The 72,089-nt window shown below is 45.4% G+C and overlaps 1 pseudogene; it reads right to left on the bottom strand.

Moving 5' to 3' along the window:
• Positions 1 to 27,015: 27,015 nt before the first annotated feature.
• LOC123494458 (uncharacterized) lies at positions 27,016 to 55,838 on the bottom strand (annotated as a pseudogene).
• Between the last annotated feature and the right edge of the window lie 16,251 nt (positions 55,839 to 72,089).

Here is a 72,089-nt window from a genome sequence, read left to right as displayed (position 1 = left end):
ATCACAATAAATCTTGTATGTACTTTTGGTATATTTACCTAAAAACTTTCCATGTTTTATTTTGTTTTTCAAGTTTTATTATATTGAAATGGTAATCCACGGTTGTCTATGCAGCTCATAGTACATGACTAAAAGGTTTTTCTCCAAGATTCAAAAATATATTATTTAACAGACTATCATCGATGAAGCATTTTGTTTCCTTCTGTTGGTTGGCGTATAAAATTTTAGCCATGACCATCGGATATAGCCTCACTTGATATGGTAATGCACACTTTTAAACTTTTGGGGGGAAATGTGTGCTAATTAAATTGATTTTTAAATCTAGATTACGGATTTTTTGGGGAAAAATACTTACAGGTTGTGCAGTCACATTTTTTCCATTTTTAGATCATAGAAAAATATATTCATTTGTAAAATTCTACATACGGGTAACGAACAACTATATGTGCATACGAAATAACTGTGCCGATTTCTAACTACGAATTCGTTCTTTTTAAGTGGGCTCCTTAAAGCTGGCAGGACCCATTTGTGGATTTTAACTGCCCAATATGTGATCCTATCCGAGAGGAACTCGAAGGTCCCACCCTGCTAGTTGAAACGCTTTTGCAAGGTTGATAACATTACATCGTACCATTACATAATAGTTGGGGTTACATACATAGGGCATACAAATGCCACAAGAATACATCAAACATCATACATGAGAACAACATCCGGCTACGGATGAAGCAGAAACAGAAACTCAAACGACATCCACCTTGCTAGCCCAGGCCGCCGACTAGGAACCTATCCCCTGAACAAAGGAGAAGCAGAAGAAGAACTCCAAAGCAAGTAAACATCGCTCTCACGTCACGATCATCGCATTACCTGTACCTGCAACTGTTGTTGTAGTAATCTGTGAGCCACGAGGACTCAGCAATCCCATTACCATGGGTATCAAGACTAGCAAAGCTTAATGAGTATGGAATGGATAAGTGGTGAGGTTGCAGCAAGCGACTAAGCATTGTAGGGTGGCTAACTTAGGAGTACAAGAGTAAGATGAGAAACTACACAAACGGTCGCAAACTAGTAATGATCAATAAGTGATCCTGAACTACTTACGAACATAACCCCACCGTGTTCTCTTCTCGAACTCACTCGAAAAGAGACAGTCACGGCTACGCACACGGTTGGTGTATTTTATTTCAAGTCTGGTGTCAAGTTCTCTACAAACGGATATTAAAGATTCCCATCAGCCACATAACCGCGAGCACGGCTCTCGAAAGTTTAAACCCTGTGGGGGTGTCCCAACTTAGCCCATGACAAGCTTACGATCCGCGGAGACAATCCTCCATCGCAGGACATCCGATCAGACTCGGTATCCCGGTGCCACTACTAGGAAAATGCTTATACACAGGGGCTTAGTAGTAGCGCTTTTTATAAGAAAGCGCTGCTGCTAAAGAACTGTAGCGCTTATCACCGAAGAGCGCTGCTAATATCCATCTAGCAGTAGCGTTTTTTATAAAAAACGCTACTACTATAGTTGCCAACGGTTTGCATGGTAGTGTAGGTATACTAGTAGCGCTCTTAATTAAAAAGTGCTACTGCTATTGCACATAGCAATAGCACTGTCCTCTGTCGAGCGCTACTGCTGAATAGCAGTAGCGGTTGTTTCTAAAGAGCGCTACTACTACGCTCACCTTATACACCCCGCGCGCGTCCCTCACTCTCCCTCACACACTCACTCGCCGCACGTCGCCTGCCGTCGCTGCCGACTCCCCCAAGGTATCTGCCTCCCTCCCTCCTCCTCTCGCCGCCCTCCCCTCCCTCCCTCCTCCTCCTCTCTCCCTCCTCCCATGGCCCTCCTCTCTCCTCCCTCTCCGCCGGCGGCCCCCTCCGATCCTCCTCCTCCCTCTCCTGCTCTCTCCTCCTTCCCCTCCTTCTCCTCCTCCCTCCTCCTCCTCCTCCTTCCTCCTCCTCCTCCTGGCCTCCTCCCACCTCCTCCTCCTCCTCCCTCCTCCTCCTCCTCCTCCTCCTTCCTCCTCCTCCTCCTGGCCTCCTCCCACCACCTCCTCCCCCCTCTGTAAATAAGTTTTAGTTTTTGTTAAATGTAGGTTTTTGTTTTTAGTAAATGTAGGTTTTTAGTATATTTTATTTTTAGAAAATTTGAATAAGTAATTTGAAAAGAATAAGTAAATGTAGGTCTTTTGAATAGAATAGGAAATTTTTAGAAATTTTGAATAAGTAAATTTGAATAGAATAAAATATGAAATTGAAAAAATAAGTAAATGTAGGTCTTTTGAATAGAATAGGATTTTTTTAGAAAATTTGAAGAGAATAAAATATGAAATTGAAGAAAATAAGTAAATGTAGGTCTTTTGAATAGAATAGGAAATTTTTAGGAATTTTGATAAGTAAATTTGAATAGAATAAAATATGAAATTGAAAAAAAAGTAAATGTAGGTCTTTTGCATAGAATAGAATTTTTTTAGAAAATTTGAATAAGTAAATTTGAATAGAATTGGAAATTATAAGTAAAGTTGAATAGAATAATTTAATGTAGCTTATGGAGTTTCACTAAGTCCTAAGATGACGATAATAATTTTTTTGTTTATATTTTGTTTTTGCAGAAATCAAAGAGCCCCTGGATCATCCCCGCCGTCGTCCTTGTCACCGACCTCCTCCGACCTCGATCGAGGTGAGACCAGCCACCCCATGTTGTTAATATAATTGAGGTATTTTAGGTGTTTAATCTTAGAATAATGTAGTATGAAGCCTAGTTATGATCGAATCATGTTCAAAATGTAGGTTTTTACTTAGGTGTAGTTAATAGAATTTAGGTGTTTTATGTGTTACATTTGGTTGTTATTTTTTTAGTTAAAGCTATTATTCCCGCATCAGCGTCGATGATGCCTATCCCGCATCCTCGTCGTCGACTCGGCGGAGGAGGCCTGGGCTTGGTGAGGAGCCATGTCCGGGACTGGACTCCGTCGGGCTGGTACTGGGAGGTGCTACCTTCCGGGGGTGTAGCTTGGTGAGGAGCCAGCACGTCGTTGACCCGAACCTTCTTTGGTGGCGATCGCGTGGGCCAGTAATGGTGCGGAGGCTTGAGGACCTCGCGGAGGTGGTACGTCACCGTGTCAGCGAGGAGGACGAGCACATCCGTCGCTACATGGTTGCGTTGGAGGGCAGGTTCTCCAATACCTGGGAGGTTCTTCACACTACTAGGAAAAGGCCTGCTAGTGGCGCACCTGTTTTGGCTACTAATGGCGCACTACAGGTGCGCCACTAGCATCACGCCATTAGAATTTAATACTAATGTCGCACCCCTGGTGCGCCATTAGTATACCAGATACTAATGGCGCACCAGGGAGTGCGCCATTAGTATATCACACGGTGCGCCATTACTATCTGACTTAGTAATGGTGCACCACATAGAAGTGCGCCATTACTAACAATTTTTTTGCAAAAAAATTTCAGATTTTTTTTTCAGAATTTTGTTTTTCATTTTTTTCTTAATCTCGGGTCACTATGGCTTAATCTCGGGTCAATATGCTTAATCTCAAGTCAAATCGCACTAAGTGTTCAAACTTCCTGGAAGGTCACCCATCCTCACACTACTCCAGCCCAAGCACGGTTAACTTCGCAGTTCAATCCAACCCCAGCACCACCTCACTTAACAGACACTTGTTGATATATCTATCATATCAATCCTATTAAACCTTGATGATGTCTAGGACTTTGTTCATGTTCATGAGTATGATGAAATTTTGAAAAATATTTCAAACTTCCTGGTCATATTACGTATCATTTTTTGAAAAAAAATTCCACAAAAAAAGTTCGAAACCAATTTTTTTTCTGTTACTAGTGGCGCACCTAGCAAATGGCGCGCCACTAGTAAGTTTGAAATTTTTTCCATTTTTTCCCCTCTAGATCTTAAAAGCCCCGTAACTTTTTTTCTTTTAGGTTTTTGAGGATTTTGAAAATTCGGATGTAACTTTTCGAGTAGATGATTTTTCATATAAAAACTTTTTAATCCGAGTTCGTATGCAAAAATTATGTCCATTTTACAAATTCGAGAGAGATTTTGCAAATAAAGTCGAAATTCATATTTGTAAATTTTCCCAACAAGTAGACCACATATCACATGGGAAACTTATTTTCTTTTATTTTTTTGACATTTCCATCATATTTTTAAACTAAAAAGGCGGTCCACGGGGCGGGGGGGGGGGGGGTTGCATCCGGTGGAATTTTTGGGCCAAGCTAGTAATAGCGCATCATGGGACTGGTGCGCCATTACTAGTTCAACTAGTAATGGCGCACCACACACACGGTGCGCCATTAATAGTTTTGAAAAATAAAGAAAAAAAATTGAAAAAAAATTACTAGTGGCGCACCGTGGATGTGGTGCGCCATTACTAGTTTAACTAGTAATGACGCACTATCCACTGGTGCGCCATTACTAGTTTTGAAAAAAAAATAAAAAAAATTGTTACTAGTGGCGCACCGTGGATGTGGTGCGCCATTAGTATTGGACACTAATGGCGCACCAACACATGGTGCGCCATTAGTATATAGTAGTGGCGCACCACATGTGCGGTGCGTCATTAATGTCCATATTATCTATAGCCCTTTTCCTAGTAGTGTCAGGGATCTCACTGGAGCTATGATCCTGTGATGGCTCCTTCTCTTTGGGTGTCCACCGCCCGCGCCAATACCCGTTGTTCGCTAGGGTTTTAGCTGTATTAGTGATGTTATATGTATGATACTATTCGAGATCTATTAGTGATAATATTCGACGATGTACGGACGAAAGAGATGATTTAGTTTTGCTTATTGAATGAATGCTAATTTGAATACTAATTTATTTTACGATTTGGTTTTGCTTATTGAATGCTCAAATTGGAAAACTACTCCATCAAGTTTGAATGCTCATGATGTAGATATAAGCATGTATATCTTGTGTTGCTCAAATAGGATATGTGCTTGCCCAAGTGGCCAGCCATGTTTGTAGGTTACACCTCCTATAGTGGCCTATGTTTTGCCGGAGTGTTGATTAATTTCTGTTCCGGCAAATTTCAGGCGCTCGATATGTCCTTTTTTATCAAAGGTCATGCCGGATTTTTCCGTGAATTCTGGCATGACCTGTGCTAGAATATGTAGGAAATATCGAGTTGCCTGGATTTTCTAGAAAAATAATTAAACGACATTTCAGGTTGACTTTAAGTCTGTCGAGGATCCATCACCGAAGGTCGAAAATTTAGTGAGGGAGTGTATCCACCATATATGAGAGAGGACGAAGAAGCCCGACTGTTGTTGTGGGGGTCGTTTCTCCTTCTTCTCCGGGTGCTAGACCTTTGTTATGCACTAGGGGAAGGAGGAGTAACGACCATCACCGACGGTCGCAAATGTTAGAGAGGAATCAGTGAGTGAGAGTCTCCACCACATATGAGAGGACGAAAAATCCCAACTGTTGTCGTGGGGGTCGCTTCTCCTTCATTCCCGTGTGCTAGACATTTTGGTGCAATGCACTCGGGGACGAAAGGAGGAGCGATCACCACCAACGGTCGAATGTATACACCACGCGAGCAGAGTTTTCAAGAAAAAGACTCGGCAGACCGATAGTCAACCCGTGATGAATAATAATGATCTAGTTTAGTTTTTGTAGTACATATATTGAATTGTACAAGTTTAATCTTTGAATTATGAACCTAGGAAATGTCGTTATTGGACGACGAAAGTCTCCCGGGGGAGTGCGACTGGTGCAACGACAACCGGTGTCAGTGCGACAGGCCTCACCTGGACGAAGGTCGGCGCTTCAGCATTAAGCTCCAGGAGACCTTCGATGTTGAAACGGTACGCAACGACGACAAGTGTTTTTTTCATAATTAAGCATGACTTCAACTATTTTAACGTGTAATTTTCATATTCTACAATTCGAGTAGCTTATCCCATGCCATGTAAGACGCTATGTCTTGGAGAGGATGGATTTTGAAGACCATGAAAATTTTGAAACAAAGAAAATTCACCTAAAGACCCATCATGGTATGGATTTCGAAGTAAATCTCTACAATTCTGAGAGCGTAACCCATTTTGGTTGCACAAATTGGGAAGCACTTTGCAAGATGTATGGTTTTTTATGAGGTATGCTTGTCACCATGGATCTTGGTGATCCTGACATCGACAAGGACAATATGGACATTTGGGTCCTTGTTCATACGCTTCCAATTCTACCGCTATATGAGTTTCTCAAACATATTTATTAACTAATTTATATTGTTTATTTCAAAATAGTTTACAACTTATTTCCATTGACAGCTTATTTTCATTCTTCAAACAATGTGCGGAAGATGGTAGACGGAACCTACTACACCGATGGCTCTGAGTTAACTAATCAGGAGAAAAATCATCTCGTCACATTTTGTACTGATCTTGAGAATTACAATAACTATTATAAAACTCCTCCACATTATGGTCAATACGTGCCACTAGTGCACGTGTTGAACTACGGTAACATCTATGGAGATGCCATGGTAAGATTTTTTACTATTACGACATCCATGCATCTTTTGCATAAATTCTTTTAAAACTTAACTACATTGCAAACTACGAAGTTATTACTATATTTTTCAACAGAAAACCAAGAAGGATTGTGTACCTCATCTGATGTATCAGAATGGCCGCCTTGATGTTTTGAACATACAACAAGGTCATCCTACGAATCACACATGTCCATATCTTATTTCTAAAACTAGTGAAGACATGAAAATCAAAGAATGGAAAAATATATGGACAGTCGTAAGGACGTACTTGGAAGCAACATTGTGCGTAAGGCAAGAATTGGAGACAGGATAATCTCCATTCTCCATAATGAAGAGTCAGGGCCTATCTTGTTTTATGCTATTTTACCTAAGAGAAGGTAGTAGGTCCTAGTTAATAATACTCATGATCATGTGCTAAGAACAACTAAGTATGATTGGTTAGATGACTATGATGATGATGTGGTATCGAGTAGAAGTTGTGTGATTGATGATGATGAGTATGGCTTGTTATTATGATACCAATGATGAGTTATTCATTATTATGTTCGATGATGCATGATGTTAAGTTGTTATATGAGCATGATGAGTTATTATATATATCAATAGGTGAAATGAACATGGATTAGATTCAAGTGGAGGCAACACGTGATGCACATCGAAAGTACTACTAATCCAAACTAGATCAAGTTTGGATTAGAGTAGTACTCTCGACATGCACCACATGTTGCCTCCACTTGAATCTACTCCATGTTCATTTCACCCACTTTTATAGATAATAAGTAATCATGGTCATAAAAACAATTGATGAAAGTACTGTATATAAAACCACAATGAAAATAAGTTGTATTTTTGAAAATACAGGAAAAGTTAGCAGCAGCGCTCTTCAGAAGAAACGCTACTCCTACTTACTACTAGCAGTAGCGCTGACCCAAAGAAAGCACTACTGCTAACTAGGTATAGCAGTAGCGCTCCCTTCCTAGCGCTACTGCTACTAGTTAGGTGTAGCGCCTTAATGGTAGCGCTCGTACAAGCGCTACTGCTAGCTATAAAACAAGCGCTACTACTAGGGTTTTCCCTAGTAGTGTGCACAAGACATTTCGACAATGGTAAAACAAAACCAGCAAGACGTCCCGGCGTGCCGACACCCTGATAGTAGCCGCGCGTATCTCGTCTCAGGCCACGACTGGATGAGCAGAGCATACAACAACTGAGACCCGAGTTGCCCCGGGGGAAGCCGCACACGACTCTGTTTTGGAGCAACACTCATGAGGAGCCTTGGCCCGGGGGTTTGATTAAGAATCCTCGGGTGCTAGCCGGTCCCTATGCAAGTTTTAGTTGTTATTAGGCAAATGGTAAAACCAATGTTGGGCCTTGTTGGAAGAGCTTTATTCAAAGTGAACTGTCAAGAGGGGCCCATAAACCCTCATCGTGTCAGGGACAGAAAATCAAGGAACATAACACCGGTATGACGGAAACTAGGGCGGCAAGAGTGGAACAAAACACCAGGCAAAAGGCCGAGCCTTCCACCCTTTACCAAGTATATAGATGCATTAGTTAAATAAGAGATATTGTGATATCCCAAGATATCCATGTCCCAACATGGAACAACCTGCAACTGCACCTGCAACTAGCAACACTATAAGAGGGGCTGAGCAAAGCGGTAACATAGCCAACAAAGATTTGCTAGGATGGTGGAAAAAAGGTTAGAGGCTATCATGGCAATTTGGGAGGCTTGATAAACAAGTTGTAGGTAGCGCAGCATCGCGATAGCATCGAGACAACTAGCATAGCAATGATAGTAGTGAGATCCAAGATGACGGTCATCTTACCTGAAATCCCGTTAGGAACAAGAAGGAGTCCATGAAGAAGACGAACAGACGTAGTCGAACGAATGCTCACGATCGCAATGAAACAGGAACTATCGAGAAGCAGCACAACCAGAAAGAAGCAAACAACATGGTAAACACATAACACATAAACATGACATGATGCTCATCCAAGTATTATGCATGACAAGGCTACATGATGCTACTCATGGCAACAAATGAGGCATACAAGAACAACACATCAAAGCAAGTTTAAACGAGGCCAGAATCAACATACAATAATTCCGGTAAGTCCCCATATGCAAAATTCGAAATTGGTCCAGATCTGAATAACACATTATATTGAAGTTGTTAAACAGCAAGTTAAATTGCACCATGATGAACTACGCGTCTTTCTTGTCAAGTTACATATAAAGTTCATTTAATTCGAAGCTACGGCCTAGAAGATATGAGCAAAACAAGTTAAACATGGTATTGATGCAAAAGCAAGCAAAACACAATCACAAGCACTCCAAAACATGGATGCAACATGGCATGTTGAAAGTACATGCAAAGGCAAGCAAGTTTCATGTAGAGCATGCTCCAAACGGAGCCACGGTTCAACACATACACTCAATACAAGTTTCCAACAGAATCTGCCCAAGTCAGCAACTAAGCACTTTGCAATCAAAGAAACAATATGCTACAGGAAACATATGAATACAAACTTGATATGCACTCAAAGTACAAATTACATGCTTCAAATATCACCAATGTTATGTCTCATAGGCATCAGGGTTAAACCAATGTGATCAATGCAAAAAGCAACTTTATAACACAGATTAAGACTTAGTGAAAAACAGGGCATACATGTGAGCAGAAATAACATGTTGACATGTTGGAGGGATGAAACAATGATACTACATTGCACGATCATAGCAAACCAATGCATGGAATTAAATTAAAGGTTAAACATGGCAAAACATGATTACTAAATATCTCCATATAACCTCTAGATCAATGACATTCATCAAGACAAGTAAGCAAATCATAACAGATTCTCAGACTTTGAGACAAGATTACTAAGTAGGCTGGAAACAGATTCATGATGCATACTTTGAGACAAAAAAAAGTATATGCTACAGGAATATTTCATGGTATAAAAGGGCAAGGAAAGCATCTACAGGTAGTGCGTTACAAAACATGGTCACTGAGCTACTTCTAGAAACCACTAGAACATGCTCAAAACATCATGGTAAGAATGCAAATGATAACAGATTCACAGACTTACTCCGAAGGTTAAGTCAACATAAAGCATATCATGGCATGTGAATACAAACAATAGCAAGAAGGCATATTTTTGCAGCTACTCCTGGTAAGAACGTGGTCATAGGATGCATAGAACACTAGCCATTCACATGGCAAAACTGAACTTACTGCTAACAGGCTGACAAAAACATTATTAAGCAATTTTAGGGCATGGTAATGATAAGCTACAGCAGGCCATAATTGCAAAAAGGGCATGGATTGATAGCTCATAACAAGATCTACAAGACATCCCTAATGAACATCACCAGATTATGCATGGATTCACTTGTAGCATCAAGTTAACATGGCAACATAATGGAGCAGATTCAGACTTAGCAGAAATCATCAAGTCACTGAAATCAGCAATAGCAAGTACCCTACTTTGCATGCTTGTGCTAGTCACCACAGGATACATAAAAATACATGGATTGCACCACTATAAAGATGGCATGCACATGCTCCTAGAACATGTTGACACTATGCTCAAAAGATAATCACACTAAATGCTATGAAAAAGACAAATAGGCAAGTTACAGCAGTTTACAACTGTTAATATCATTTAGTACTTTTGCAACGAGGATTAAGGCATCAAGATCAACAGTAATATGAATACAAATGGAACCATCATGAAGAGCATCAAGAAGTGAATATTTTGACATGTCATACACTCAAATCGGAGCAACATGCACAAAGTTATGATATGATAAAGATGCACACATGCTAACACAGTCCAGGGACTTGGTGGAATATTACCTTCGCGAAAATGGGACGAGGTCGTGCAGCGGGACGGAGGAGTTTGGGACGGGCGCGACGTCCGGCGAGCTCCAGCGAGGTGAGGAGGAGGACGGCGAGACCGGCGACTGGCGAGGTGCGGTGTCCGGCGAGGAGCGCGGGCTACGGGGGGCGGCGGCGGCTGGCACAGGCAGCGGCGAGGCGGCGCTGGCGAGGAGCGGGCGGTGCAGGGGCGATGCGGCCCGGGGCGGGCCGGCTGCGGGCTCCACGGGCGGCGGCGGCGGGGAGGAGCGGGGAGCCATGTGGCGCGCGGGGATTGGTGCGGGGGCGGTGGTGGACGTGTCCGGCGGCGGGGTCGGACGTGTCCGGCACGGTGGAATAAGAGGGCTAGGGTTTGCCTGCAAATTGTGGAGGGGGGGTGCTTATTTATAGGTAGAGGGAGCTAGGAGAGGCCTATTGAGGTGCGGTTTTCGCCCACACAATCGTGATCCAACTGCGAAGAGCATGGAAGGGGTTTTGGATGGGTTAGTGGGCAGTTGAGGAGGGGTGCTGGGCTGCAAAGAGAGATGGGTCCGGCGGTTAACGCGGTTAAACATTGGGGCATCAAATGACCTCCAAATGGAAAGAAATTTGACAGTCGGTCTACTGGTGATGTACCAAGACCCTCGTCAACTCTCGGCCCATTCTGAGAACGTTTTTTTTCCCGCTCACGAAACAAGATCTGGAAGGTGCGGCGGGTCCATGTGAGATGTCGAATTCCGAAACGGACAACGGGAAAAAAGACCGGATGCATGTTTTGAAAAGCATGCAGAGGAAATGCACATGATGACATGGCAACGATGGCGAATAACTGGAAGACACCTGGCGCATCGAACTCGGGGCGTCACAACTCTCCTTCACTAACACTAGTAGGAAAAGGGGCTTTTACCCCGGTTTGTAAGGGCCTTTTGTCCCGGTTCTCGAACCTGGACTAAAGGGTCGTTACTAAAGCTCTAACCCTTTAGTCCCGGTTCTTACACGAACCGGGACAGAAGGTCCTCCACGTGGCCGCTGCTGCCATCCCAGGCAGGGGGGCCTTTGGTCCCGGTTGGTGACACCGACCGGGACAAATAGGCAGGGCCTTTTGTCCCGGTTGGTATCACCAACCGAGACCAATAGGCATCCACGCGTCAGCAGCTGGCAGGAGCTGAGGTTTTTGTTTTTTTGAAAGGGGGTGGTTTAGGGGTTTTGGGGGGTTAATTTAGGTGTTTCATATATTGTGTTAGCTAACTAATTAATAGAGAGAAGTGTCCTCTCTTATCTCCATGCTTGGTCGACGCTACGTACTATATACGTATGGAGAGGAGTAGACACGCTAGCTAGTAATCAAATGAAGGAAACAGAAGATCGTCATGAACATATGCATACAGAGAGAAGTGATATCGACCACCTCTCCTTCTCCGAGATATTGGTCGAACAACAAGTTCTCGTATATCTATCCGACACTACCGGCTACATATATACAATAATTATCTCTTACAATACAATCTCCTAATTAAATTGTAGGAACACAGGGTCCACATAGTATTCTCCGTTTTCAGCGATCACGTGGTCAAGGAAGAATGCCGCCAATTCCTCTTGAATTCCTCGCATACGATCTGGTGCTAGGAGTTCATCCCGCTTCCGAAACATCTAATTTGAAGAAGGGGGTCAATACATATATATATATATGAATAAATGAAACTCAACACAAATGATGGTAATAAAATAAAATTGTGAATATTATTGCTTACGCACTTCATATTGTTCTTCAGTGTAGCCCCGCTCATAGGTCGTGTAGCAGATGGACTCGCAAACGTAGTATCCACAGTAATTATTCCCGGCTTCCTGCCACAACCACTTTACAAGAAATAGAGGTCAATCAAACTGATAAGCAAGCATGCTAAATGGTATTGATGAAACTAGCGCTTGAATCACTAGAAGATGCGCGGAACATGCTACTATAGTACTTACTTTCGGGTGATTAAATTGCAGCTTCTTCGGCAGTCCCGGAGCTTTTGTGGTGAATTTTCTCCAAACCCTGCCAGACAAAGAAAACAATTACTTGATATCAGGAAATGAACAAAGTTGCTGATATGGTGGATAAGGATCGATTTAACTTACTTCTCGAGCATTTGAGTCATGTTCGCATAGTCCTGGGGATCTTTTCGTCTCGAGTCTAAGACGGTTACTACTCCCTACTCAAGCTTAATCTCTAGGAGAATATAGTGGAAGCTGCGCATGCATGCATAAGTCATCAATTATATTACCATAACCTGGACTAATAAGGGAAACCGAATATGCACAAGACAGTAACACTCACTTGAAGTTGTAAGGAAAGAGTATTATATCTTTGTTTTGATTTAATACCAACGATTGTAGCAAGTTGGCCTCGGCTTCTTTGGGATGTTTTTCAACCGTATATGCATCTATGAGATTTGTGTTAATGAACCCAATATCACCGATTTGTCTTTTCTTCAATTCGGCGATCTTCAATCTGCATAATATAGTGAGGATAATTATAAATACATGCAATGAAAGAGTTGACCTATATAGAGAGACTTAATGACAGAAGTAGTACTACTTACAGACAGTAGCAAGTGATCGTTGTTTTATCGAGGGCCTTTTGATTGTAAAACTGGAAGAAATCCTCAAATGGAACATTCAGCAGATCAATTCCAACGAGGTCATGCTCCGGTTTAACTCTCAGCGTCAAAGTATTCATCCCAACAGACTCTCTGCAGGTTTTCATGTACCAATCATGTAGTCTTCGCATCATCGTTGTTAGAGATCTTTCATCTTTGACGAGAGGCTTCCCGTAATGGTATTTGTGTTCGTCCACCTCCATGATTTCATAATGTACATCGTCGGGTAGGTAATCTCCAAGATTGCTATAACTGGGCACCATACTCGGATCATTAGCGACGATGTCTTTTGACACCTTGAGCGGGGGGCACGATTGGTTCGCTTGTTCGCCGAGCTGGGCAACCAGCTCGTCGTTCTTTTAACCTTTGATCACTGACAGTACTTCCCGACCGCTCCGCTTCGGCATATGTCTTTGCAAGAATGCGCTCATAGTTGCCTCTCGGCGGAGACTTTGGTGGTTTTGTCAGGGCAGCCAGAGTGCGCTTTGCTTTCACCGGATCTACCTTCTCCTCCGGAGGTGGATGTTTCTTTGCTTTCACCCCTTCAAAGAAGTTTGTCACTTAGGCTCGCACGATCTTCCTGGTTTCCTCCTCGGTCCTCTCGTATGGTAACTTCTCTGGAGTCTTCAGAGAAGGACCGAATCTGTATTGCCTCCCGCCTCTGGCAGCTGTACTGCTAGACGCCGGCAGAGCAGACGGAGCGGCTGCGGCTGTCTTCTTTCCTTGCTTACGAGGCGGAGGAGAAGGACTACGACGCGCCGGAGAAGCCGCAGCGGCGGCAGGTCTCTTCCGCCCTTGCTGACGAGGCAGAGAAGGAGGAGGCTGGCTGCTCTGGCGCGCCGGCGCTGGCGGAGAAGGAGGCGGAGTGCCGCCACGCGCCGGAGAAGGAGGCTGAGTGCCCTGATCACTCGCCGGAGGAGGAGGCGGAGTGCCCTTACTCGCCGGAGCAGTCCAGTTCGGAAGCTTGATGAGCTGCTTCCGCCATAGGCATGAAGTCTTCGGAGCAGAACCCAGCCGAGTCTCCCCTTCACCGGTAGGGTGGTTAAGCTGGAGCTCCTCAAATCCCTTCGTTATTTCATCCACCATCACCCTAGCATATCCTTCTGGAATCGGCCGGCAGTGGTAGGTTGCGCCGGGTTCAGGAGGTAAAACAGAGCCAACAGCCGCCTTGACTTTGAAGTTCTGCCAGTCCGCCATAAGGTGGCAATGTTGAGACTCTGTGATAGCATCCACGGGGTAGCTAGCAGGAGCCACATGCTCCAGCTGAAGCAGCTCGGTGGAAGCCACGCTGCTTCTCCGCTGAGATGGCGGTGTATCTTCGGGGGCAGTTTCGGCATGTCGATTGCCGTCTCGTTCCTCTAGCGCTTGAGCCCTTTCGTGCAGCTTCTGAATTTGGATCTGCTCCACTTTTTTCCTCCTATCCTGGCTTTTGTAACCACCCGCGTCCGGAAAACCAGCCTTCCACGGAACGGAGCCTGGCGTGCCTCGTGTCCGTCCAGGGTGCTCAGGATTCCCGAGGGCCATTGTGAGCTCATCGTTCTCTCTGTCTGGAACGAACGTCCCTTCCTGCGCTGCATCGATATATTGCTGAATCTTCTTGGCTGGTATTCTCAAAACCTCGTTCGTCCAAACGCACCTCCCTGATACAGGGTCCAAGGTTCCGCCAGCCCCGAAGAACCAAGTCCGGCAACGGTCTGTCCAGTTCATTGTTTGTGGTTCGATCCCTTTTTCAAGCAGATCATCTCAGCCTTGGCCCACTTAGGTCGGGCTTTGAGGTAGCCACCTGACCCCGTGCGATGGTGAAGCTTCTTCTTCGCAGCATTCTTCTTGTTTGTCGCTGACATCTTCTTACTCTTTTCCGATGTCTTGTGGGCCACAAATGCAGGCCAGTGATCTCTGATCTTCTCATACCGGCCGATGAATTCTGGTGTCTCTTCTTTGTGGACAAACGTTTTCAGCTCATTCTTCCACCTCCTGAATAGGTCTGCCATCTTCTTAAGAGCATGAGACTTGATTAATTGCTCTATAACTGGCTTCTCCGGATCCTCCTCTGGCGGTAGGGTGAAATTTGCCTTCAGCTCAGTCCAAAGATCATCTTTTTGCATATCATTGACATAAGACACCTCAGGGTCTTCCTTCTTAGGCTTATACCATTAGTGGATGCTGATCGGGATCTTGTCCCTAACTAGAACCCCGCACTGAGCAGCAAATGCATCCTTTGTCCGGATGGGTTCAATCGGTTGGCCGTCGCGCGTGATTGCTGTGATCTCAAACCTTTCACCCGAGCGCAACTTTCTCTTCGGGCCTCGTCTCTTTACCGCAGTTGTGCTCGATCCGGAGGGCTAGAAAAATGAAGAAAGACGAGTGTTAATTAATATGTGTACATACCAAAACAATGAATGCATCAATTAGCTAGTCAGCACAGGCTTAACTAATATATTTACCTGGCCGGACTCTGTTCGGTCACCGGAGCCGTCACCACGGGCTCCTTCTTGCACTAGCATTGGGTCATCGGAGCCATCATAATCATGTCTTTCCTCCTCCACTCTTCGATCACCGTAGCCTGCTTCTTCACCCTGTTCTTCCAGACCATCATTGTCGTTAAGATACGACAAGATATCACCTCCGGCTAAGATTATGTCCCCCAACACCTCTTCTGCTTGCTCGTCTCGTCCGTGCTCCATTGTTTCTGCAAATATTACAACAGGGCAATTATTACACAAACATGACAACAGGTGGATATATTAGTGCAAACGTAGACCTAGCTTATTCCGGGTTTGGGGTGGCCTAGGCAACGCTTCAAGGGTAGGGGCGCGGCGGGAGGGGGTAGGAGACCGACATCGTTTTTTTCTAGGGTTTGGGTGTCCTCGAGGGTTTTGGTCGAGCGAGAGGGCCAGGGGGTGCTCCCGTGGTATAAGTTATCATGGTCGAGAGGGGGTATAAATATCGACCGTCCATCATGTCGAAGTTATCTGGGAGGGAGTTATATATATCGACAACGACGACATACATACATGGGAAAATAATGTTATCGGGGAGGGGGTATATCGACCCCCCCCCACGTGTTGAAGTTATCGGGAGGGGGTTATATCGACAACGACGACATACGTACATGGGAAAATAATATTATCGGCGGGGAGGGGGTATATCGACCCCCCCCTCGTGTTGAAGTTATCGGGAGAGGGGTATATCGATGACGACAGACCTGATAAAACATAAGAAAACGAAGAAGAAATAAAAAGAGGAGAAGAAGAAAGGAATAGAGGAGAGAAGAAGAAAAAATAGAATTTTTTCTATTTTTTCTTCTTCTCTTCTATTCCTTTCTTCTTCTCCTCTTCTTTTTCTTCTTTTTTCCTCTTCTTATTTATTTCTCCTCTTCTTCCTCTCCTCTTCTTCTCCTTTCTTCCTCTTCTTATTTTCCTTTTTATATGAACATATCATCATATATATGAACATACATTTTCTTTGCATATGCATATGAACATACATTTTCTTTGCATATGCATATGAACATACATACATACATTTTTCTTTCATATGAACATACATACATACATTTTCTTTGCATATGACCATACATACATTTTTCTTTGCATATGACCATTCATACATTTTCTTTGCATATGCTTTGCATATAAACATACATACATACATATAAACAGAACATACATACACAAAAAATTCTAAAAATCTGCCTAAAAAATTCTAAAAATCTGCCTAAAAAAATTATATGAAAAAAAAGCATACATCATCCATCCATCCATATAATGAACATATACATCATCCATCCATCCATATAATCAACATATGCATATGAAAAAAAAATATATGAAAAAAAATTATATGAAGAGGATCGAGGGGACAGGGAGGAAAGGGGGTCGCCTGAGCCGGACCGAACGGGGACAAGGGGCGGCGTCAAGGCAGGGGCGGCATTGGGGGCGGGCGCTGGCGACGACGACAATGGTGGGGCCGGGCCGGGGCGCAGGGGCGCGGCCGTGCGTGCTCGGGGACGGGGCAGGGGCACGGGGCGGCAGCCGGCGTGGGCTCGGGCGCGGGGCAGGGGCAAGGGGAGACGGGGATGGCGGCCGGCGGCAGCGACGGCGACGAGGAGCGCGCGAGCGATTTGGGCAGCCTGGCGGCGGGGGCAACTGGCTAGGGAGGCGAGGAAGATGTGAAATTTTCACAAGTCCTGGTTATATAGCAAGGGCATTGGTCCCGGTTCGTGGCACCAACCGGGACCAATGCCACCCTTTAGTCCCGGTTGGTGCCACCAACCGGGACCAAAGGTCCCTTTTCAGCAGCCCAAAAGGCGGGACCGTGGGCCTTTGGTCCCGGTTGGTGGCACCAACCGGGACTAAAGGGTGGCATTGGTCCCGGTTGGTGCCACGAACCGGGACCAAAGGGCCTTCCACAGCGGCGTGGTCGTGGGAGTTTAGTCCCACCTCGCTAGCTGAGAGAGAGCCGCACCTGTTTATAAGGTGCGGTGCGCCTGAGCTCTCGAGCTCCTCTCTAAAGCAGGCTTTCGGGCCTAACCTCTCTGTACATGCCTGTGTGCCTACTGGGCCTTCTGCGGGCCTGAATCCTGGCCCATGGATGGGTTTCTAGTCGTATTCAGGCCGTGGTGGCCTAGTAGGTGGCATAATTTTTATTTTTTGCCTTTTTTTTGTTTTCTTTATTTTGTTTTGTTTCTACTTACAACAAAAAACTTATTTATTTTATTTTATTTTGTTTCTAATTACTTATTTATTTTACTTTACGATAATTCTTTTAGCTATTAAAGTTTCTATGAAAAAAAGTTCTTTATGAAAATTCTTTTTGCTGTATTTAGTTTTTTTATTTTCTTTTTTGCTATATTTATTTTGTTTTGTTTCTACTTACAACAAAAAACTTATTTATTTTATTTATTTTGTTTCTAATTAATTATTTATTTTACTTTATGATAATTCTTTTGCTATTAAAGTTTCTATCAAAAAAAGTTCTTTATGAAAATTCTTTTTGCTTTTAATGATTTTTAACAGAAAATACTTCGATAATTTTAGTTGCATCAATTTTATATGATTTTAGTTTCAATAATAATAGAGGTTTCTTATAATGTTTTGAACAGAAAATACTTTGTTAATATTAGTTTCGTAAATTTTATTAAAGTTTATTTTATTTTGTCGGAACACAAGAAGTCCGGAGTTGTAATAAGTTATTAAAAATAAAAAAGAGGCGCAATGCTCGTTGATTTGCTTCAAGCCTTTCGGAATAGTGTAGACTACACTGCACATAGCTTGATGCAGTCTACCTTATTCCTCAAGGCTTAAAGCTAAGCAACGTGAGCATTGCGCCTCTTCTTCATCGTCTCTGCACTCAGGGCTTATAAACCGCTCCTAGTGCCTCTCAGCTAGCGAGGTGGGACTAAATAACTGCTTAGTAAGAAACTCTAGTACCGGTTCGTGCCACGAACAGGTACTAAAGGTGCTCGTGGGGCCACAGCCTCATTAGTACCGGTTCGTGGCACCAACAGGGACCAAAGGGTGGAATTGGTCCCGGTTCGTGCCACCAACCGGGACCAATGGCCTTGCACAGCGGCGTGGTGGTGAGTTTAGTCCCACCTCGCTAGCTAAGAGAGAGCCGGACCTGTTTATAAGGTGCGGTGCGCCTGAGCTGTCGAGCTCCTCTCTAAAGCAGGCTTACGGGCCTAACCTCTCTGTACATGCCTGTGGGCCTACTGGGCCTTCTGTGGGCCTGAATCCTGGCCCATGGATGGGTTTCTAATCGTATTCAGGCCGTGGTGGCCCAGTAGGTGGCATAATTTTTAATTTTTGGCCTGTTATTTTTCATGCATTTACTAATTATTTTGAGCTATAAGACCCTAAAATTGAAAATCATTTCAAATGAACTCTGAAAAGGTTGAAAGTTGGCATGGTATCATCATTTCATCCACATAGCATGTGCAAGAAAGTCGAGAGGGTTACGGCAAAAACTAGATGCACTTCTTGTACAAAACGGACAATGGTATCATACTCGTCTATTACAAAGTTGGCATGGTATCATCATAATAGTTGCGGGAGAAAGTCTTCATTTTTTCTTCGCTTGTGTCATTTGCTTATTGCGCCGTAACCATGGATAATCTTCATCGTTTATCAGGATGCGTGCGTCAGCCTTGACTTTGAAGGGAGGAATTTCATGAAACTTTTCATAATCTTCAGACATGTCTGTCTTGCCCTCCACTCCCACAATGTCCCTTTTTCCTGAAAGAACTATGTGGCGCTTTGGCTCATCGTATGATGTATTCGCTTCCTTATCTTTTCTTTTCCTCGGTCTGGTAGACATGTCCTTCACATAGATAACCTGTGCCACATCATTGGCTAGGACGAACGGTTCGTCAGTGTACCCAAGATTGTTCAGATCCACTGTTGTCATTCCGTACTGTGGGTCTACCTGTACCCCGCCTCCTGACAGATTGACCCATTTGCACTTAAACAAAGGGACCTTAAAATCATGTCCGTAGTCAAGTTCCCATATGTCCATTATGTAACCATAATATGTGTCCTTTCCCCTCTCGGTTGTTGCATCAAAGCGTACACCGCTGTTTTGGTTGGTGCTCTTTTGATCTTGGGCGATCGTGTAAAATGTATTCCCAGTTATCTCGTATCCTTTGTAAGTCAATACAGTCGAAGATGGTCCCCTGGACAACGAGTACAACTCATCACAAACAGTGGTGTCACCTCTGAGACGTGTTTCCAACCAACTGCTGAAAGTCCTGATGTGTTCACATGTAATCCAGTCGTCACACTGCTCCGGGTGTTTGGAGCGCAGACTGTTCTTGTGTTCATCGACATACGGGGTCACCAAGGTAGAGTTCTGTAGAACTGTGTAGTGTGCTTGAGACCAAGAATATCCGTCCTTGCATATTATTGAGTCCCCCCTCCAAGCGTGCCTTTTCCAGTCAGTCTCCCCTCATACCGCGATTTAGGGAGACCTATCTTCTTAAGGCCAGGAATGAAGTCAACACAAAACCCAATGACATCCTCTGTTTCGTGCAAACGTTGCAGGTCCTCCCGTGCCTCAGGTGTATCTTTTGTCTTCCCATACACGCCCAAGAAGCCTAGCAGGTTCACGCAAAGGTTCTTCGTCACGTGCATCACGTTGATTGAAGAGCGGACCTCTAGCTCTTTCCAGTAGGGTAGGTCCCAAAATATAGATTTCTTCTTCCACATGGGTGCGTGTCCCTCAGCGTCATTCGGAACAGCTAGTCCGCCAGGACCCTTTCCAAAGATTATGTGTAAATCATTGACCATAGCAAGTATGTGCTCACCGGTACGCATGGCGGGCTTCTTCCGGTGATCTGCCTCGCCTTTGAAATGCTTGCCTTTCTTTCGACATTGATGGTTGGTTGGAAGAAATCGACGATGGCCTAGGTACACATTCTTCCTGCTTTTGTCCAGGTATATACTTTCAGTGTCATCTAAACAGTGCGTGCATGCGTGGTATCCCTTGTTTGTCTGTCCTGAAAGGTTACTGAGAGCGGGCCAATCGTTGATGGTTCCAAACAGCAACGCGTGCAGGTTAAATTCCTCCTGTTTGTGCTCATCCCACGTACGTACACCGTTTCCATTCCACAGCTGTAAAAGTTCTTCAACTAACGGCCTTAGGTACACATCAATGTCGTTGCCGGGTTGCTTAGGGCCTTGGATGAGAACTGGCATCATAATGAACTTCCGCTTCATGCACATCCAAGGAGGAAGGTTATACATACATAGAGTCACGGGCCAGGTGTTGTGATTGCTGCTCTGCTCCCCGAAAGGATTAATGCCATCCGCGCTTAAACCAAACCATACGTTCCTTGGGTCAGCTACAAACTCAGCCCAGTACTTTCTCTCGATTTTTCTCCACTGCGACCCGTCAGCGGGTGCTCTCAACTTCCCATCTTTCTTACGGTCCTCACTGTGCCATCGCATCAACTTGGCATGCTCTTCGTTTATGAATAGACGTTTCAACCGTGGTATTATAGGAGCATACCACATCACCTTCGCAGGAACCCTCTTCCTGGGGGGGCTCGCCGTCAACATCACCAGGGTCATCTCGTCTGATCTTATACCGCAATGCACCACATACCGGGCATGCGTTCAGATCCTTGTACGCACCGCGGTAGAGGATGCAGTCATTAGGGCATGCATGTATCTTCTGCACCTCCAATCCTAGAGGGCATACGACCTTCTTTGCTGCGTATGTACTGTCGGGCAATTCGTTATCCTTTGGAAGCTTTTTCTTCAATATTTTCAATAGCTTCTCAAATCCTTTGTCAGGCACAGCATTCTCTGCCTTCCACTGCAGCAATTCCAGTACGGTACCGAGCTTTGTGTTGCCATATTCGCAATTGGGGTACAACCCTTTTTTGTGATCCTCTAACATGCGATCGAACTTCAGCTTCTCCTTTTGACTTTCGCATTGCGTCCTTGCATCGACTATGACCCGGCGGAGATCATCATCATCGGGCACTGGTTCCTCTTGATCTTCAGCAGCTTCCCCCATTGCAGCATCATTGGGCACATCGTCTGGTTCCTCTTGATCTTCAGCAGCTTCCCCCGTTGCAGCATCACCGTATTCAGGGGGCACATAGTTGTCATCGTCCTCTTCTTCTTCGCCGTCTTCCATCATAACCCCTATTTCTCCGTGCCTCGTCCAAATATTATAGTGTGGCATGAAACCCTTGTAAAGCAGGTGGGTGTGAAGGATTTTCCGGTCAGAGTAAGACTTCGTATTCCCACATATAGGGCATGGACAACACATAAAACCATTCTGCTTGTTTGCCTCAGCCACTTCGAGAAAATCATGCACGCCCTTAATGTACTCGGAGGTGTGTCTGTCATCGTACATCCATTGCCGGTTCATCTGCGTGCATTATATATAATTAAGTGTGTAAAAAACCATTACAGAACATCATGAATAGATAATTAAGTGACCAAATTAATAGAGGTTCATCATCACATTAAAACCAAAGTACATACATAGTTCTCATCTAACAACATATATATAGCTCTCCAGAGCATCTAATTAATTAAACCATACATTGAAACTATGTAAAACATTTCAATGCGAAAACAAATGCGATCATAATCGCAACCAAAGTAACAATTGATCCAACGGCATAATGATACCAAGCCTCGGTATGAATGGCATATTTTCTAATCTTTCTAATCTTCAAGCGCATTGCATTCATCTTGATCTTGTGATCATCGACGACATCCGCAACATGCAACTCCAATATCATCTTCTCCTCCTCAATTTTTTTCATTTTTTCCTTCAAATAATTGTTTTCTTCTTCAACTAAATTTAACCTCTCGACAATAGGGTCGGTTAGAATTTCCGGTTCAACCACCTCCTAGATAAATAAAATCTATGTCACGTTGGTCGGTATATTTGTCATAGACAATAAATGAACCAAATAGTTATAAAAAGATAATATATACCACATCCGAATCATAGACAGGACGAGGGCCGACGGGGGCGGATACCAAAACCATCGCACTATGTAATAAGAAGGAATAATAAAAGTAACAAAATTAGACAAGTAACTATCTAAAGTAAGAATTTTTTCCTTTCAGAAAGAAGATAAGAACAAGAGGCTCACCACGGTGGTGCTGGCGACGAGATCGGCGCGGGCGATCGACGGCGGTGAAGATGGGGACTGGACGTGACGGACCGCTAAACCTAGACAAATCTTGGGGAAAATGGAGCTGGGAGGTCGAGTTTCGAGAGGACAAAGATTAACTAGTGTGGCTCAGACATTTCATCGAACACCTCATGTGCATAGGAGGTGAGCTAGAGCACCCAAATGCCCTCCCCTCGCCGGCCAGAAAAAACAGAGCACTCTGGAGTGCTCTGCTGTGGCGATGGGGTATATATAGGGAACTCAGTGGTCCCGGTTCGTGGCACCAACCGGGACTAAAGGCCTTTGGTCCCGGTTGGTGCCACGAACCGGGACCAATGCCCCCTTTAGTCCCGGTTGGTGGCACCAACCGGGACCAAAGGCCTTGTGCTGCCCCGCGTCAAAAGTTTAGTCCCACCTCGCTAGTTGAGAGAGCTCGAGAGTGGTTTATAAGCGCTGCTGCGCCCACCCTCTCGAACTCCTCTCAACTGCAGGCTTTCGGGCCTAACTGTTCTCTTTGCCTGTGGGGCCTGCTGGGCCTTATGCGGGCCTGAATCCTGGCCCATGGATGGGTTTCTAGTCGTATTTAGGCCGTGGTGGCCCAGTAGGTGGCATAATTTTTTCCTCTGTTTTTTTTCTCTTTTGCTTTATTTGTTTTGTTTTGTTTCTACTTACAACAAAAAACTTATTTATTTTATTTCTAATTACTTATGTATTTTACTTTAATTATTTTATTTTTATTTATTTTACTGCTGCTATTTTTATTTATTTTACTGCTGCTATTTTTACTTAATTTATTAAGGTTTATTTATTGTAGTTACTATAGTTTATTTTATTTTATTTTATTAAGGTTTATTTAGTTTTATTAAGGTTTATTTATTTTATAAATATAAAAAAATGAACATAGATGCGCTTATAGAGAAAATTCAACCTAAATTCATAATAAATTTCTATGAAATTTACTATGAATTCAGGTCAAATTCCCTGTATAAGGGCATCTATTTTCACTTTAAGAGAAGCTCAACAAGGCAGAGAGGGACGGGCTTATAAACTGGTGTGAGCGCCCTTCGGTTGGCGAGGTGGGACTAAACACTGGCCGCAACTAGGACCAGCCCTTTAGGCCCGGTTTGTGGTAGGAACCGGGACTAAAGGGTGGTGGGCCAGGAGCGTGGTCCATTGGTCCCGGTTTGTCCCAACAACCGGGACCAACGGGTCCGGACGAACCAGGACCAATGCCCCCACGAGGCCCGGCAGGCCCTTGGCCGCACGAACCGGGACCAATGCTCACATTAGTCCCGGTTCGTGACTGAACCAGGACTAATGTGAATATTGCCCTGTGACCAAAGCCCAGTTTTCTACTAGTGTAACAGAAGATCTCGTCCCGAGATCTTAGGAGCGAGACGGAAGAAAAGAGGATGATGTGAAATAAGAACGCAAGAGAGAAGATTAACAAAGTCGCGAGCACTCGGGTAGAAAAGAGAAACGACGAATATGACGAGAATCAAAAGCTCAAGGACAAGATCGACTCTGAAACCACTCCGGTTAGAACAAGATAGAAAATAAATAATAACGAAGGAATTGGGTTAGCCTCCCGGTTGAACATGGGATGGAGTAGAACATGAACTCGACAAGATGGAACGATACTTGACGAGAGGAACAACACAATGCCTCCAGAAGAATTGAAAGAGTTGAAGGAAAAGAATGGAGAAGAAAAATGACATCTTCTACCACAATCCGTGTCGAATCTTCGCATGCAATGCAGAGTTCTTGTTCCAGCCTTCCCAATTTAATGAGAATGAACCCACCATGTCACCAGCCAATCAGCAGTCATGCATGCATCCATCATATATTTAGAGCCCACAATCAGTCCGCGCATCCCTTGCATGTATGTTCCTCCTCCTTTTTCTTCCTCCATCCGAAATCTAAGCCACAATCAAGGCATATGTTGCATCTCCGTCCTCCCTTTCCTTTTCTCGATTTGTTCCTTCATTCTCTTTGTTTTTTGGGTTCTCGAGGCTTGCTGCCAGGGGCAGAGACGCGCGGGGGGGGGGGGGGGGGGGGGGAGCAGGGGCTAGACCCCCCCCCCCCCCCAACCACTCGCCCCCCCTGACGTTTTCTGGTATATATACGTACCGGTGTATTGGAGTCCTGGCCTAATTAGAGATGCTAATGGCCGAGTAATCACTTGATTAATGATAGCCCAGCTTGATCAAATCCTGGAATTAGTACCCAACAAACTAAGCCCAGTAGCCCATGTGCCATCACGGCCTTTCCCCATACCCCATGTACGTAGTAACTGTTTTGCCGAGCGCAGGTGCCATCGATCAGATCAATTGATTGATCCCCTGTACGTGCATCTGGCTGCTAGGGCGCTTGCCGCCGCCGCCGTCGCACGCCACGACGCCATCTACGGCTAGGCGCCCGGAGGCCACCCTTTCGATACAAGCAGGTACTAGTACTAACAGTGGCTATTAGCTATTAGTAATTCTATTTTGTGAATGAGAACGTTACTCTGAATGTTAGTATTTCTTTTGATTTAGTTTCTGGGATAGATCGCCGCCGCCTGCATGCGCTAGGGCATTGGAGCATTGCCATCAGCTGTCTCAAGGAAGATTTGGCGGTTCGTTGAGTCTATAGCTAGCGTCAACCGTCGACACAAGCTCGTCCCAATGAAGCAGTTGTCGCTTGTTGGTGAGTATCAAGTCCTATACCATAGTCTTATGCTTCATGTGGTCAGAGTTAAACCAAAATCTCAAGTTATATCCAACATATAATAAGACTACACAAATTACGAGGTAATGTTATTGTTACATTGGTTACTACAAATCATAAACTTGTAAAACAACTATACATCAAGATGACAATTGGATTTTTTCTTTTTTGGTTTGTTAGGTTTCGAGAATGATATTGTTGACTTGTTTGATATATAGGTAATATGTTTTGCGGTCTAGAGTTATACTTAAATAAACTAACAAAAATGTTATTCTATTTCAAATTGTGAACTACGTGTACTTGCAATTTGATTTCATTGATATATACAATAGACTTCTACAATGTTATATATGATTGGTTGGTTTTGGCTTCTTCTCGCCCCCCTCATGCTTAAATCCTGGCTCCGTCCCTACTTGCTGCTAGGTAACTTGTAAACGTATATAAACGGGTGAAACTTAGAGAATTGGACAGTGGTGTGACTATTAGATAGCGAAACTAGATTTTGTAGCAAAAGCGTACATACTCTGTTGGTTGTCCAGCGCCGCACCCGCTGCTGCCCTAGGCTCGTTGCTGCTGCGCCCACCACCGCACGCCACTCCCTGCGCCCACTGCGGCGTCCCCGCTTGCGCTGCAACCTCCTAGCATCCGCTGCCGCCGCTCCCTGATAGCGCTGCTGCTAGCTGCTTGGCGCGCATGGCCTTACCCCTGCTGGTGCGTGCTGTGCTAGCTGCTATTGCTTCGTCTTGTTGCGCTTCCGCCGCTGCTGCTTAGTACTTCTGCCGCTAGGTGCTGCTGCCGCTCGGTACCACTACCTCCTACTGCTGGTTGCGGCTGCTTTGCTAGCTGTTGCCGGCGCCATACCTCTGCCTGCTACCGCGCCTAGCCGCCGCATCGAACGCCCAGTCACCGCCGCCTAGCGCCGTCGCACCTGCCTCTGCCCGACGGGAGTCGAGCCGCTTCCGCTGGGGCCGCTGCTGGCCGGGGCCTTGCCCTACTCTGACATCCCCTGCGCTAGGCGCCTGCTCTGCCATCCCCAGCGCTGGGCGCTGAGGCCGCCGACGCCTCCTGTGTCGTGCGTGCCGGCCAGTGGGAATCCCAGTCGTGGACACTACAAAACGTGGCTGGTGGCCCATTAGAAAAATCTTAGCGACGCGGGCCAAGGCAGAGGTCCATCTGAGCAACCTACGATCAACAACGTACGGAAAACGAACCAGGTCGGACGGACGAACATGCTATTAGTACCACATCGTTTATATTACGATTTTGTCTATACGAATCGTAAAAGCGTATATCGACTGGGCGGAAGCGGATTGTAACGGTGAACCCACGGAGTCAGTCCGTGCTTCATTATTAGGGAAAGATTGATATAGTGTTAGTTACATCACAGGTAATTTCCTTGTTTACCACATAGTTGACAAATATATTTTTGGCTACCAGATGAGGTGACTGGTACTTCACAGATGAAAATTTATGCGGTACAACTTCACCAAACAATCAAACATATATATTTGCTGGGAATTATTCTTTTTACACTGTTTAAAACACATTTCCAAACTACAAAATGGATAAGATGTAAAAACAATTACAAACCAAGTGAACAACGAAGTTGCATGTCTTCTTCTCATTAGGCGCCCATTTCACCTTGGTCCCGATAAGGTCGATGATTGAGGTTGAACTGAATATGCGGATATATTATGTTGAACAGGCATGACTGAATTCGCATTGATAAATCTCTGAAGAATTTCAGTTTCTATGCTTGTCACACCCTCCAGTACCTTGATCACCGTTGACATGGAAGGCCTTTGACAGCCATCATTTAGCAAGCACCACATTGCAAGCTTCATCATTTGAATCACTTCCTCCTGGTGTGAGATCAGTCTTCACTATGCTTGTCAATCAGATCACTCAATTGATTATCTTGAGCCTTTCCTCGTAAGAAATTGATGAGGTTGGAACTCGCCTCAGGCAGACACTTATCAATATTTTTCTCCCACTTATTAGCTCCATGACAACAACTCCAAAGCTGTAGACATCAACTTTCTCAGTGATTTGCGAGGTTAACCATTCAGGTGCCAGATACCCAGGCGCGCCTCTCATCACCGTCATTACCTTGCTTTTGATCCCTGTCTATTAACTTAGATAGTCCGAAATAACCCACTTTGGCATTGAACTTCTCATCTAAGAGAATATTTTGCGGTTTGATGTCCAAATGAGCTATCTTTCGCCTGCATTCCTTGTGAAGATAGCATAGGCCTTTGGCAATATCCAGAGTGGTTCTACACCGCGTGCGCCAATCGAGTGGGGCATTGTTGTGGCGGTAATTGATCCACCTATCAAGTGGCCCTCTCGGCATGTATTTGTATACTAGAAGTCTTTGAGATTTCTTTGCACAAAAGCCAATTAGCATGACAAGATTGATGTGTTAGATGCTTCCAATGGTCTCTACATCTGCAAAAAATTATTTCTTTCCTTGTCTAGCACTTTCCAAACGTTTCACTGCATGTCTCTCTCCACATAATTTCCCTTCATAAACAGATACAAATCAACCTTCTCCCAGTTTTTTATTGAACCCCTGAGTGCATTCTCTCACCTTCTGAAAGGAAAACCTGGCCGGCATTCTAGTAAGTTGATCAAAATTAAAGTCTTCATCGTTCTTGTCATGTGATCTCGTTTGTAGATAAAGGGTGACAACAATAGCAAGTAATACAACAGTAATAATAGCTGGAATTGTAGTCCCTAATATCTTGTTGTTTGCAGAAGGAGCAGAAGGAGCGGCCGAGTTTGAAGGGCTAAGCTGCACCTTGATGAAAACAGAGTTGTTGCAACGACCATTTTTAGGTTTTATTGATTGCAATGAGAAGACCTTGGTCACCCACCAGCAATAACCTTTGTTTTTCAGTCTGGTCAAAGTAACGTCTGAAGCTGATGGCCCTGCAGGAGCAGTTTTTCAAGCAGGCTTGTTTACAATCATCTAAGGTGGTTACATTCACACCTAGGTAGCTTGAATCGAAGTAAGAAACTTTGTCGATGGTTAAGAGCTGATGGTGTTGCATTCCTTGACAAGAGATTGGGGTCAGGGGTGTGCAACCAATATTTTCTTCGGGGTCACCAATCGGCTTGAAGTAGCCTGAACTATTATTATCCTAAAGGGAATAGGTGCACTTCCTGCCTGTGCATATTCCATACTCCCCGCACGCAGTTGGGAAACCACACTCATCATAGTCTGGCTTCATTATATCCCATTCATACATCCTCAGGTGGCCATCAGACTCTAGTCTCAAGAACTGGGTGGACTTAGCTGTTAGCAATGAGATGCTATACAAATCTAGATATTTTGGGTGAAGAAAGATGGTGAGGCTGCTGTTCCTTTATTGTCGTCGTTTGATGTCGCCGTTATAGTGGATCTATGGTGGTGCTGACGCAATGTAAGCATATAAACCATCCAGGCATACAGTGACATACAAGTACAACTGATTCTCAGTCCAATTTGTTGCAGATGTACTTGTTGTGAGCCTCATGCCCTCCAGAAGTGACTGTCCAGGGACTAATGCGTGGGTAGGATGATCAAATAACTGCCATACAGTTGCATTCATCAGGTCAAAAAACACCATATTGCCGATGCTGGTGATCACCATGCCTGCTACCAGCCACCCCGAGCTACCAACAGCCCCCCTCCTTCATTTGCTACGGGGGTTTCCAACAACATTACGAAGGACCAATTCTCCACCCAAAGTTAGCTCAACAGTGGCATTCTCCTTAACAGGACTAGCCCGGTTGGCAGTCCAGACCACCCGTGGGTTCCCATGAAGGATATGGGCGCCAGCCGCCAGGGTCGCCTTGTGCAATGAACACGGCAAAGTATAACATGTCACAAGGTGGGGCACGGAAGAACCCTGTGGCAAAGGACTGCCCATAGTAGGTACTTTGTGAACAAAGGAGAATGGGTCGCATGACAAAATCTCCGTCATAGTGGAAGCCTTGTGCCATGGAGAGCAATGGTGGTGCAGTTTCAAGTAGCAGGAAGAATAGACTGGCATGGCGACCCATGGTGCTTGAAGTTGAACGGAAACGGAGACTGCGTGCATGAAAAGCCGATAAGCAACTGATGAGATGAGTGCAGGGATGAGCTTGTGGAGGGGAAAGTAGAGATGATACCGAGTCAATGGAGCTTGATCGCTGGAAAGAGGATCTCGGCAGCACGGTGGTGCCAGGACTCCCACTGATTGATTATCGTCTCCCTCTCACAGTTTAATATTTTGGACTATATAGTAGACATTATCATCTCAGGGGTCTCACTAGTTCCAAAAGGTCACTATCTAGCTCTGTTGGCCCAAGTCATTTTCATGGTAGTTGCTCGCCTGCTGCGCACTACTCTTCCTTGTTCAACACAAAACTTGGTGTGGATGTTAACAAAAATATTTTCATAAGAAGCTTGATATGTGGTACCAAGGAATATGCCGCACAATTCAGAGGTCCCTGATTTGCACTAAAAAAAAGGGCAAGTAAGACATCCAAGAGAGTTGTTGTTTTTTACTTGTCTTTTCATGTAATATACCCCCTCCGTTCCTAAATATAAGTCCTTTTACAGATTTCAATTGGGACTATATACGGAGTAAAATGAGTGAATGTATGCTCTAAACTATGTATATATACATCTGCATGTAGTTCTTATTGAAATCTCTAAAAAGACTTATACATGGTCATCAAGGCGGAGTATTTAGGAAAGGAGGGAGTAATACTATATTTGCTGCTGGCACAAACCATTGTTGACGGGTTCCTGTTACTACAACTAACTTAATGGACGAGTTGCCATTTTTGCCTAGTGCCTGTTGAAGATCGTTTTGGCCTGCTGCAGCTGTCTTGCCCGTTTCCTGCCGCCTTGATGGTAAATGGTGTTGCTGGAAGTGCCGTTCTTTCTGCACTTTTCACAGACTTGCCTCGGAGCTGCAATGCAGGCGCTTCAGAATTTCTTTCTACCAGGCACCTAGCATGTAAGTTCACATTCCACTGAGTCCATGTATAAATCTTCTGAGAACTGTGGGGGTCAGAAATTGTGTTTCTGCATGGGTGTGAACAGAAAGTGCAGCCATTTTTTGTATGTAAGATGCAAATTATAAGTTCAATTTTCATCCACTATCTTAATTATTCCAATTATCTAGACTGAGGTGGAACCAGATAATCAGGCAAACCCTAATTCAAAGGTGTCCATTGTTTTCTTGTCGTGATGAAATCAGTGTGGTATTCAGGGACCATATATATATTTCCGCTGCAAAAGCAAATAATTTATGAAAAGTAGGACATGGTGTTGTGAAATAACCCGATATAGCCGTGCAACTGGATTGTTGTTTCTAGAAATTCTCATCATGTAGACACCTGCACCTGCACAATAGCAATCATCAAGAGGGATGTGTTCCACCGGCATTCATCCTTAGAAACAGCAACCATCTATTGGCGCCAAATAACAACTCGTGCATTAATTAAATTACTGCTGATTGGAAGTCCTGACATCCTTAGAAGCAGGGACTACTAGTAAGATGACTGCCCATAAGATAAATTTTTGGAGCGCTCTCTTGAGGTCAGATATTTCTAAAGATCAAGTCTTTATCGCTGAAGTAATCTAGTATAGCACATGTGTGACTCCAGGAAGGAAGAACAATCTTAGATATCCCTAACCATGGTGTAAACACCTGGAAGAGTACTACCTAGAGTAGCATTCACTAATTAAGCCTGTACATCTTATCTGCCTTCGAACTTGCTTCAGATGTCCAGGTCCTGAAATGGTCATTGTAGTCTTTTTCGTCATCATGTAAGAAATTGCAGTGGTAAGTGTTGGGGATATTACTACTAGGTGTAAACCGGCCAAGAAAGCCAGGTTATCCCCATAATGGATTGTTTATACTTAAAAGCCCATGAAGACAAGGAATAAAGCGCTTTGCTACAGAGACTCGAAGGCCCAAGGCCCAAAGGTAGATTAAGGCCTGTAGTTATAAACCGCCATGTAGTGCATGACCTGTATTATAAGGTATGACAAAGTAGAGACCGAGCCGGTATGTGTATAAACCGGCATCGGGACTCTGTAAGCCGGCGGGCGTCCACCTGTGTATATAAAGGCACGACCCGGCGGCGGTTCAAGAATGAAAAACAACAACTCGAGACTCAGGCAAAGCGTATTCGCTCCCTGGTCATCGAAACCCCAGCAATTCCATCACAACTAGACGTAGGCTTTTACCTTCATCGTAAGGGGCCGAACTAGTATAAAACTCTCGTGTCCTTGTCCGGTTTAACCCCTTTAAGCTAACCCGTTGCGATGGCTCCACAACTAAGTCCCTTCGCTAGGACATCTGCCGTGACAAACCGACGACAGTTGGCACCCACCGTGGGGCTATCGTGCGATGGTTTCGGGTTCTTGAAGGGCAATTTTGAAGAGCTCAAGGGATACGCCATGGGCCGGATGACCAAGAGTCGTCGCGGCAAGCTCTACATCGACGACGCGGGCTGGGGCCCCGAGGCCGGCTCAATCGAGTACGGGTACCGGGTCCCCTTTGGAGGAATTCACGTCTTCATCGGGAAGATCGGCGAACCGGGCCCTGAGCCGGACATTTGCACCGACCTCGTCGAGACGGCTCAGCGTGCAAGCCCTGCCCGGGTTCAGCCCGCCGTGAAGCGTGCGTTCGTAGGATTCATCAATGATGCGGAACTTGAACCGGCGTCCGATGGTGAGAACGTCGTCTACTCAGATGACGAGTCGTCCACCGGGGAGACCGAGTCACTGTACCAACTGCAAGATGGCCAGTTTGGGGGCTATTCCGATGGCGACAGTATTCCGGACCCCTTTGAATCGTCGAACCGGGTTGCGATCTTCATGGCTGGAACTCAGCCCACGTTGCAATCTTCAACCGCGGCAGCAATAATTTCCGGATCGGCAGCTGGGGCGGGAGGCCCCGCGCGGCGGCCGGCCCAAATCTTGTCCGATTTATTGGACGCCTGGGCGACCTTACTGACCACACAAGTTACCGCCGACACCCAAGATCAGCATAATGCGGAGGTGACTAAGCTGCAGGATTAGATAACTCAAGCTAAGGAAGACTTAGCGGCTGAAGAAACCAGGATGGCTGAGGAGCGGGCCGCTTTAGAGGCACAAGCACAGCGGATTCAGGCTGAAAATTATCGACTGCTGTTGGATCAGAATGCTTCAAACGACGTGTTAAGGAGAAGGCATCGATCACGGCTACCACCGGTTTATGTGGCAATGAATCTCTTTGGCACGCCAGGAGCAGGAACCAGTAATCCGGCAGCGGTGAACCGGATTGAGGCGCCGACGACCAGAGCACCGGATCAGCCACGGGTGACGGACCCCCCTCGACGGACCCATAACCCGCTGCAGTTTGTACCGGCGCTGCCGGGTCACTTCTCCACCCCTTTGGATAATATGATCGCTGCCGCATCACGATTAGCCGCTATTCCAATGGATGGTGAATCCCCAGCGGCGGTTGAGACGCGGCGTGCTAGGGATCTTCTTTGGACGGCTATGGTGCAGCAGCAGACTTATTCATACAGCGGAGACAGAATTCATTCAGCCCCACGCTCGAGCCGGAGTTATAGCAGGCACATCGATGAACCGGCTGTGTCAAGCAGTGCGCGGAATCGAGACCCTCCTCGAGGACCTAATCCGGCGCGTGGTGGGGAAAATGCTCAGGATGTGGTGAACAGCGGAGCACGTCGAGAAGCCGAGTTAGCAGCGCAGGACCGTCAGCTCACTCCGGTTCGTCCGGTGGCTTCCGTAGAGCAAGGCCTTACTTTCAGCTCTTGGGGGGTGCCCTGCCTCGTCCCGGCTTTGCAAAATGTACGGCTGCCCAAGGATTTCAAGGCCCCCCGTAAGGTGCCTAATTACACCGCTGATGTGCCTCCCGATTCATGGATTGAGAGTTATGAGATGGCTATGGAGATGTTAGATGTGGATGAAGCGGCCTGCGCGAAATATTTCGCTATGATGTTGGATGGAACAGCTCGCACGTGGTTGAAAAGCTTACCAGTTAATTCCATTGGGACATGGGCTGAGTTAAAAGCCCGGTTTATAGCAAACTTCAAAGACATGTGCAAGCAACCTATGTCAATTGTGGACTTAGCCGCCTGCGTCCAGGAAGAAGGCGAGTCAACAACCCATTGGGTGCGCCGGGTTTCAGAGATCTTACATTCTTCGGATCGCATCAATGCCGACTCGGCGATTATAACATTGGAGGGGAATTGTCGGTTTCAGCCTTTAAAGTTGACACTAGTAGAAAACTGGGCTTTGGTCACAGGGCAATATTCACATTAGTCCTGGTTCAGTCACGAACCGGGACTAATTTGAGCATTGGTCCCGGTTCGTGCGGCGAGGGGCCTGCCGGGCCTTATGGGGGCATTGGTCCCGGTTGGTGGGACAAACTGGGACCAATGGGCCTCGCTCCTGGCCCACCACCATTTGTCCCGGTTGGTGGCTTGAACCGGGACCAGAGGCTCACCCTTTAGTCCCGGTTCATACCACAAACCGGGACTAAAGGGTTGGTCCTAGTAGCGGTCAAAGTTTAGTCCCACCTCGCCAACCGAAGGGCGCTCACACGGGTTTATAAGCCCGTCCCTCTCTGCCTTGTTGAGCTCCTCTCAAAGTGAAAATAGATGCCCTTATACAGGGAATTTGACCTAAATTCAGAGTAAATTTCTTTGAATTTCATAGAAATTTATTATGAATTTAGGTTGAATTTTCTCTATAGGCGCATCTATGTTCATTTTTTTATAGTAAATAAAATAAATAAACCTTAATCAAATAAATAAAAATAAATAAACCTTAATAAAATAAAATAAAATAAATAAAACTTAATAAAATAAATAAAAATAGCAGCAGTAAAATAAATAAAAATAGCAGCAGTAAAATAAATAAAAATAAAATAAATAAAGTAAAATACATAAGTAATTAGAAACAAAATGGAATAAAATAAATAAGTTTTTTGTTGTAAGTAGAAACAAAACAAAATAAATAAAGCAAAAGAGAAAACAAAAAACAGGGAAAAAATTATGCCACCTACTAGGCCACCACGGCCTGAATACGACTTGAAACCCAGCCATGGGACAGGATTCAGGCCCGCAGAAGGCCCAGTAGGCCCCACAGGCAAAGAGAACGGTTAGGCCCGAAAGCCTGCAGTTGAGAGGAGCTCGAGAGGGTGGGCGCAATAGCGCTTATAAACCACTCTCGAGCTCTCTCAACTAGCGAGGTGGGACTAAACTTTTGACGCGGGGCAGCACAAGGCCTTTGGTCCCGGTTGGTGCCACCAACCGGGACTAAAGGTGGGCATTGGTCCCGGTTCGTGGCACCAACCGGGACCAATGCCCCCTTTAGTCCCGGTTCGTGCCACGAACCGGAACCAATGAGTTGCCTATATATACCCCATCGCCACAGCAGAGCACTCCACAGTGCTCTGTTTTTTCTGGCCGGCGAGGGGAGGGAATTTGGGTGCTCTAGCTCACCTCCTATGCACATGAGGTGTTAGATGAAATGTTTGAGCCAGACTAGTTAATCTTTCTCCTCTCGAAACTCGACCTCCGAGCTTCATTTTCCCTGAGATTTGTCTAGGTTTAGCGGTCCGTCACGTCCCGTCCCCGTCTTCACCGACATCGATCGCCCGCGCCGATCTCGTCGCCAGCACCACCGTGGTGAGCCTCTTGTTCTTATCTTCTTTCTGAAAGAAAAAAAATTCTTACTTTAGATAGATACTTGTCTAATTTTGTTACTTTTATTATTCCTTCTTATTACATAGTGCGATGGTTTTGGTATCCGCCCCCGTCGGCCCTCGTCCTGTCTATGATTCGGATGTGGTATATATTATCTTTTTATAACTATTTGGTTCATTTATTATTTATGACGAATATGCCGACCAACGTGACATAGATTTTATTTATCTAGGAGGTGGTTGAACCGAAAATTCCAACCGACCCTATTGTCGAGAGGTTAAATTTAGTTGAAGAAGAAAACAATTACTTGAAGGAAAAAATAAAAAAATTGAGGAGGAGAAGATGATATTGGAGTTGCATGTTGCGGATGTCGTCAATGATCACAAGATCAAGATGGATGCATTGCGCTTGAAGATTAGAAAGATTGAAAAATATGCCATTCATACCGAGGCTTGGTATCATTATGTCGTTGGATCAATTGTTACCTTGGCTGCGATTATGATCGCATTTGTTTTCGCATTGAAATGTTTTACATAGTTTCAATGTATGGTTTAATTAATTAGATGCTCTGGAGAGCTATATATATGTTGTTAGATGAGAACTATGTATGTACTTTTGTTTTAATGTGATGATGAACTTCTATTAATTTGGTCACTTAATTATCTATTCATGATGTTCTGTAATGGTTTTTGACACACTTAATTATCTATAATGCACGCAGATGAACCGGCAATGGATGTACGGTGACAGACACACCTCCGAGTACATTACCGGCGTGCATGATTTTCTCGAAGTGGCTGAGGCAAACAAGCAGAATGGTTTTATGTGTTGTCCATGCCCTACATGTGGGAATGCGAAGTCTTATTCTGACCGGCAAATCCTTCACACCTACCTGCTTTACTCGGGTTTCATGCCACACTATAATGTTTGGACGAGGCACGAAGAAATAGGGGTTATGATGGAAGACGGCGAAGAAGAAGAGGACGATGACAACTATGTGCCCCCTGAATACGGTGATGCTGCAACGAGGGAAGCTGCTGAAGATCAAGAGGAACCAGACAATGTGCCCAATGATGCTGCAAGGGGGGAAGCTGCTGAAGATCAAGAGGAACCAGTGCCCGATGATGATGATCTCCGCCGGGTCATTGTCGATGCAAGGACGCAATGCGAAAGTCAAAAGGAGAAGCTGAATTTCGATCGCATGTTAGAGGATCACAAAAAAGGGTTGTACCTCAGTTGCGAAGATGGCAACACAAAGCTTGGTACCGTACTGGAATTGCTGCAGTGGAAGGCAGAGAATGCTGTGCCTGACAAAGGATTTGAGAAGCTATTGAAAATATTGAAGAAGAAGCTTCCAAAGGATAACAAATTGCCCGACAGTACATATGCAACAAAGAAGGTCGTATGGAGGTGCAGAAGATACATGCATGCCCTAATGACTGCATCTTCTACCGCGGTGCGTACAAGGATCTGAACGCATGCCCGGTATGCGGTGCATTGCGGTATAAGATCAGACGAGATGACCCTGGTGATGTTGACGGTGAGCCCCCCAGGAAGAGGGTTCCTACCAAGGTGATGTGGTATGCTCCTATAATACCACGGTTGAAACATCTGTTCAGAAACGAAGAGCATGCCAAGATGATGCGATGGCACAGTGAGGACCGTAAGAAAGACGGGAAGTTGAGAGCACCCGCTGATGGGTCGCGGTGGAGAAAAATCAAGAGGAAGTACTGGGCTGAGTTTGCAGCTGACCCAAGGAACATATGGTTTGGTTTAAGCGCGGATGGCATTAATCCTTTCGGGGAGCAGAGCAGCAATCACAGCACCTGGCCCGTGACTCTATGTATGTATAACCTTCCTCCTTGGATGTGCATGAAGCGGAAGTTCATTATGATGCCAGTTCTCATCCAAGGCCCTAAGCAACCCGGCAACGACATTGATGTGTACCTAAGGCCATTAGTTGAAGAACTTTTACAGCTGTGGAATGGAAACGGTGTACGTACGTGGGATGAGCACAAACAGGAGGAATTTAACCTGCACGCGTTGCTGTTTGTAACCATCAACGATTGGCCCGCTCTCAGTAATCTTTCAGGACAGACAAACAAGGGATACCACGCATGCACGCACAGTTTAGATGACACTGAAAGTATATAACTGGACAAATGCAGGAAGAATGTGTACCTGGGCCATCGTCGATTTCTTCCGACCAACCATCAATGTCGAAAGAAAGGCAAGTGTTTCAAAGGCGAAGCAGATCACCGGAAGAAGCCCGCCATGCGTACCGGTGATCACGTACTTGTTATGGTCAATGATTTACACATAATCTTTGGAAAGGGTCCCGGCGGACTAGCTGTTCTGAATGACGCTGAGGGACACGCACCCATGTGGAAGAATAAATCTATATTTTGGGACCTACCCTACTGGAAAGAGCTAGAGGTCCGCTCTTCAATCGACGTGATGCACGTGACGAAGAACCTTTGCGTGAACCTGCTAGGCTTCTTGGGCGTGTATGGGAAGACAAAAGATACACCTGAGTCACAGGAGGACCTGCAACGTTTGCACGAAAAAGACGTCATGCCTCCGAAGCAGTATGAAGGTCCTGCCAGCTACGCTCTTACAAAAGAAGAGAAAGAAATCTTCTTTGAATGCCTGCTCAGTATGAAGGTCCCGTCTGGCTTCTCGTCGAATATAAAGGGAATAATAAATATGCCAGAGAAAAAGTTCCAGAACCTAAAGTCTCATGACTGCCACGTGATTATGACGCAACTGCTTCCGGTTGCATTGAGGGGGCTTCTACCGAAAACGTCCGATTAGCCATTGTGAAGCTATGCGCATTCCTCAATGCAATCTCTCAGAAGGTGATCGATCCAGAAATCATACCAAGGCTAAGGGGTGATGTGGCGCAATGTCTTGTCAGTTTCGAGCTGCTGTTCCCACCATCCTTCTTCAATATCATGACGCACGTCCTAGTTCATCTAGTCGACGAGATTGTCATTCTGGGGCCCGTATTTCTACACAATATGTTCCCATTTGAGAGGTTCATGGGAGTCCTAAAGAAATATGTCCGTAACCGTGCTAGGCCAGAAGGAAGCATCTCCATGGGCCATCGAACAGAGGATGTCATTGGGTTTTGTGTTGACTTCATTCCTGGCCTTAAGAAGATAGGTCTCCCTAAATCGCGGTATGAGGGGAGACTGACTGGAAAAGGCACGCTTGGAGGGGACTCAATAATATGCAGGGACGGATATTCTTGGTCTCAAGCACACTACACAGTTCTACCGAACTCTACCTTGGTGACCCCGTATGTCGATGAACACAAGAACAGTCTGCGCTCCAAACACCCGGAGCAGTGTGACGACGGGATTACATGTGAACACATCAGGACTTTCAGCAGTTGGTTGGAAACACGTCTCAGAGGTGACACCACTGTTTGTGATGAGTTGTACTCGTTGTCCAGGGGACCATCTTCGACTGTATTGACTTACAAAGGATACGAGATAAATGGGAATACATTTTACACGATCGCCCAAGATCAAAAGAGCACCAACCAAAACAGCGGTCCGCTTTGATGCAGCAACCGAGAGGGGAAAGGACACATATTATGGTTACATAATGGACATATGGGAACTTGACTACGGACATGATTTTAAGGTCCCTTTGTTTAAGTGCAAATGGTTCAATCTGTCAGGAGGCGGGGTACAGGTAGACCCACAGTACGGAATGACAACAGTGGATCTGAACAATCTTGGGTACACTGACGAACCGTTCGTCCTAGCCAACGATGTGGCACAGGTTATCTATGTGAAGGATATGTCTACCAGACCGAGAAAAAGAAAAGATAAGGAAGCGAATACATCATACGATGAGCCAAAGCGCCACATAGTTCTTTCAGGAAAAAGGGACATTGTGGGAGTGGAGGGCAAGACAGACATGCCTGAAGATTATGAAAAGTTTCATGAAATTCCTCCCTTCAAAGTCAAGGCTGACCCAAGCATTCTGATAAACGATGAAGATTATCCATGGTTACGGCGCAATAAGCAAATGACACAAGTGAAGAAAAAGTGAAGACTTTCTCCCGCAACTATTATGATGATACCATGCCAACTTTGTAACAGACGAGTATGATACCATTGTCCATTTTGTACACGAAGTGCATCTAGTTTTTTCCGTAACCCTCTCAACTTTCTTGCACATGCTATGTGGATGAAATGATGATACCATGCCAACTTTCAACCTTTTCAGAGTTCATTTGAAATGCTTTTCAATTTTAGGGTCTTATAGCTCAAAATAATTAGTAAATGCATGAAAAATAACAAATGAAGTCAGAAAGGGTTGAAAATTGATGATGTGGCTTTGAATGGTGCATTTTGAACACACAAAAAGTCAGGAGTTCAAATAATTTTTAAAAAATGAAATCCCTTTGTAACAGACGAGTTTCCATATGAAATCCTGATACTTCGAAAGAGATTGTCCGTTTTGTACACGAAGTGCATCTAGTTTTTGCCGTAACCCTCTCAACTTCCTTGCACATGCTATGTGGATGAAATGATGATACCATGCCAACTTTCAACCTTTTCAGAGTTCATTTGAAATGTTTTTCAATTTTAGGGTCTTATAGCTCAAAATAATTAGCAAATGCATGAAAAATAACAAATGAAGTCAGAAAGGGTTGAAAATTGATGATGTGGCTTTGAATGGTGCATTTTGAACACACAAAAAGTCAGGAGTTCAAATAAGTTTTAAAAAATGAAATCCCTTTGTAACAGACGAGTTTCTGTATGAAATCATGATACTTCGAAAGAGATTGTCCGTTTTGTACACGAAGTGCATCCAGTTTTTGCCGTAACCCTCTCAACTTTCTTGCACATGCTATGTGGATGAAATGACGATACCATGCCATCTTTCAACCTTTTCAGAGTTCATTTGAAATGCTTTTCAATTTTAGGGTCTTATAGCTCAAAATAATCAGTAAATGCATGAAAAATGGTGCATGAAAAATAACAAATAAAATAAATAAGTAATTAGAAACAAAATAATATAAACTTTAATAAAATATATAAATAGAAGCAAAATAAAATAAACTTTAATAACATAAATAAAATTTATGAAACTAAAATTATCAAAGTATTTTTTGTTCAAAACATTATAAGCAACCTCTAGTATTATTGAAACTAAAATTATATAAAATTGATGCAACTAAAATTATCGAAGTATTTTCTGTTCAAAATCATTGAAAGCAAAAATAATTTTCATAAAGAACTTTTTTTGTTAGAAACTTTAATAGCAAAAAGAATTATCATAAAGTAAAATAAATAAGTAATTAGAAACAAAATAAAATAAAATAAATAAGTTTTTTGTTGTAAGTAGAAAAAAACAAAATAAATAAAGCAAAAAAGAAAACAAAAAAGGCAAAAACTAAAAATTATGCCACCTACTGGGCCACCACGGCCTGAATACGACTAGAAACCCATCCATGGGCCAGGATTCAGGCCCGCAGAAGGCCTAGTAGGCCCACAGGCAGGTATAGAGAGGTTAGGCCCGTAAGCCTGCTTTAGAGAGGAGCTCGACAGCTCAGGCGCACCGCACCTTATAAACAGGTGCGGCTCTCTCTCAGCTAGCGAGGTGGGACTAAACTCCCACCACCACGCCGCTATGCAAGGCCATTGGTCCCGGTTGGTGGCACGAACCGGGACCAATGCCACCCTTTGGTCCCGGTTCGTGGCATTTTCAACCAGGACCAATGCCCCCCTTTAGTCCCGGTTGGTGCCACCAACCGGGACCAAAGGCAGCCGCTTCCCGCCCTTTGGGCTGCTGAAAAGAGGCCTTTGGTCCCGATTGGTGGCACCAACCGGGACTAAAGGGGGGCATTGGTCCTGGTTGGTGCCACGAACCGGGACCAATGCTCTCAGTATATAAGAAAGGACTTAGCGTTTTTCAGATTCATCTCTGCATCAGTTCCCCCGCCCCGACGACGCCGCCAGGCTGCCCGAGCTCGCCCCGTCGACGCCGTCGCCGCCCTCTACTGCCTCGTCGACGCGCAGCCGCCCCTTCCCCGAGCACGCCGCCGGCGGCCCGCCCCGACCACGCCGCGCGCCCCTGCCCTGACCACGTCGTCGTCGCCCCATCTGCCCCGACCACGCCGCCGTCGCCTCTGCCTCGCCCTGCCCCGACCACGCCGCCGTCGCCTCTGCCCCTGCCCCGACCACGCCACCGTCGCCTCTGCCCCTGCCCTGACGAGCCGCCGTCGCCTTGGTCAGGGCCGGCACTGCCCCTCTGTTTATATGTCCTTTTTTAGATCTTTTTTTTGCATTTTTATAAAAATGTATATGTGTATGTATATATGTTCTCTATGTATATATATATGTTCATGTATATATGCAAAAGATAGATTTTTAGAAAAGTTAGGATTTTTTTCTGTTCATAGGTTTTTTTGGTGATTTTAATTATTGTAGAATATGCAAATGTTTGTATATTCAAATGAACAATGCATTAGGCAAAACCTTTACTTTTTTCGAAATTTTCTATTTGAACATTTTTTTATGAATGAGAGGAAAAAGGAAAATAAGAAGAGGAAGAAAGGAGAAGAAGAGGAGAGGAAGAAGAGGAGAAATAAATAAGAAGAGGAAAAAAGAAGAAAAAGAAGAGGAGAAGAAGAAAGGAATAGAAGAAGAAAAAATAGAAAAAATTCTATTTTTTTCTTCTTCTCTCGTCTATTCGTTTCTTCTTCTCCTCTTTTTTTTCTTCGATCTTCTCCTCTATTCCTTTCTTCTTCTCCTCTTTTTGTATCTTCTTCGTTTTCTTATGTTTTATAGGGTCTGTCGTCGTCGATATACCCCTCTCCTGATAACTTCAACATGAGGGGGGGTCGATATACCCCCTCCCCGATAATATTATTTTCCCATGTACGTATGTCGTCGTTGTCGATATAACCCCCTCCCGATAACTTCAACACGTGGGGGGGTCGTATACCCCCTCTCCGAAAACATTATTTTCCCATGTATGTATGTCGTCGTTGTCGATATATATAACTCCCTCTCAGATAACTTCGACATGATGGACGGTCGATATTTATACCTCCTCTCGACCATGATAACTTATACCACGGGAGCACCCCCGGCCCTCTCGCTCGACCAAAACTCTCGAGGACACCCAAACCCTAGAAAAAAACGATGTCGGTCTCCTACCCCCTCCCACCGCGCCCCTACCCTTGAAGCGTTGCCGAGGCCACCCCAAACCCGGAATAAGCTAGGTCTACGTTTGCACTAATATATCCACCTGCTGTCATGTTTGTGTAGTAATTGCCATGTTGTAATATTTGCAGAAAAAATGGAGTACGGACGAGACGAGCAAGCAGAAGAGGTATTGGGGGACATAATCTTAGCCAGAGGTGATATCTTGTCGTATCTTAACGACAATGATGGTCTGGAAGAACAGGGTGAAGAAGCAGGCTACGATGATCGAAGAGTGGAGGATGAAAGACATGATTATGATGGCTCCGGTGACCCAATGCTGGTGCAAGAAGGAGCCCGTGGTGACGGCTTCGGTGACCGAACAGAGTCCGGCCAGGTAAATATATTAGTTAAGCCTGTGCTGACTAGCTAATTGATGCATTCATTGTTTTGGTATGTATACATATTAATTAACACTCGTCTTTCTTCTTTTTTCTAGCCCTCCGGATCGAGCACTACTTCGGTAAAGAGACGAGGCCCGAAGAGAAAGTTGCGCTCGGATGAAAGGTTTGAGATCACAGCAATCGCGTGCGACGGCCAACCGATTGAACCCATCCGGACAAAGGATGCATTTGCTGCTCAGTGCGGAGTTCTAGTTAGGGACAAGATCCCGATCAGCATCCACCAATGGTATAAGCCTGAGAAGGAAGACCCTGAGGTGTCTTATGTCAATGATATGCAGAAAGATGATCTTTGGACTGAGTTGAAGGCAAATTTCACCCTACCGCCAGAGGAGGATCCGGAGAAGGCAGTTAAAGAGCAATTAATCAAGTCTCATGCTCTTAAGAAGATGGCAGACCTATTCAGGAGGTGGAAGAATGAGCTGAAAACGTTTGTCGACAAAGAAGAGACACCAGAATTCATGGCCGGTATGAGAAGATCAGAGATCACTGGCCCGCATTTGTGGCCCACAAGACATCGGAAAAGAGTAAGAAGATGTCAGCGACAAACAAGAAGAATGCTGCGAAGAAGAAGCTTCACCATCGCACGGGGTCAGGTGGCTACCTCAAAGCCCGGCCTAAGTGGGACAAGGCTGAGAATGATCTACTTGAAAAAGGGATCGAACCACAGACAATGAACTGGACAGACCGTTGCCGGACTTGGTTCTTCGGGGCTGGCGGAACCTTGGACCCTGTATCAGGGAGGTGCGTTTGGACGAACGAGCTTTTGAGAATACCAGTCAAGAAGATTAAGCAATATATCGATGCAGCGCAGGAAGGGGCGTTCGTTCCAGACAGAGAGAACGACGAGCTCACAATGGCCCTCGGGAATCCTGAGCACCCTGGACGGACATGAGGCACGCCAGGCTCCATTCCATGGAAGGCTGGTTTTTCGGACGCAGCCGGTTACAAAAGCCAGGAGAGGAGGAAAAAATGGAGCAGACCCAAATTCAGAAGCTGCACGAAAGGGTTCAAGCGCTAGAGGAACGAGACGGCAATCGACATGCCGAAACTACCCCCGAAGCTACCCCGCCATCTCAGTGGAGAAGCAGCGTGGCTTCCACCGAGCTGCTTCAGCCGGAGCATGTCTTGACGGCTCCTGCTAGCTACCCCGTGGATGCTATCACGGAGTCTCAACATTGCCACCTTATGGCGCAATGGCAGAACTTCAAAGTCAAGGCAGCTGTTGGCTCTGTTTTACCTCCTGAACCCGGTGCAACCTACCACTGCCGGCCGATTCCAGAAGGATATGCTAGGGTGATGGTGGATGAAATAACGGAGGGATTTGAGGACCTCCAGCTTGACCACCCTACCGGTGAAGGGGAGACTCGGCTGGGTTTAGCTCTGAAGACTCCGTGCCTATGGCGGAAGGAGCTCATTAACCTTCCGAACTAGACGCCTCCGGCGAGTAAGGGCACTCCGCCGCCGCCTCCTCCTCCAGCGAGTGATCAGGGCACTCAGCCTCCTTCTCCGGCGCGTGGCGGCACTCCGCCTCCTCCTCCGCCTCCTCCTCCGACGAGTGATCAGGGCACTCAGCCTCCTTCTCCTGCGCGTGGCGGCACTCTGCCTCCTTCTCCGCCTGCGCCGGCGTGCCAGAGCAGCCAGCCTCCTCCTTCTCCGCCTCGTCAGCAAGGGCGGAAGAGACCCGTCGCCGCTCCGGCCTCTCCAGCGCGTCGTAGTCCTTCTCTTCCGCCTCGTAAGCAAGGAAAGAAGACAGCCGCAGCCGCTCCGTATGCTCTGCCGGCGTCTAGCAGTACAGCTGCCCGAGGCGGGAGGCAATACAGATTCGGTCCTTCTCTGAAGACTCCAGAGAAGTTACCATACGAGAGGACCGAGGAGGAGAACGCGAGGATCGTGCGAGCCGAAGTGAAGAACTTCTTTGAAGGGGTGAAAGCAAAGAAACATCCACCCCCGGAGGAGAAGGTAGATCCGGTGAAAGCGAAGCGCACTCTGGATGCCCTGACAAAACCACCAAAGTCTCCGCCGAAAGGCAGCTATGAGCGCATTATTGCAAAGACATTTGTCGAAGCGGAGCGGTCGGGAAGTGCTGTCAGTGATCAAAGGTTAAAAGAACGACGAGCTGGGAAAAAAATTGCCCAGCTCGGCGAACAAGCGAACCAATCGTGCCCCCCGCTCAAGGTGTCTAAAGACATCGTCGCTAATGATCCGAGGATGGTGGCCGGTTATAGCAATCTTGGAGATTACCTGCCCGACGATGTACATTATGAAATCATGGAGGTGGACGAACACAAATACCATTACGGGAAGCCTCTCGTCAAAGATGAAAGATCTCTAACAACGATGATGCGAAGATTACATGATTAGTACATGAAAACCTGCAGAGAGTCTGATGGGATGAATACTTTGACGCTGAGAGTTAAACCGGAGCATGACCTCGTTGGAATTGAACTGCTGAATGTTCCATTTGAGGAGTTCTTCTAGTTTTTCAATCAAAAGGCCCTCGATAAATCAACGATCACTTGCTACTGTCTGTAAGTAGTACTACTTCTGTCATTAAGTCTCTCTATATAGGTCAGCTCTTTCATTGCATGTATTTATAATTATCCTCACTATATTATGCAGATTGAAGATCGCTGAATTGAAGAAAAAACAAATCAGTGATATTGGGTTCATTAACACAAATCTCATAGATGCATATACGGTTTAAAAACATGCCAAAGAGGCCGAGGCCAACTTGCTACGATCGTTGGTATTAAATCAAAACAAAGATATAATACTCTTTCCTTACAACTTCAAGTGAGCGTTACTGTCTTGTGCATATTCGGTTTCCCTTATTAGTCCAGGTTATGGTAATGTAATTGATGAATTATGCATGTATGCGCAGCTTCGACTATATTCTCCTAGAGATTAAGCTTGAGCAGGGAGTAGTAACCGTCTTAGACTCGAGACGAAAAGATCCCCAGGACTATGCGGACATGACTCAAATGCTCGAGAAGTAAGTTAAATCGATCATTATCCACCATATCAACAACTTTGTTCATTTCCTGATATCAAGTAGTTGTTTTGTTTGTCTGGCAGGGTTTGGAGAAAATTCACCACAAAAGCTCCGGGACTGCCGAAGAAGCTGTAATTTAGACACCCGAAAGTAAGTACTATAGTAGCATGTTCCGCAAATCTCCTAGTGATTCAAGCGCTAGTTTCATCAATACCATTTAGCATGCTTGATTATCAGTTAGATTGACCTCTATTTTTTGTAAAGTGGTTGTGGCAAGAACAAGGGAATGATTTTTGTGGATACTACGTTTGCGAGTCTATCCGCCACACAACCTGTGAGCGGGGCTACTCTGACGAACAATATGAAGTCCGTAAGCAATAATATTCACAATTTTATTTTATTACCATCATTTGTGTCGAGTTTCATTTGTTCATATATATATATGTATTGACCCCCTTCTTCAAATTAGATGTTTCGGATGCGGGATGAACTCCTAGCAGAAGATCGTATGCGAGCAATTCAAGAGGAATTGGCGGCATTCTTCCTTGACCACGTGATCGCTGAAAACGGAGAATACTATGTGGACCCTGTGTTCTTACAATTTAATTAGGAGATTATATTGTAAGAGATAATTATTGTATATATGTAGCCGGTAGTGTCAGATAGATATGCGAGAACTTGTTGTTCAACCAATCTCTCGGAGAAGGAGAAGTGGTCGATATGACTTCTCTCTGTATGCGTATGTTCATGACGATCTTCTGTTTCCTTCATTTGCTTACTAGCTAGCGTGTCTAGTCCTCTCCATACGTATATAGTACGTAGCGTCGACCAAGCACGGAGCTGGAGAGGACACTTCTCTCTATTAATTAGCTAGCTAACACAATATATGAAACACCTAAATTAACCCCCCAAAACCCCCCAACCCCCCCCCCCCTTTCAAAAAAAACCCCAGCCCCTGAAATGCTGGCGCGTGGATGCCTATAGGTCCCGGTTGGTGACACCAACCGGGACAAAAGGCCCTGCCTATTGGTCCCGGTTGGTGGCACCAACCGGGACCAAAAGCCCCCCTGCCTGGGCTGGCAGCAGCGGCCACGTGGAGGACCTTCTGTCCCGGTTCGTGTAAGAACCAGGACTAAAGGGTTAGGGCTTTAGTAACGACCCTTTAGTCCCGGTTCGAAAACCGGGACAAAAGGCCCTTACCAACCGGGGTAAAAGCCCCTTTTTCTACTAGTGTGAAGTTGGCACGACTCAAGCGTCACTGCAATGACATGGGAACACTTATGGCTGCACTGGTTAAGTATGTTGATTCTGATAGTACCAAGGACCGCGAGTCTGACGATGACAAACCGGGGAAGGGAAAGAAGAGCGGTAACGCCAAGGGGCAGCAGCATAACCCGATGGGCCACAATAATAATGGTAAGCGGAAAGCAGATCATAATTCAGATTTTGTGGCTAACACCAATACATAGAGTAATGGTCAGCGTCGTAAAGGAAAGCCGCCCCCAAGAAGGGCATAGCACAGTCCTAATCCGGAGCGCCTGAATTACCTGTTGAACCAGCCCTGCCCGAAGCAAGGAACGCAGGACAAACCGGCCATGCACCTCTGGAAAGATTGTTATATCATGCGAGAATTCAAAAATTTAGATTTCTTCCGGAATGATCATGGACCATCCGGCGGTTCAAGATCCGGGTCCTATGGGCCGGGTTATGGAGGAGGCAACTCCGGTTCAGGATTCCAAGGCAATCAGGGTGGACATGGCAATCAAGGCAATCAGAGCAACCAGGGTGGTTATAACCAACAAGGACCGCAGCAGCAACAGTCAGGGTACCAAAGTCACCCAAAGCATTTGAATAGTGGACACTACCACGTTTTCACCATCCGCTTATGCAAACGCGATCAGAAGCTTCATAAATGAGCGGTGAACTCGGTTGAACCGGCAGTGCCTCGTTATTTGCGATGGTCTGAGCAGCCTATTGTCTGGAGCCGAGAGGATCACCCGCCCCGGGTTGACAATCCGGGTCATTTGGCGTTGGTGGTGGCGCCTCAGGTTGGAGGTTATAAGTTCACTAAGGTGCTCATGGACGGAGGCAGCAGTATCAACATCTTATATTATGACACCTTCCGTCGTATGGGGTTGACAGATAAGAATCTTAAACCGTCGAACACTGTTTTCCATGGTGTGGTGCCTGGCAAATCAGCCTATCTGGTTGGTAAAATAGCTCTGGAAGTCGCTTTTGGAGATGAGTATGACTCAAGATCAGAGACATTGACTTTCGAAGTGGTAAAAATCCAAAGCTCGTATCATGCCCTGTTTGGACGGTCGGCTTATGCTAAGTTCATGGCACGACCCTGTTATATTTATCTGCAGCTCAAGATGCCGGGTCATAAAGGGACTACCACAGTACATGGAAGCCGCAAGATCGCTTTGGAGTGTGAGGAAGGTGATGCGGCCTATGCTGAGTCGATTTGCGCAGCAGAGGAGTTGAAGTTCTATAAGGACAACGTTGATTCGGCAGACATGACTTCTTTGAAGAAACCAACCACGGAGCATTATCCGGCCTTGAAGTTTAAATCGGCTGATGAGACTAAGATGGTTGATTTTGTGCCCAGCGATTCATCCAAACAGTTCATCATCAGTGCAAGTCTGGATCCGAAATAGGAAAGCGCGCTCATCGAGTTCATCCATGAGAATCGGGATATCTTTGCATGGAAGCCTTCTGACATGCCAGGTGTACCGAGGGAACTCGCTGAGCACACCCTTAATATTGATCCCAAGTTTAAACCGGTCCGACAATTCCTTCGCCGGTTCAATGAAGAGAGGCGCAAGGCTATTGGTGAGGAGGTAGCCCGGCTCTTGGCGGCAGGGTTAATTGTTGAAGTTTTTCATCCGGAGTGGTTGGCTAATCCGGTGCTGGTGCTTAAGAAGAATGGCACCTGGCGTATGTGTGTGGATTACACGGATCAGAACAAAGCGTGTCCGGCTGGTCCTTTTGCCCTCCCCCGTATTGATCAAATCATTGATGCTACGGCGGGTTGTGAGCGTTTGAGTTTTCTGGATGCTTATTCAGGTTATCATCAGATTAAGATGGCAGTTAAGGACCAGGAGAAGACAGCTTTTATAACTCCCTTTGGAGCCTTCTGCTATGTGTCTATGCCCTTTGGGCTCAAGAGTGCCCAGGCAACTTATCAGCGTTGTGTTCAGAATTGTCTTCATAACCAGATTGGGCGCAACGTTCATGCTTATGTGGATGATATTGTGGTAAAGTCCAGGAAGGAGGAAACATTAATAGATGACTTAAAGGAGACCTTAGATAACCTCCGGGTTTATAAGATGATGCTCAACCCGGCCAAGTGTGTTTTTGGTGTGCCAGCAGGCAAGCTTTTGGGTTTTCTGGTGTCTAACAGGGGCATTGAAGCTAATCCGGAGAAGATCAAGGCTATTACTTCACTGGCTAAACCGAAGTGCATCAATGATGTTCGGCAACTGGCAGGCCGAATTGGAGCATTGAGCCAGTTTATAAGTCGTCTCGGGGAGAAGGCCATCCCTTCATATCAAATGCCGAAGAAAACGGACAAATTTGCCTAGAGTGATGCGAGTAATGAAGCGTCTGAGGCTCTAAAGCAGCAGCTTGCCGAACCACCTGTTCTTGCTGCTCCCATGGACAAGGAACCATTGCTGTTATGTGTGGTTGCTAATGCTCAGGCTGTCAGCGTGGCTATTGTGGTGGAGCGCAAGGAGGCAGGAAAGGAGTATCCGGTTCAACGGCCGGTTTATTATATCAGTGAGGTGCTCATTGAGTCAAAAAATAGATATCCACATTGGCAGAAGCTTGTATATGGGGTTTTTATGGCGAGCCGGAAGCTGAAGCAATACTTTCAGGGCCATCCCATTACTTTGGTCAGTTCTGCTCCTTTGGGAGATATCATCCAGAACAGAGAAGCGACTTGCCGGGTTGCTAAGTGGGCTATTGAGCTTGGGCCTCACGGATTAAAATATATGCCTCGCACGACCATCAAGTCTCAAGCACTCATGGATTTCATCAATGACTAGACAGAGTTGCAGGTGCCGGAGGATAGACCGGATAACACATACTAGACGATTCATTTCGACGAATCCAGGCAATTGGAGGGCTCGGGGGCTGGAGTGGTTCTTACTTCCCCTCGAGGTGACAAATTTTGTTATGTTCTCCGCTTGATGTTTCCTTGTACTAATAAGGCAGCTGAGTACGAGGCCCTGCTCCATGGTCTTCGGATGGCTAAGGAGATGAATTTGAGCCTGGTTAAATGTTTTGGTGACTCGGACCTAGTGGCTCAACAAGTTTCTGGTACTTGGGACTCCAAGGACCCCCTCATGGCAGCGTATCGTCGAGAGGTGGATATTGTTGCAGGTCATTTCAAGGGTTATCAGGTTGATCATGTAGACCGGCAAGAGAATGAAGCAGCGGACGCTTTAAGCCGGTTGGGCTCCCGGCGTAAACCGGTGCCGCCCAATGTTTTTCTTGATGTTTTGCATAACCCGTCGGTCAAGCTACCCACGGAGGAAGACTTAGCTATTCCTGATCCGGAGGCTCAGTTGGTGGCGGCGCTTCATGTCACCCCAGATTGGACGATCCCATATTTGGTGTATATGAACCGGGGTGAGTTACTAGATGATGAAGTTCTGGCCAGGCAGATAATCCGGCGTTCCAAGTCCATGACTATTGTCAATGGCGAGCTACAGCATTGCAGTGTGTGAGGGTCTTTTCAACGTTATGTTTCTCCTGAAGAAGGTCGTGAAATTTTACGCGAAATTCACGAAGGTGATTGTGGTCATCATGCCGGTTCAAAGTCCCTGGTGGCTAAGGCTTTTCGTCACGGTTTCTATTGGCTGACGGCTCATGCTGATGCTGAGGACTTGGTCAAAAGGTGCGATGGCTGTCAGAAGTTTGCAGGCCGAGCTCATGTTCCGGCTCAGGAGCTGAGGATGATTCCAATTACCTGGCCGTTTGCAACCTGGGGGCTTGATATGGTTGGACCCTTTAAGAGGTCTAAGGATAAGAAGACCCACCTCTTGGTGGCGATTGATAAATTTACCAAGTGGGTGGAGGCAGAGCCAGTTAGCAAATGTGATGCAGCCACGGCGGTTCAATTTATGAAGAAGGTGATATTCCGTTCTGGTTTTCCACACAGCATTATAACAGACAATGGCATGAATCTTTCCAAGGGTGCTATGGAGGAGTTCTGTCAAAGAGAGCACATCCGTCTTGATGTGTCTTCAGTGGCCCACCCCCAGTCTAATGGTCAAGCGGAGAGAGCTAATCAGGAAATCTTGAAGGGGGTCAAGCCCGGCTTATGGTTCCTTTGCAGAGGACACCGGGTTGTTGGGTCGAAGAGCTTCCTTCCATTTTATGGAGCATTAACACCACCCCCGGTAGATCTACGGGTTATACACCCTTCTTCATGGTTTATGGAGCGGAAGCTGTCCTTCCAACTGATATTCGTCATGATTCACCACGAGTGGCAGCTTATGTTGAAGCAGATAATGAAAGAGCACGCCAGGATGCGTTGGACTTGTTGGATGAGAAACGGGACGTAGCGGTGGCTCGCTCGGCAATTTACCAGCAAGACCTGCGGCGTTATCACAGTCGCCGGGTTAAAACCAGAACTTTTCAAGAAGGCGATCTAGTGCTCCGGCTTATCCAAGATCAGACCGATATCCACAAGTTATCCCCACCTTGGGAAGGGCCCTTTGTGGTCAGCAAAAATCTGAACAACGAATCATATTACCTCATCGATGTTCGAGAGCATAAAGACTCACGCAAGTCAGAGGAGGAGACGATCCGGCCGTGGAACATAGCTCATCTACGGCCATACTACACCTGAGCCATAAGCTCCTATCATGTACATATTTTGATGATGTATATATTATGATCAACATAATAAACCAGAGCCCCGGATAAAGCGGGGTATCTGCTGTTCTTCTCATATCATGAGTGGTTACACGGAGGTTTCTGTTTGTAAAGCGACATCCAGTTTACCCTTTGAATCAGCTTTACAGCTGTCTATCAATATAAGTCACTTGGGGGCTTGGTCGTATTTGAACCATAGCTACACCTCTTGGCTGGCTCAAGGCCACAAAAGAAAGTCGCTTGGGGGCTTGGTTGTATTCGAAACATAGCTACACCTCTTGGCTGGCTCAAAAGCCACGATAGTAAGTCACTTGAAGGCTTGGTTGTGTTCAACCATAGCTACACCTTTTGGCTGGCGCAATGCCATTACTTAGGGGCCAAAGAGTGTTGTCAAGAACAACTCACACATAGGCACCCATTGAGCACAGCTCAAAATGTTGCTTGGGGGTTCTTTGCTATCGCAATGAACAAAGAAATCTGCACTTGCAATAGGCTATCAAGCAGTGGCTTCGAAGCCTGGTATATATACCTAAAACCCCGGGTTAACCTGCCTTCATTAAGTAAGTCACTCCGCCCAGGTAAACCTGGTATGACCCGCCAACTTGACAAGTCAATCGCATATGACCCTGAACTTGTCAATGATAGACTGGCGATTGGTTAAAGATTGAGGGCCATCTTAAAAGGCTTTGTAAAACGGTTTAACTCAGTGGCCTGGCAGCCCATGAAAACCCTCGAATTTGGGCCTGGCAGCCCTTGAAAAGCCTCGACTACAAGTTTTTTTTCTCTGGGTTTTATTGGTCAGTTTTGTTTTTCTCCCTTGTTAATGTTTTTGAGCTAAACCAGCGTCCAATGGCCCGGCCTGATTATAAGTCATCCGTATAAACCGGTGTTTATTTAACCCGGCCTGGAGTTAACTATAAGTTGCCAGGATGATCATCCGGTGTTTATCATAACCCGGCATCACTTATTATATACCAGCATAACATGGTTTGAGTTATCAATACTCAGTATTTGGGTCGTCTCCCTCATTACAAGAATGTTGGTAAACCAACAAAGTGATTCAATATCACAGGTATGATATGTTTCATATTTCATTATTTAAAGCTATGGTTATCAACCTTGGCTATATATTGGGCATTATGACCCGTCCGGTGGTAAACCGCCAGGACAGTTTTCACTTTGTTTTATGCAGAAACAGGGCTGTATAAAACCGATAAAGATCATAAGCAAGTATAGCATGACGGGTTAACAATATTGTGTGCAACAAGTATGCTCGATGGCATATCAAATCAACTGTTCAAGCTAGCCAATTACAAGGCGTTCCGACTACCCATAAGAATGATTGTTTTTCACAAGGATGACAATAGGCACAAGTTAAACCGGCTTCCGGATTATGATTCTACCTCAGGTTGATGTGAAGGTTGCGGATCTTCCTGCGCCAGTTCATCCTCCTTCTCTCCACCCAGTGGCTGGAAGTCAATAGTTGTCCAATCAATTCCTGATAAGGCTTGAAAGACAGCTTCGTCGTGTATAAGATCAGACGGTTGAACATCAGGAGCGTAAGTGCTTACGGATCGGCGGGATCAGATTTTCCACGTCATAAGTTGGAGCACTTATTCGCTTGCCACAGGTGTCATATACATTCTAGTAAATTTACAAGTTAGTATCTTCAGCCAACTTACTTGCCAGTGGTCGCATCTCTCTTGTGATAGCCCGGAGATCGTCATTGTTAAATTCTGAACCGTCCTCTTTTTGGCTTGGGTAACCATTTCCAACATCTTCCGGATCAAGGTCAGAGATCCAGGCCTTGGCGCGCGTCAGTGCAGTAAGGGCACCAGACCTTGCAGCGGATTTCTTCAATTCCACAATCCGGGCAGGCATCATAGACAATTTTTCCAGCGTTTCCTTGATTAGCGACGGGGGCGGATGGTTATTGGAAGCTGTGCAAATGGCTCGTTGCGCGCCGGTATAAAGCTGCTCTACCAAAGTATAGACGGCCTTCAATTTTTTGCGCATATCTGCGCCAAGATGAGTAACACGGCTACCTGCAAAAGGATCATATTATTATTAAACCGGAAGTTTTTATAACTGGTGTTGTTACATATTGGTGAAGAGATTGTTACCAAAGATGGCAGAGGTCATGGCATCAATCTGCCGCTTCACGCTGCTCAGCTCTTCTGTGGCCGGTTTAAGGGCGTTTTCCGCATCTTCTGCCCGCTTTAACAAGGTGGTCTTTTCATTTTCCCAATCTGCCCGTTCGCCTTTGAAGAATTCCTTCAGCTGCTCCATGGTTGTTAAAGCGGTGGTCAGCTCGCTCTTAACTTTGCAAGTTTCGTCTTGCTGGGACTTGATGTTTCCTTGGAGATCAGTTATTTGGGGGTCTTTTTTGGACAACTGAGCCTGCAAAATACAGATAATAAGTTAGCATTACAACATTGAAGTCTCAACCACATAACAAGTTATCTACTTGACACTTGGGGGCTAATGCGGATTGCTTCTTATCAGCTATTAATTTAAAGTCTCAAGCACATAACAAGTTATCTACTTGACACTTGGGGGCTAATGCGTATTCATTCAGATTCAGATGGATTGCCATCATTATAAGTGGTGATGTTAATAGGATGTACCGGTTCATTCTAAAAATATATAAGCCAGTTCATGGGGGCTACACCATCAAAATGCAAATATCGATTGAAGACCCGGTTCAAACCAATGTTATGCACCGGCCCTTGGGGGCTACTGGAGTTGATACGTTAGACCAGTTCTAACAAAAGGACTATTGGAATATTTATGCAAAGGGAAAGTGACATTTACCTCATACCGCTCCTTCATCAGGCCTACTAAACTGGCTTCAAAGTCGCGGCTTGTATACAGGCGGTTTAAAAAACCAGAATGAAGGTCTTCAGCGCTGAGGTTGGTATAATTGGATAACTCGGATTTCCATTTCCCTTTGTCCATAGCAGAAATTTCTTCTTTGGCGCTATGCTTTGATAACGCGACAGGACGACCAGGGGAGCTGAAACCAAGGCCAGTTACGACAACATCGTCGTCCGTAGTGTTGGCAGAACTTGGCGGTTTATCGGATGCTTTAGCCAGACTCGGCGGATCAACAGTTGGACTTAGTGGATCAGCTGACTGGCTTGTTGGATTATTTTCTACCGGTTCAACAAGCGTGTCGGTTGTTTGAGGTTCCGGATTATCAATAACAGTGTTAGCCTCCGGGTCAATGGCCTCTGGGGTTTTCTCCGGCTCGGTAGCCGGTTCATGGACGGTTGGCCTATTCAATCTAGCCTTCTTGCTTGGTCTGGCTTTAGCACTGAAAAGAGCAGACACGAAGATCGATATGACAATATAATACAAGACCAAAAAGTTAAAAGTATGTTATGCTTACCCAGGGACGGTTCTCAGAGGAGGAAGTTGTGTCGCTGACGACTCACCGGACGATGAATGGAAAGTTCCCTGATAATTTGAGTCAGACGGATTAAGAGGATATCGGATGTAACCCGCCTTAGGGTAAAGGGTGTCAGTAGTATAAGCAACCTCTGGGCGACGTTTGCAAACCGACGAATTTGGTAAACCGGAGGAGGTCACCACTTGGCCGCTATGTCGAGTTGTGCGGCGAGCTTCATGCTACTGCGTCTTTAAAAGAAAGTGCGGGTCCAAATAAGAAAGAGGGCATGAAAATTTTACTTTCCGAATGGCTCGACGGATTATTGGTACTGGCACAGGATCAGAATCAGAAGAAAGAATAGTTACCTCATCAGCATGGCTGGCTTCCGCTTCATCCTGATAATGATCATTGTCAATAAGTGTATAAAAAATGAACCGAGAGAGTCAAGTTCTACCTCTGAATCCGGAATATCCAGATCATCATCAATAATGGGCTCAGACGGTTCAACGTTCCTTCTTTTCATAGGATTTTTTGAAGCCTTGATCTTAAGCCGAGGATTCTTTACCGGTTTATCTTGTGATTTTTTCTTCCAGAATGGATCATCGGCCTGCATAGACAAATGGTGAGTCATCAAAGGAGAAATTTAACAAAGGATGGATAAAGGCAGAAATACGGTAGCTTATACCTTTGGCGGTTTACTGGCAGCATAGAAAGGACTGAGCCCGGTTTTGCTGCATACATCTATTGGCTCATTAAGCATCTTTTTAACAGCTTCGGTGACTTCATCATCAGTTAGCTGGATGTCAATATGGCGTTGCGGGTCTTTCAGATCCTCTGTGTATTCACACATTAAACCGGGCCGCCAGCTTAAAGGTAAAACGCACCATGAAACCCAGCATCGGACAAAATCCACGCCTGTCAGCCCATTTGCAACAAAGGCTCTGAGCTTTGCCAGTTGAGGGGCATATTTTGCTCGCTCCTGTGCGGTCAACCGTTGAGGAAATGGATGAGCTTGGGTAAGCCGGTGTGGACGGTAACCCGGCAAAGGATTTTCATTGGCTGGGGCTGTGTTGCAGCAGAAGAACCAAGTCTGATTCCAGTCCTTAGGATGACTATGAAGCTTGGCATGAGGGAAATCAACATCTCTCCTCTTCTGATTTGAAACCCCGCCTAGTTCAGTATTGGGGCCATCCGTAAACTCAGTACAGCTGTTTAGATAAAAGAAATCCCGGAACAGATCAACAGTAGGCTCCTCTTGCAGGTACACTTCACAGAATACTTGCCAGTCACAAATATTGGATATGGAGTTTGGACCGATATCTTGGGGATGGATTTGAATGTCGGCGATCACGTCATGGAAAACTTTTGATCCGGGAGGAGTGAAGCCTCGGCTCAGGTGATCAACAAATACAATAACTTCTCCGTCTTGGGGTTCAGGAGGAAATTCTAGACCAGGGGCTCGCCAATGGATAGTTTCCTTATTTGCTAAAGCGCCCGTTGCAACACAACCAGCCAGCTGCGCTTCCGTAACCCGGGAAGGAACCCAATTACAGGAACAGAATTGTTTGGCCATTTCTGGTGACAAGCTGGAAAAAAGCACGGTATCCGGATTAAAGTTCATGGTTACAACTTACAAACTGGTGCAATGATGGAAGACAATGATATTTCAAGCATTTGGGTGTACTAAACCGGATTTCAGCATTTAAAGCAGGTTGGCGGTTTAACAGAGGGCTAATGGTATATGATGATTTATCAAATTTTAAAGGATAAACCGCCCACAATGGTATAGAGGCTACAGATTTACAAGAATTTCTAAGTATGGCGCAAACAGATTTCACAGATCGGTGGTATAAATTTGGATCTGCCACAGTTCTAAAAAGAGGAAACAAATTTAACCTAAAATGGTGGCAGTGGAAGAACATGTTTGTTTGATTGGATCTCAGGCAGTAAAGGTGTTTTCTGAGGTTGGTAAAGGACGCTAGACTATCATCGCCTACTTCTACTATCAGTTGCAAATCAAGTTATGAGATCTAAGAACAGAAAGAAGACGAACAGGGAAGAACGTGGACGAACGGCGGAACCCTAATGTAGATCTGAGGTGCTGCGGAATAGCGGAGGAGCGCCGCGTTGCTCTGGTTCGATCAGGTTGATGCAGCGGCCTTGGTTGATCCAGATACGAAGGTCGACGGCGGCGGCAGAGCTCGGGTTCTGAGACGTCGCGAGGAAGAAGGAGATGAAGAGAAAGGGGGGGAAATGGAAAGGACCCTCGGCCGTATTTATAAAGACAAAAGGATAAGGGTCAAGCGCAAGAATCGAGGAGCCTAACAAATGGATATGTGACAGATTTGTTGCCTCGATTGTCAGAGGCTCATTAATGAAGGTGAGGAATATACCATTTAAAATAACAAATGACGTCATGGCGGTTTATTATGATTCTGGATGATGACGTCATAGCGGTTTACAAGATTTATGCGAAGATATGGAAGAAGAAATTTTCTCAAGGTTTTGGAGATTGACATGAATTAGTTCAAATCAATCTGGGGCCTAATGTTGGGGATATTACTACTAGGTGTAAACCGGCCAAGGAAGCCCGCTTATCCCCATAATGGAGTGTTTATACTCAAAAGCCCATGAAGACAAGGAATAAAGCGGTTTGCTACAGAGACTTGAAGGCTCAAGGCCCAAAGGTAGATTAAGGCCTGTAGTTATAAACCGCCATGTACTACATGACTTGTATTGTAAGGTATGACAAAGTAGAGACTGTCGTGGAATTATCACTGCAGATGTCCTCGTGTTAGGACTTAGTCGTGGATCCATCGCAGCTAGGAAGCTTAAAGGGGTTAAACGGGACAAGGAATGCGAGGGTTATACTGGTTCGGCCCCTTACGGTGAAGGTAAAAGCCTACGTCCAGTTGAGGTGTTATTGATTAGGGTTTCGACGACCAGGAGCTAAACCGTCCTGCCTGGTTATCGATTTGGTCTTACTTCTCCCTAACCCGCCGCCGGGTCGTCCCTTTATATAGAGAGGTTGACGCCCAGCGGCTCTCAGAGTCCCGGACGGCTCATAACAGTGTCCGGCTCGGACTCTTAACTATTCTTGCCTTACACTACAAGTTTCACCATAACAGCGGTTTATCACTACGGGCCTTAAGCCCATTATTGACCCGCCGTCTTCAAGTTTGGTACTGGGCTTCGCATGACGACTATGAAGAGTAACCCGGCCCCTCCTGGGCGGGTGACTCTAATGGTTATATCCTCAACATTAGGCCCCAGGTTGATTTGAACCGGTTCATGTCAATCTTCAATCCCTTTGAAAGAAAATCTTCCGGCTTATATTTGTGCTAAGGTTATAACCCGCCGTGACGTCATCTTCTGAATTCCTGATAACCCGCCATGACGTCATCTTCCATTAAATTCATTTTTTTATTCTATCATATCCCAACGGATCTTATCTTTAATGGCCATCCCGAAAATCGAGGCGCTTCTGTGGCGAGATAATCACGCCTTGGCCTCCTCGTTTCTCGCGCCCACTTATTAGCCGCACCTTATAAATAGGCCCGGCCCATAAGCCTTCATTCACTTATCTCCTCCGTCGTCTTCCTCCTCTGACACCCGAGAACTCGAGCTCCACCGCCGCCGCCGCTCCCCTGGTCTTCGTCAACCTCGGCCGCTGCATCACCCTGACCGGTCCAAAGAAACGGCGGCAACTTCCGCATCTCTTCCCGCCCCAGTAAGTTCTCGCCACTCCATAGAATAGATCCGCATTAGGGTTCTTATCGTTCTCCCCTGTTCTTCGCAGTTCGTCGCCATTTCTTCACAGTTTTTCCTACACGACCCCCTTGGATCCAGAAACCATGTAGAACTCGTGCGGCTGTGGTTTCGCACCCATTTTCAATAGTAGCATGTCCCCCTTACTTGTAAAGAGATCTCCTTAGAGGTCATGAACTTCTCTGTATCAGCTTTCTAGGTCTAGAAATTTTTTCTTTCTAGTCGATCGTTTGATCCAAAATAATTACTGCGATCTATGAAACTTGTTTGTGCCACACTTAGTCAAAAATTACATCTGTTAGCTATGGCGGCTCATATCTCCGGCTTAAAAGAGGCCACGCGCTGTGAACTTTCCGGCTCATTTATGATAGAGTTTTGAACAACTTGAATTACTCACGATGCCCACAACGGCTTAGATAACCCGACACAATTAGCCATATGTCATTAGGCCCCTTCATAAGCTGTCATCTTGAATACTGAACTGTAAACTTCCTCCGGCTTATAGTTGAACCGGACATTCCTTTTGTCATAGGCTTTCGTCTTTCACAATGCCGCCCAAGTCTCCCAAGGCACCCATCACGTGCAACTGGATGAGATCCAATGTTACTGATGATACTTTAGCTGATTTCGTGAAGACGGGTTACCTGCCAAAAAAGGAGGTCATGTCCTATCGGGCCCCTGACCCGTCAGAAGAAAGACCTCAACCAAGAGATGGAGAGGTTGTGATATTTGCTGATGACATGAGCCGAGGCTTCGCACCTCCCGGCTCAAAATTCTTTAGAGATGTTCTGAACTTCTTCGATCTGCGACCGCAAGACATAGGACCCAATTCCGTGTCAAATATTTGCAACTTCCAAGTATTCTGCAAAGTATATCTTGGAGAAGAGCCCAACCTACTGCTCTTTAGGGAGCTGTTTTATCTGAACCGCCAAAACGAGTGTGCCAACGGGCCTAGCTTGGAACTTGGCGGAATTTCAAACCAACGACGGAGAGATTGCCTCTTTCCCTATGCTGAACCACCAAGCCACCCGAAGGACTGGAACCAGACATGGTTCTACTGCCAGGATACTTCTCCGGCTGATGAGAGCCCTCTGCCCGGCTTTCGTGCCCTGCGTCTGGAGCCAAATCACCCCCTGCCAGACAAACTGTCTCAAGCTGAGCGTCAACCATTGATCCCCACCATCAACAAGATTAAGGCTATCTTGGGAAATGGCCTTAACGGCATCGATCTGGTCCGGGTCTGGATTTCTTGGCGGGTGATTCCCTTGAGCCGCCGCCCCGGCTTAATGTGTGATTACACGGGCCGGAAGGATGATCCTCTGCGGCACAGTCCCAACGATCTACCTGAGGACGTCATTGACGACATGACCAAGTCCCTCTTGAACGAGAGCTTAGCAGACTGCAAGAGGACCGGCTTAAGCCCCTTCTGCCAAGCTAACCCGGCTCCGGCGGTAAGCTACCAATCTGAGCACTTTACTTTCCATTTTAACAATTTTCGTTTTATCTTCAAGGAAACCTTTGTTGCATTTTTTTCAGGCTAATGATAAGTTCTAGAAGGTCAAGTATGACCATGAGGCTGCTAAAAAAGCCAGGAAGGCTAAAAAAGCCGCCAGGAGAGCCGCTCCCCACAAGAAGGGGAGTAAGCCTAGCGCCTCAGAGCTGCTTCAGTTGGATGATAGCTCCGAGTCAGAGGTAGCCCTTGTTTCTTTAGGCTCTTCTTTTTTTTCGTCTGTTTTTAACCACCTTATTGACACTGATCATTAGCAGGATGATACCAGAGCGAGTAACCCTGTGATTGAAGAGGTAACTATACTTTCCTCCGACTCGGAGCCCTTGCCAAGGCTGAAAGTCCGAAGAGTAACCCGGAAAGTAAGATTTTCACATCCTTTAGCTTATCAAGATCCTCAATTTCTTTTGAAGCAACAGATTTATGTGAGCCGGAGGCAAACCCGGGCCAGCAAGGATGCAGAACTCTCCTCTGGCTTACACGAAGCATCAAGAAAGCGCCGGACCGAGGTTATCTCCAACTTATATCCTTTTCATCCTTTGGCGGGCATCATTCGCCAACCACTCAATTCTTCCGATTCAAACTATCAGGAAACTTCACCTTCCTCCGGTGACTCCATGCAATCTAACTTGCCGGCTTTCAAGACCGCACCCAGGTAATGATGATCATCTCATTTTGTGCTTACCTTGTTTATGTTTTTTGTACTAACCTTTTGACTTTCAGTGCCCAAGCCAAGCTCAGCAAGAAGGCAAGGAAAAATAAACCGGTCGAAGAGCCGGACTTAACTGAACCCAATGCCTCTGCCTCTGAGCCGCCATCTGCACCAGCTCCGGAAACCGCCGCTTCCACTGAAGAACAAACCATGGCGGGTTCTGATGACCCGGAGATTCCCAGCTCAGCTCAATCGGCTGATGACCCGGATGTGGTGATTACCCGGACTGAATATGTTGAGCCGGGAAGACCCACTGTGCTGGCCAGATGCTCTGCCAAAGGAGAACTGCTGGAGCGCCGCAAGGCTAGACTGGAGATTACTGACTATGCTAACTTGAGTATTGGAGACATTGTTTCTGGTTACATTGGTCAAGTGCACAGCAGTCGGGACCTGGAGATTGATATGGTGAAGCAGATACAGCAAAAATCTGAGGTACAACTCTCTTGCTTACTCCATAGTCATCCTTACCATACTCTAGCCCCCAAGTCTATTACTTATGATAGAATATGTTGTAGACTTAACTTCCGGCTTACCTTCATGAACCGGCAATTATAAATAGAATCTTTCAGCATACATTAGCCCCCAAGTGCCAAGTGTCTTTGCTTGCAAAGTGCTTGGGACTTTAATGTTGCATAATAATCACTCACACTGTAACCCGGAATTTGTACAGGCTGCCTGCAAGCAATTTGAATCTGAAATCTCTGAGCTGAAGAACCGCCTGAAGACTCAGGAAACTGAGACCCGGAAGGCCAACGCCAAATTTGAGTTCAGTGTTGCTGCACAAGAAAAGCTGAAGAAGAAATTTGAAACAGAAAGAAAGACTTGGGCCGAGGAGAAAACTGCTTTGCTCAGCCGGGCTGAACAAGCGGAGGCTGCTCTAATTGAGAGAACCGCCGAACTCTCCGGCTTAAAGCGCCATGTGTCACAGATGGTCTCCGCAATCTTCGGTAAATCATTCTGCAATGTTTTAGTAAGCTTACATTCTTTATGTCTTATAAGTCTCACCATTGCCATTGGCTCACCTGACCTTGTTATGCAGGCCCCAGAAGCTCCAACCTTAATCAAAATGTTCTGACCAAGCTGAAGGCCGTGTACACCTTGGTGGAGAAACTCTACACCGAGTCACAGCGTGCGTTAGCCGTTGTGGCTCTGTCCAACGAGGTTCCGACTCACCTGGCGGACGTACTCAGGCGGCTTGCCGTTCTTCCTCAGCGCTTTCAAGAGCTAAGACGGGCCTCTGCAAGAGCGGGAGCTATAGCTGCGCTGAGCCGGGCCAAGGCTTTTCTCCCAGAGCTAGACCCGGCCGACATTGCTCTTGGATACCCCAGCCTGAAGGAAGACGGCACTCCCTTTGACCAGAAAGACTTCGCCGCCTGTGTGAAGAGCTTGCGCCCGGTGGCTACCATGATTGGAAATGACACAGATCTTACCAAGTACCGGCCGGGCTATGACGCGGAGAATCAGAGGATCCCCACTCCACGCTATGAAGCAATTAGCTTGATCCCTCCGACTCGTAAGCATACCTTCGCCCCAGAAGTTGACCCGGCCGGGTTAATTGATGACGAGGCTCAATTTGAAGCTTTGAGCGGCATTGACTGGAAATCATCAACCTTCCAGGTCATGGAATCAGCCGGAGGAGCGGAGAGGGATGAGCCGGAAGCTTCGACCCAACAAGCACCTTGATTTGTAGGCGGCTCATGGTTACACCTTAAAACAATGCCTCACCTTTTGGACTCGGGGAGTCTTGTAATAGAGTAGGACAAAAACACTTAATTTTGTCGTGCCGTCGTGCACGTGTTGAATGCTTAACTCCATTTAAGCTGCTTCTTTATATTCCTCCGGGTTATAATTGATCATTTATTTTCCTTAAGCTTGAAGAACTGTCTTTAAGTGTTCTACATAGAAAAATAAATCACAAGTCTCTAGGCGGCTTACCGCATGGAGAGTTATATATCTTACACTTAACCCGGAGCATAACCAAGGTCATAAAAGACCGGCTCTCAACCGTATCTTCAGGATAACCACAATAGCCTACCTACAAACCTTGCAAGTATATGTCCGGTTTATGTAACCCAAATAATGAGGTTGAGAACTCAACTCCGGTTCACCAGCATCGATAATGCTTATTGTGTGCTAGCAACATTGTTAATCAAAGTTAAGCCGGCGGAGTAAGAACTGCCCTCGCACACTGTTGACATGACCAGAAGAACTTGTTGCAAATCAGAAGATCAAAACTTAGGGGCTTCCGGTTCGAATACGACCAGAGAACCGTCCCTAAGGGGTTAAGCTAAGATTCGAATGCGATCATATAGCCCCCAGTGGTTTTGGCGTTTCCAATCAAGAGGGTACCGACAGCTATGTTCTCTTTGGTTCGAATACGACCCATGTTTGAACAGGAAGCCCCCAAATGACCTTGAGAGTTGTTTAACGATGCTGATTCGAATACGATCCACGTCGGTTCCCAAAGGGGGTTTGAGCTATGATTCAAATATGATCAAGAAAAACTCCCCAATGAGCTCGGCAATTTGCCAATCAAATGGGTATCGACAGCTATGTTCTCTTTGGTTCGAATATGACCTATGTTTGAACAGGAAGCCCCCAGGTGATTATATTATTAACGGCTAGATTCGAACACGATCGTAAGCCGGATCCACCTCCAAGTGACCATGTGATGTTGTAATGGAAATAACACATTTACCTTTGGAGGAGAAAAGGACAGAGGTCCTGCTTTATTATTTATCATAATATATACATGGCTATAGAAATATGTACATTATGAGAGCCGGTGGCTCAAGTGTAATAAGGCCGAAGCTGAGCTATGTTCCACGGCCGACGGGTCTCTTCCTCCGACTGGCGTGAATCTTTGTGCTCCCGAACATCGATAAGGTAATATGACCCGTTGTGCAAGTTCTTGCTGGCCACAAAAGGCCCTTCCCAAGGCGGGGATAACTTGTGTGCATCTGTTTGATCTTGTATGAGCCGGAGCACCAGATCACCTTCTTGGAAGGCCCGGGACTTAACCCGGCGGCTGTGATAACGGCGCAGGTCTTGTTGGTAAATCGCCGAGCGAGCTGCTGCCGCATCACGCTGTTCGTCCAACAAGTCAAGAGCATCTTGGCGTGCCCACTCATTATCCGCCTCAACATAAGCCGCCACTCGAGGCGAGTCATGATGGATGTCGCTGGGGAGGACTGCTTCCGCTCCATAAACCATGAAGAAAGGCGTGTAACCCGTAGATCTGTTAGGAGTGGTATTGATGCTCCATAACACGGAGGGTAACTCCTCCACCCAACAACCCGGCGTCCGTTGCAAAGGGACCAAAAGCCGGGGCTTGATGCCCTTCAAAATCTCCTGATTAGCTCTCTCAGCTTGACCATTGGATTGAGGGTGAGGCACTGATGAAACATCAAGTCGAATATGCTCTCGTTGACAAAACTCCTCTATGGCGCTCTTAGACAGATTGGTACCATTGTCAGTTATAATGCTGTGTGGAAAACCAAAGCGAAATATCACCCTTTTCATGAATTGAACCACTGTGGCCGCGTCACACTTGCTAACTGGCTCTGCCTCAACCCACTTCGTGAACTTGTCAACTGCCACCAAGAGATGGGTCTTCTTATCTTTGGATCTTTTAAAAGGCCCAACCATATCAAGCCCCCAGACCGCAAATGGCCAAGTAATTGGAATCATCCTCAGCTCCTGAGCCGGCACATGAGCCCGTCACGAGAACCTCTGACAACCGTCACATTTACTGACCAAGTCCTCCGCATCAGCATGAGCCGTCAGCCAATAAAAACCATGACGAAAAGCCTTGGCCACAAGGGATTTTGAGCCGGCATGATGGCCACAATCCCCCTCGTGAATCTCACGTAAAAATTTCTGACCTTCCTCAGGGGAAATACAACGCTGGAAAGTTCCAGTGACGCTGCGACGATGTAGCTCACCATTGATAATTATCATTGACTTAGACCGCCGGGTTATCTGTCTGGCCAAAGTTTCATCCTCAGGCAATTCTCCCGGGGTCATGTAAGCCAAATATGGTACTGTCCAGTCTGGGGTAATGTGGAGAGCCGCCACCAACTGTGCCTCCGAGTCAGGGACATCCAAGTCTTCCTCTGTAGGCAACTTAACAGAAGGGTTATGCAAGATGTCCAAGAAAGTATTAGGCGGCACCGTCTTTCGCTGAGAGCCCAGCCGGCTTAATGCATCAGCCGCCTCGTTCTTCCTGCGATCGATGTGCTCTACTTGGTAACCCTGAAAGTGTCCAGCAATGGCGTCAACTTCGCGGCGATAAGCCGCAATGAGAGGGTCCTTGGAATCCCACTTGCCCGACACTTGTTGAGCCACTAAATCTGAGTCGCCAAAGCACCTTACCCGGCTCAAGCTCATCTCCTTAGCCATCCGAAGACCATGGAGCAAGGCCTCGTACTTGCAGGGGAACGCAGCAGAAAACAAAAATTTTCCGACCTATGCACCAGCCCAGGACCACTATGGAGACTGCATACATGGTTTGATCTTTTTCGTTACCGACTCGTAGCGCAGCGGGAAGTAGAGTCGATGACGATCGGCGGTGCAGATCCCCGCAGCTAGGATTTACAACCTCCCAACCGCGAGGATGTATACCCTCATCTGCTCCTCAGACAGCCCTCCGGGAGGCGGTCGAACAGCCCCCCGGACGGTGTCGCGGACAGCCCTTCGGGAGGACCTTCGAAACTCGAACGGTCACTCGGACAGCCCTTCGGGAGGACCTTCGAAACTCAGACGGTCACACGGACAGCCCTTCGGGAGGCACTCACGAACTAAGACCGAAACTACGATCTCTCTACAGAGTTGCACACATACGGTGTCATCTATCCGGCAGGGCTTCGCCGTCCAGAACTAGTTCCCACCGGAACCCAGACAGCCTTTCGGCTCTACGAAACTATTTCGCTGGGAGGGAGAGAGAAGCCAGATCATGCATGGCACTTGTATGTGAGAAGGGATGATACTTTAGGCAGCCCCCTCCACCCCTATTTATAGGCCAAGCCCAAGGGTGGCTTCTCCAAGAAGCCAAGGGGGGAAATACCAAAAAGGCCCTCAAGGTGGCTTCTCCAAGAAGCCAAGCAAAAAGCACTTTCACTATTCATGACGACATTTTTCAGCGTCCGTTCGAACTGAAAATATTTATGTGGGCTCAGAACATTTCCAGTACCCACTAAAATAATTTTCAACGCGTTCCGAAACAATTTCGGTTTAGTGATTTTCATCTGCGAAAAGCAAACAAGAATGCGTTTTCACTATTCATGAAGACAATTTTTCGCGTCCACTAAATCCAAAAATATTTCTGTGGGTCTAAGAATAATTCCAGTACCCACTAAAATGATTTTGGATTCGTTCTGAAACAATTTCAGATTAGTGAATTTCATCTGCGAAAAACAGCCAAAGCGGTACCGGCAGCTCCGAAACATTTTCGGTTTTTATTTCTGAAAATTCCAAAAAGTTTCCAGAATGATTCTGGCACCCTCCAAGAATTATCAGGCATGTGCCGAAACCATTTTGACTTAATGGCATACCCAGAAACAACTTTTTCGGTTTCACCGAAACTCATCCGGTGGCCTCTCTCTGCGGTACGATTCCGCTATCCGAAACTTTTCGGTGTCCGAAACTTTTTCGGTGATTTTCTCTCAGACTCCCTGTCTAGTATTCAACAGATAGATGACCCTTAAGCATGTGACCCTATAGGTTCGGTGAAGTATAGACATGACCTGGAACCCCTTCCGATCAATGATCAACATCGGAGCCGTGGACACCCATATTGACCCCTATACCCACACGAATGAATATTCGAGTGAACCTCCAGTTGCCGTGTGCTATTCCTGTTGCTTCACGATATGTTACAAATACCCGAGGTGAGACATGTTGGCATTCCCGTGGATCAACAACTTGTCCACTATGCTAGTTACCTCGTTACCGGTATTGTTCTCTTTTCTCGTTATCGTGTTCCGGCATCCCCGTGATCAAATCACAAAGTGTCTGGCCAGACGATGATGGATACCGTAACACCGAGAGGGCCCAGAGATATCTCTCCATCGTCGGAGGAGCAAATCCCAATCTTGAGCTATCAAGTTACTTGACACACTTTTCCATGAACCCGTAAGCCGCCGTAATAGCCACCCATTTACGGATGACGTTTAACAAACCCCAAAGTTCATGAAGCAAGCATGAAGAAACTCGATACTCTCATGGTCTAAGGAATCATGCAAACGTTAACCAACACAAATGTTCTCTTAACATTGTGCCCTCAAAGTTGCTGGCATTGACATGCCCATGACCAGGAAAACAGAATCATCATGCAACACTTGAGCTAGTCTTAGAGGCCAGACTAGGAATACTTCTTACCGTTTAGTATTCCACACGTGCATATGAGTCTTCCTCCGAGCCTCGTGGATATTGCAGACTCGAGAATCATTGCAGTTATAGCATGGAACATAAACATAATTATGAACTCGGAGATAAATAATATCATTTATTATTGCCTCTAGGGCATATCTCCTACAGACTCCCACTTGCACTAGAGTTAATAATCTAGCTTATGCTAATGCACTTCACACCTGTGGCACACCGGTGTAAATATGCTTCGCTTGTGGTATAGCCTGATGTCCAACGGATCTGACGACTTCAGTTCCGTGTGTATCTTTGCATGTCCTCGCGTTTTCACGTTTTCACAAAATTCATATTTTGTGTGGACTTGGCTTTGTATGTATGTGAATCACAGGTCGAACCTGGATTCCTCAGACTGAGTTATGGAGCAACTACCTGCAGTAGTGTCCCATTGTAAAAAGCCATCTTGGAACTATACTAAGTTCATGAATGAACTATATGATTCAACATCTTCTTTGTCGCTTCTAAAGCGTCAACATACTTAGCCCTTGTTATAGAATTCACCACAATAACTAGTTTGAACAAATTCCAACTAACTGTGCCACCACATTGTGTGTTACACAAAACCCTTAATTTAAATCGAAAATCGCATGGAGAAAAGATGAAGACTCTATCGATGTAACATTTTACAACGAACTCTTCATGATCTCTGCTTGCGAGAAAACCATGTCATCAGTACTTACTCTAGTACTCTGTGACATCTTTCACTGTTGTCCCATGATCAGTAATTTGATCACTTTGGTATCCATACTCGCAACACCTTGGGAGTATCGGACATATCTGGTTGTTTTACATACCATGGAATACATGATTAATCCAAACACAAAAGTGTGTGGAATCTGCATCATGTATTTTACTCATCAGTGTTTTGGGACACCGAGTCTTGGAAAAACTCTTTCCATGTGACTTTGGCAAGAATCACTCCTTGGCGTTTTAAATGCTAAAAGGTTTTAGCATCTTGTCAATATGTATTCATTGCTTAGCCCCATTAGGTAAATCTATCTCCATAGATCATCATGCCTAATATTGAGGCTATTTAGCCTAAGCACTTCATCGAAAAACTATTTTCAAATGAAGTCCTAATTTGTGTCAAGAAATTTATTTCCAATTACCAATGTGCCAAGCACATAAGGTTTTTAGAAATATTATTACGCTCCCACTTACTTTCTTGAATTACAAGCATCTTCGTTACCCATTGATGAAGTCAAAACCCCTTTGACCATTTCATCAAAACACGAAGATTCCAACTCCATTTTGCTCTCTTCTGTCCATTGCTGGAACTCTGAAGTTTGCATACCTACTAGCATCCTCTGGATCGACAAATTACTTTGGACTGTATCATATACAAGTCCTAGCTTTCATTTCCATCAGATGGAAATCCTTTTATCATCCATGTTTCATATCTCATGATTGAAATATGTATTAATTGCTAGTTCAACCCGAACCGACTTTAAGCATCGCTACGATGAAAACAACCTCATCGTATTATTTCAACAAGTCGAGCTTTATGGATAAAACATTTTATCCGTATCAGTTTTAAGTTCCATAAATATTCGTTAGACTCTAATTCTTCCGAAAGGTGTATCAAGGTTTTAATCTTGAATCACTTATATGGAAACTAACTCGGGTTGTATTGGCATTTAGCCAATTCCGGAGTCAGGGCCCATCAACGCTTCCTTGTGTATCGTAGGTATAATGTTGTCTAACAACAATATCTTGTTTGCGCACCTGAGAGGTTTGCACGAGCCTTGCCTACGTGGTTCAGCTGCAAGTTCGACCGAAGTTCATACATTTTATTGTAGAGACTTCTGTATCAGTCGCAGTAGGAAACTCTGGAATTTCTTCCAAGGTCTCTTTCCTTTGATCTGATGAAGATACTGTTTATCTCGTCGAGTTGCACTATTCTCCCACTCACCTTTTAGAAAGAACCATTCTCTTTAAAAGCACACCGTTCCGCGGCAAAACTATTTGCCTCGGTATAGTGAGGGAGGAATACCCAACATTTTGGTATAACCTACAAAGTAGCACTTGTCTGATTTGGAATAGGTTTGTAACCTTTTACACAAGCCCCATATTCCAAATGTTAAGAAAAGATATAACATGGTTGGGCGTACCATACCATGGCTTCATTTCAACAGACCCGATGTAGCTCTTTTCAGTGTAAAAGCCGCAGTCTCTAAAGCATCACTTTAAAAGGGATAATGGCAAATTTATTTATGTCATCTTTGACCTTACCATGTCATAAATGGTTTGATTACATCTCCACGGACTTTCACTTGCAGTGGTGTTCCGGGAGGTGCAAGTTATGAAACCCCTTTCACAACTCATCAGACATTCGCTAAACATGTAACTCAAATATTCCTTTGTGCAATCAAATTGCAGAAACATAATTTTCTTGTTACAATAACTTCTACTTAATTTTTGAGAACCTTTCGAATGATTTCAAAAGATCCAGACTTACATATCATCAAGTAAATATCCATATATCTACTTGAGTCATTTCTGAAGATAAATAAATCCACCACTAACAACACTTATCGGACTACACACATCAAATGTATGATCACTAATAAGTTTGTTATTTGTTCCTTATGGCATGTGAACGGTATTTTAGTCACTTCACTTTTCGGAAGAAAGTTGCAAGTGTCAGATGATTCAAAATCAAAAAGACTTCAAAATCCATCATAATGGAATTTTCCATGCGGGTTTCTCCAATGTGACCAAATGTAGTGCCACACTTGTGTGGTATTCTTTTAGTCTTGCGACATTTAGCGTCAGTGTTATGGATGTATCATATTACCCTCAATATTCATAACATACGTCCCATCGATGATGGAAGTATGGCCCTTATGTTATTCATAATACTTAACAACAATTGTTGTTTTTATGAACAACTCTTTTGCAACAAACATTGTGCAATGGGCTAGAGTGTATGAAACTCTAAAATGAATTATGAAAGTAAACCAGGTATTGTATTATTATCAATATTCATAACATACATCTCATTCATAATGAAAGTATGGCCCTTGTGTTATTCATAACATCGAACATAAAAAGTTCTCTTATGAACAACCTTCTTGCAAGATACCTTATGCAATGGGATAGAGTTTGTAAAACTCTAAATGAATTATGAAAATAAATACAGACGGCAATACATCGATGGAAGGTATAGTAACATTTACTATGTTCCCTGTGTATACCTTAACCTCATTTCTAGCTAGTCTTTCAGGCCATAGCAGTTCTTACATCGAGTTGCAACAGAATGCAATCGAGCGGGCATTTTTGTGATGAACTCACAATACCCAAGAATTAGTGATTAACATGTTTAACCATAATTCGCAAGAACTATATCTTTGACCAGCCTTCTATACATCAAAAACTTGTATGACATTCATACATGAGCTGGATATTCCAGTCTTCTTTCCTTTGCCTTTATACTTCTAACAGTTTAACTTTTAGTATTTCTCCTACTCTCAGAAGAAGCACCCAACTTAAGAGTGGCATTAGCCCCGGACTTCCTAGGCGTGTAAGTCATACTAACACCCTTTGGACACTTCCTTTCTCTTTAAGTTGTTGTTTTATTCACCTTTCATTATATGACAGGCGTTCTTCTGGATCCCTTTCTCAACAGTCAAATGCATAGTAAACACTTTTAATAATACTTGCAAACAAACATTGCTTTGTTTGTATCTGAAAATAATTTTCAGTTCCATGAATATCATATAACTATCCCAACTTTCGAAGTTTGGGTTTCATGGAAGCAAACATATTCCACTTGACCGTAACAGAATTCTAGCTTTTGGATCGAAGGACGAGAGTCACATGATCCATAGCATTAGCGGGAGGATACGGAAAGAATGCGATAGGACAAAGTCCTTCTCGGGACTTTTGAGGACAATCCTCATATTACGTTACCAATCGTAAAGTTTTAACCAGATATTTAACAGCTATTCAATTTTAATAGGGAAGGTGGAAATACGAGCCATTATTCTACAACTATTATGCAAGAAACACTTAGACAGTGTTCATAATTAATTGCACTGAGAATTAAACATGTTAATTCAACAGTGCGCTCCCACTCAAATCAATATCTCTCACAATTAATTTTGAGTGATACAAGATCCAGACTTCAATTCATCGCCATAGAATCATCATCTCATAACGGGAATTTTAATCGGTAGGCCAACTTGCCGATCACATCTCCATGTGACTCTTGCTCATCTTTCGATGCGTGTGTTCCAAGCTCAGGACGATCCTGCCATGAACGTCAAGACAACCAAGTGATCTTGCTGCGAGGTCTGACCTCACCCGCCTCACACTTCTCTAATCGTTCGTACCCATGCATCCATGGCGCACCCCGAAAAGATAGGTGCCGTAACGGTGCTACACTTGGGAGAACACTAACTACTTGATATTTTAAGTGAGAGATCACCCTAATAAAAGCGACTACCGCGCAATCAAGAAGGGTGCATCATAAGGGATAAACATCTCAGGCAATTCATAATAGCATGATATGGTATAGCCCTTTCTGACGGAGAAGTATTTCATTTCTTCGTCTTCGGCATTTGCGTCGGTGTTCACCTTCACGAAGATTGCCACCACCTTGTCGATGCACCAGATAATATTGCTATCTCTATAGCTAACAAAATAATGCATTACAACAAGGTTGACACGCAGGTCATTAAAGTGCAATC

Source organism: Aegilops tauschii, chromosome 1 (genome assembly GCF_002575655.3).
Source record: "Aegilops tauschii subsp. strangulata cultivar AL8/78 chromosome 1, Aet v6.0, whole genome shotgun sequence".
Lineage (NCBI taxonomy): Eukaryota > Viridiplantae > Streptophyta > Magnoliopsida > Poales > Poaceae > Aegilops > Aegilops tauschii.
Note: the sequence above shows the minus strand (reverse complement) of the source record. Positions and strands in the feature narration are given on the sequence as shown.